Source organism: Nicotiana sylvestris, chromosome 3 (genome assembly GCF_000393655.2).
Source record: "Nicotiana sylvestris chromosome 3, ASM39365v2, whole genome shotgun sequence".
Classification (NCBI taxonomy): Eukaryota; Viridiplantae; Streptophyta; class Magnoliopsida; order Solanales; family Solanaceae; genus Nicotiana; species Nicotiana sylvestris.
This window is the reverse complement of record NC_091059.1, coordinates 209675496-209747361: the sequence shown is the minus strand read 5'-3', so window position 1 is coordinate 209747361 and position 71866 is coordinate 209675496. Positions and strand designations below refer to the sequence as shown.

General features: G+C 40.3%; 4 protein-coding genes across 4 annotated transcripts; 2 read left to right on the top strand and 2 right to left on the bottom strand.

Moving 5' to 3' along the window:
• Nucleotides 1-45954: 45954 nt before the first annotated feature.
• LOC138888622 (uncharacterized) lies at nt 45955-46917 on the bottom strand. The gene is made up of 3 exons (XM_070170517.1): nt 46861-46917; nt 46342-46739; nt 45955-46279 (listed from the first exon to the last, which is right to left on the bottom strand). Exons 1-3 carry the CDS (start codon nt 46915-46917, stop codon nt 45955-45957), a joined length of 780 nt encoding a protein of 259 aa, XP_070026618.1.
• A 3368-nt stretch (nt 46918-50285) lies between these two features.
• Nucleotides 50286-54313, top strand: LOC104219416 (succinate dehydrogenase assembly factor 2, mitochondrial). Its single transcript, XM_070171434.1, has 5 exons — nt 50286-50519; nt 50593-50694; nt 50791-50917; nt 53796-53864; nt 53953-54313. Exons 1-5 carry the CDS (start codon nt 50413-50415, stop codon nt 54097-54099), a joined length of 552 nt encoding a protein of 183 aa, XP_070027535.1. The 5' UTR covers nt 50286-50412; the 3' UTR covers nt 54100-54313.
• Nucleotides 54314-54892: 579 nt separating this feature from the next.
• Nucleotides 54893-56609, top strand: LOC104221490 (uncharacterized protein At4g14100-like). Its single transcript, XM_009772556.2, has 2 exons — nt 54893-55556; nt 56324-56609. The coding sequence occupies exons 1-2, from the start codon at nt 55070-55072 to the stop codon at nt 56500-56502; spliced, it is 666 nt and encodes a 221-aa protein (XP_009770858.1). The 5' UTR covers nt 54893-55069; the 3' UTR covers nt 56503-56609.
• Nucleotides 56610-57202: 593 nt separating this feature from the next.
• On the bottom strand, nt 57203-59966 carry LOC104221489 (uncharacterized). The gene is made up of 4 exons (XM_009772555.2): nt 59579-59966; nt 59181-59239; nt 57818-57935; nt 57203-57525 (listed from the first exon to the last, which is right to left on the bottom strand). Exons 1-4 carry the CDS (start codon nt 59806-59808, stop codon nt 57447-57449), a joined length of 486 nt encoding a protein of 161 aa, XP_009770857.1. The 5' UTR covers nt 59809-59966; the 3' UTR covers nt 57203-57446.
• Nucleotides 59967-71866: the final 11900 nt, after the last annotated feature.

The following is a 71866-nucleotide window of genomic DNA, read 5'->3' as shown; positions in this document are numbered from 1 at the left end:
TTCATACTTTGTTTGTTGTTGTTGTTGAATCCGAAAATAGGATTGTTTGTTGCTAAAATATTGTTCAATCAAATTTTAGTTGTTCTTTGTTGTTCAATTCGTGTTCATGTGATTTGTTGTTGAAATGTTGTTAAAATCGTGTTCATGTGATATTGTTGTTATGATGTTCATCCATGTTCATATTGTTATTTGAACATTGTTAGAAATTGATCATATTGTCTATATTTTGGTTAAGTTTGATTAATTGATGTGTTATAGCTGATGGGTAGTTTGGTAAATTTGTAGTACGTTCAGGGGTAGTTTGGTAATTTCAGTAAGGTCGGAGGGGGTAGTTTAGGAATTGTACATTTTGAAATTGTTTATTTGAAGCATGGGGGACAAAATGAAATGGGGTGGGTTGTGATATGATTATTTAATATAAAGGGGGGACAAGATTTAATTTAAAGGGGAATCTTGCATTATTTTAAATGAAGCATGGGGGACAAAATATAATGGGGTGGTGTGATATGTTTATTTAATGTAATGGGGATGAGTGGAAAGATAATGGATTGGGTAGAGAAAAAGTATTGATTTAATTGATTAAAAGATTTATGGGATGAGATTATATATATGTGAAGTCTTGAACACAAGACATAACAGATATACAGAGAGAAAAAATAGAGAGAGATAGAGAAAAATACACAGATACGAGAGAGAGAAACAAATCTGAAAATAAGAGAGAGAAAAGGGCTGAACATTTAAGAGATAGAAAATTCCGAAAAATATTTAAGCTTTCAAATAAAAAAAAACTAAGAAAAAACATTCTGCTTTCTTTTGTTGTTTGAAATTAGAATTAATTGTTGTTTCATCAAAGCTGGAAGCTTTTGTTTTTTTGGGATTACTACTCCACCGGTCTGTTACTGGGTTGTTACTGTTGCTGGGCTATTGTTGCTGTGTTGTATTGATTTTACTGCTGCTGCTGATTCTCATATTCATTTTCTTTTGCTTCCAATATCAGGTACACAACTGAAAAGCTGGTTATTGTAATCCGAAATATGAAGCGTGAATACATATGAAGAATGAAAATTTGAAGTTTTAATTTCGTTTTTTTTCTTTGTTCCTTTTGTTGATTGTATTTAAGCTATTTCATGAATTACTAAATAATGACTGGAATAAGAAAATAATATCATAAGTTAGTCTGTAATAAATCGGTTCGGCAAAATAGGTTAATTCACTAGTTATGAAGGCTTCAAGATTATAGGTTGATCATGAACAAGTAGCTAAATTTAGCTAAGACACGAATTTAAATTAAACATCGTAAATTAGGCATTAAGGCATGACTTGAGCTTAAGCAAGATTAGAAGAACGTTTAAGTCTAATAAACTTTCTAATAAGCTTTAGTAATTATGGTTAAATTTAGTTTCAAATGATTGTGAATAATTAATCTCAATAATATTTTTTAAAAAAAATAATGCTGAGTTTTAATCTAGCTATATTTGTTTATTTTGAATATTAGTTGTTGAATTTTTATTTAATTTATAATTTTCGAAATTAAGAATAAAATTCCTTTTTCATCAATATTTGTATGAATCAAGCAATTAGCGTGTCATGTTTTCTTAAATAATAATAATAAAAAACGTAATTAATTAGGATTTTCTTTATTCATTTTAGAGACTAATTTTAAATAGCAAAATGTAGTCGCTTTAAGATTTATCCATTTAGGAAAATAAATGAGATGAGCCTCGCTTAATAAAATGTATAGATTGCGGGGCCCTCAATAAATGTACATTTAATTGCTTAGAATTAAGGAGGAGTCGTTTAGCAAATTTCACGGCCCTACCCCAAAGTAATAAATCGCTAATTGCTTTAGGCGCGATATAATAATAATACATTCTTAAACACGGGTATGCATTTATGCGACCCAAATCCAAATCCCAAAACATTGAATAAAAATACGTTCCGGATCGTGGATGCATTTTATGTGACCCAATCCAAAGACATGTTTTTAAACGATGTTCACATTCTTTAAAAAATATAATAATGAAAGCGGTAAAAAGATAAAACTTGCACATGAGTCCATATTTGTATAAAATCAGATAATCAAGCCAAATATAACAGTTGAGCGACCGTGCTAGAACCACGGAACTCGGGAATGCCTAACACCTTCTCCCGGGTTAACAGAATTCCTTATCCGGATTTCTGGTGCGCAGACTGTAATACAGAGTCATTCTTTTCCTCGATTCGGGATTAAAATAGGTGACTTGGGACACCCTAAATCTCCCAAGTGGCGACTCTGAAATAAAGAAATAAATCCCGTTTCGACTGTCCTTTAATTGGAAAAAACTCCCACGCACCCTCGCGGGGCGGAAAAAGGAGGTGCGACAACTGTGCATGGAGTTGAGCTTCTGAATGTATCCAATGGTCCTTCTCTCTCTTGAATTGAGCCATTTCTTCTTCACATCTCAATGCTTGGCGTTCCTTACTAGATTTAGCCTCCTCATTTAACTACATGATTTTCTCCTTAGCTTTGTCTAACGCCTTTTCCGTCTTTGTCAAGATGGAGTCATAATCTTGCATTTTTTCCATCAGATTGGCAATGATTTTCTGATCTTTCCAACTTCTCACTGGCGCTTTAGAGGCTTTCTTCATCTGTTGAAACTGAGCGCGAAGAGTTTTATTCTGGCTAATCAGACTCTTCTTTTCCCCTTCTGCTTCTTGTGCTTGTAAGTCTCTCTCCAAATAGAGGCTCCTCAGGGTTTCTTCTAAGGCACAAATAGTTGCTTTGTACCCCTTCTCTTTTTCACCCCAAGCCAACCGTTCTTGGATTTTGTCATCAAAGGCTTGAACATGCGGTCTTTTTGTGTGCCTTCTAGGATCATGTTCTGGTGCATCATCCACACGGGATCTTTTCTCAAACCACCTAGCATAACCTGGATTTATCTCACCTTTCGCAGGATCTGGAACTTGGGTATCATCTTTCAAGTATCGACAACCATTCCAAATCTGCTGGATTAAAGCCTCAGGGAGAGTGGCTTCGGGGTGTAGTTCGATCACTTGCACACTCAAATCTTCATCATCAGGAACCACTTGGTATCTTCCTAGCTGTCTTAGAACTCTCTGTGGCACATACGACTGGACACTTCTTAAATCCAACAACAACAAATAACTCTTTGAGGTTGACATGTGTATCACCTCTCTTACCGGGAGCCACCCCAAAGTCCACTCAATTTGACTCGCCATTAAAGATCTTAAATGGGATATCCAGGCTTCCACCCCTTCTGGAGATTTATAATCTTTTATTCTTTCTTCATAACTCTCGATGAAACATTACCAAACCAGATCAAAAGGACCAATACCAGAAATCATGTCTATCCCGGATGTCAACACAAGTGTTGAGGTAGAGGAGTTGGACGTCAGTAAAATGAAAGAGGATATGCTCAAACTTAAGCAACAAATGGCTAGAGAAGTATCAGGCCTGGTCTAAAGGACAATCACCCCTAGCTTACCCTGCTAACCCTGCTTCCACGTTTTTCAAGATGCCCAAGTTTGATCTATACAACGGGCAAGGCGATCCAGTAGCCCACTTGAGGGGTTTTTGCAGCAAGATTAGGGGAGCTGGAGGAAAAGACGAATTGTTAATGGCTTACTTCAGTCATAGTTTGAGTGGATCAACATTGGAATGGTATACCCGCCAAGACCATGGGAGATGGTACACATGGGATGATCTGGCGCAAGCATTTGCTTGTCACTTCTAATACAATCTTGAGATCATTCCAGATCGACTATCCTTGACTAAACTTGAGAAGAAGCACAGTGAAAGCTTTAGAGAATATGGTTTCCGGTGGAGGGAACAAGCAACAAGGGTAGATCCCCCAATGAAGGAAAGTGAGATGGTAGATTATTTCCTACAGGCTTTGGAACCTACTTACTATGGCCATTTGGTCTCAGCTGTGGGAAAGTCATTCAACGAAGTAGTAAAGATGGGGGGCATGGTAGAAGAAGTCCTCAAGTCGAATAAAATCATGAGCTATTCGGCTATCAAAGCGACTACTCAGGCTATTCAAGGCGGCATAGGAGGGATTAGGAAGAAGAAAAGAGAGGAAGTGGCAATGGTTGATTCAGGAACTTGGTCCGGATCCAGAGGTTCACCTTACCACTACAATCAACCTCGACCCCACCAACAAACTTATCACCACAATCCACCCCAACACTACTATCCCCCACCAGAACCTCATTTTTCCGTCCACCATGCACAAGCATACAACCAACATCCTACCCACGCTCAATGGCGTGCTCCTGTCCTACCAAATACTTATCCACATCCACAAGCCTACCAAAACACTCCCGGACCAAGTTTCAGGCCTAGTCAAGCACTCAAGGGTGAAAGGTTGCAGAAAAAGAAAACCTTTACTCCGTTGGGAGAATCCTACACTAGTCTATTCCACAGGCTAAAACAGCTAGATATGCTAAGGCCGATACAGTCCAAACTGCCAAATCCTACTCCAAAGAATCTTGACTATACTGTCAGCTGTGAGTATTGTTCTGGTACCCCGGGTCATGATACAGAAAAGTGATGGCACTTGAAAAGTTCGATACAGGAGCTGATTGATACCAACAGAATAGAAGTTCAAGCTCCCGAAGCACCCAATATCAACAGGAATCCGATGCCAGCCCATCAGGAGGCAAATATGATCGAAATAGTGCATGCGGAGGGGGAACCCAAGAAACCATCACAGACCGTCATGATGATTCGATCCAGTGGAGTCAAGACAGATGAACAATCAGCAGATGAGAAGTTGGTGATCAAGCAGAGCAAAAAGAGTGTTGAGCCATCTATGGCAGTAGAGAAGGGGTCTTTAAAAAGTTGCAACGAAACAGGAAGGGGTAAAGGTGATTGTACCGGGAGCGGCCAACAAACCCATCATAATCGTGGAAGGAGCCCGCACAGATCGGGTTATTATCAAGCCAGTAACCCAGTTACCAGTAATCAACAGCAAGGCTATTCCATGGAATTAAGAACGGGTAACGGTGATGTACAAAGGGAAGGAAGTCAAGGAAGAAATCTATGAAGTACAGGGTTTGACTCGCTCGGGAAGGTGTTTTACTCCCGAGGAGTTAAGAAGAGCTAAAAATAATCTAGCACCAATGAAGAAAGCCGTAATTGAAGAAGAAGCAGAAGAATTCTTGAGGAAGATGAAGCTGCATGACTACTCTATCGTGGAACAATTAAGAAATACGCCCGCTCAAATTTTCCTATTATCATTATTGATCCATTCGAACGAGCACCGTCAAGCTTTAATGAAGATCTTGAATGAGGCACACGTTCCCGATAAGATCTCCGTGAATCACTTGGAAAAAATAGCCAACAAAATCTTCGAAGCAAACAGAGTCACGTTTTCTGATGATGAATTGCCTGTAGAAGGTACTGAGCACAATAGAGCTCTTTACCTCACATTAAAATGTGAAAACTCTATGGTGACCCGGGTATTGGATGACAACGGGTCAAGCGCAAACATCTGTCCTCTCTCCACTCTAAGCAAGTTGAAAATAGAAGAGGAGGGGATTCATAAGAACAGTATTTGCGTGCGGGGATTTGACGGAGGAGGTAAAGATTCAGTTGGAGACATCGTGTTGCAGCTGACGATAGGGCCAGTCGAGTTCACAATGGAGTTTCAGGTGCTGGATATAGCTGTTTCCTATAACTTACTGTTGGGTCGACCATGGATCCACGCCGCTAAAGCAGTCTCATCAACACTACACCAGGTAGTCAAATTTGAATGGGATAGACAAGAAATAGTTGTGCATGGGGAAGACAGCTTATGTTATCGCAGCAATGCCATTGTACCAGTCATTGAAGTGGAAGATGACCAGGGATCATGGGTCTACCAGGTTTCGGACACGATGTTGGTAGAGAAAGTTCCGGAGGGGAAATACATTCCAAATCCAAAGATAATCGCCGCATCAGCCATGGTAGCCTATGAGATGTTAAAGAATGGTTTTGTACTAGGTAAAGGTTTGGGCTCATCTTTGCAAGGCATCATACAGCCGGTGTCTCTTCCCAAAAACTTGGGAACATTTGGTTTGGGATTCAAGCCCATTGCCGCAGATATATGAAAGGCCAGAAAGCTAAAACAGAAGGCATGGGTCCTTCCAAAGCCAGTACCACGTCTTTCCAAATCATTTGTCAAGTTCGGTACCAGAAGTCGCCCGGTAACAACAATTCCCAGTTCTATGATTAATCCTGACGAGGAGTTAATTTAAAGATTTGAAAAGTTGTTTGATGGTGTGAACATGGTGGAAAGTGGTGAAGGTCCTAGCAACGCAGAAATTCAATTCGTTGGGCCAGAAACAAAGCTTAAAAGCCACTCCTCTCCCCACTCGAAAGGAGTCTTGGTAGTTTATTTTGATTTTCCTTCAGAATGTCTGGATCATTCCAGGGTTGTAATCTAGATTTTTATCTTTCAGTCTGTGTGAAGTGTGCAAACCTTGTTATCTTTTCATCATTCAATAAAATGCAATTTCCCTTTCTTTATCATTCCTGATAGTTTTTCTTTTGTTTTTCTTTTCTGTACAGTTCTTTTTATGCTGGCTCTAGTGATATGGCATGCATAAGGAATCCTCAGCCCACTCTTAAAAATCAATCTGATTCCGAAATAATAATTCAAGAAGTAGATTGTGATTACAAATCAGAATACGATGAGGATAAGGCCTTCGAAGAGATTAGTAAGGAGTTAATTCACTTCGAAGAAAAACCCAAACCCAACCTGAATGATACAGAAGTCGTCAATTTAGGAGACACAGATAATATCCGAGAGACTAAAATAAGTGTCCACCTCGAGCCAAAGATCCGGGAAGAGTTAATCAAAGCACTCATCGAATTCAAAGATGTTTTTGCATGGTCATATGATGACATGCCGGGTTTGAGCACTGATTTAGTGGTCCACAAATTGCCCACCGATCCAGTGTTTCCTCCCGTCAAGCAAAAGTTGAGGAAATTCAAAACTGATATGAGTGTGAAAATTAAAGAAGAAATCACCAAACAGTTGGATGCAAAGGTCATTCGGGTCACTCGATATCCTATTTGGTTAGCTAATATCGTGCCTGTGCCAAAGAAAGATGGCAAGATCAGAGTATGTGTCGATTACCGCAATCTCAACAAATCAAGTCCGAAGGATAACTTCCCACTACCCAATATCCACAAGTTGATCGATAATTGTGCCAAGCATGAGATAGGATCTTTTGTGGATTGATATGCCGGGTATCATCAGATTCTAATGGATGAAGAAGATGCAGAAAAGACGGCATTCATCACGCCGTGGGGAACTTATTGCTACCGGGTAATGCCATTTGGTTTGAAGAACGCTGGGACAACTTACATGAGAGCAATAACTATAGTGTTTCATGATATGATACATAAGGAGATTGAGGTATACGTGGATGATGTGATCATAAAGTCAAAGCGTCAAGACAACCACGTTGGGGATTTGAGGAAATTCTTCCTAAGACTTCGCAAGTACAACCTCAAGCTTAATCCCGCCAAGTGTGCATTTGGTGTTCCATCCGGAAAACTATTGGGATTCATAGTCAGCCGGCGAGGCGTCGAGTTGGACCCATCAAAGATCAAAGCCATACAAGAATTGCCCCCTCCGAGGAACAAGACTGAAGTGATGAGTCTGTTAGGAAGGTTGAACTACATCAGCAGGTTTATTGCTCAACTCACGACAACTTTTGAGCCTATTTTCAAGTTGTTGAAGAAGGACGCTGCGATCAAGTGGACTGATGAGTGTCAAGAAGCATTCGGCGAGATAAAGGGATACTTGTCTAACCCGCCTGTGCTGGTAACCGCTAGAACCAGGGAGACCTTTGATTCTTTACTTGACTGTCCTGGAAAATTCATTTGGCTGTGTACTGGGGCAGCACGACGTCACCGGCAGGAAAGAACAAGTCATCTACTATCTTAGCAAGAAGTTCACGACTTATGAGGTTAAGTACACTCACCTGGAAAGGATATGTTGCGCTCTAACTTGGGTGGCGTAGAAATTGAAACATTATTTGTCATCCTACACTACTTACCTCATTTCGCGTTTGGATCCGTTGAAGTATATCTTTCAAAAGCCTATGCCGACAGGGAGACTTGCGAAGTGGCAGATATTGCTCATACAGTTTGACATCATCTATGTGACTCGGACTGCGATGAAAGCCCAAGCATTGGCTGATCATTTAGCCGAAACCCCGGTCGATAAAGATTACGAGCCATTGAGAACTTATTTTCCCGATGAACAAGTGATGCATATCGATAAACTGGAGCAAATTGAAAAACCAGGCTGTAAACTTTTCTTTGATGGGGCTGCCAACATGAAAGGAGTCAGAATAGGAGTTGTGCTTACTTCTAAAATAGGGCATCACTATCCTGTTACGGCTCAGCTTCGGTTTTATTGCACCAACAATATGGCTGAATATGAAGCCTGTATTTTGGGTCTAAGGCTAGCTGCAGACATGGATATCCAGGAAATTTTGGTCTTGGGAGACTTGGATCTTCAGGTACATCAAATTCAAGGAGAATGGGAAACGCGAAACTTGAAGCTCATACCGTACCGACAATGTTTACATGATCTTTGTCAACGGTTTCGATAAGTGGAGTTCAGGCATATTCCAAGGGTCCATAATGAGGTCGTTGATGCTTTGGCTACCCTGGCATCAATGTTGCACCATCCGGACAAAGCTTATGTCGATCCTTTGTATATTCAAGTCCGAGATCATCATGCTTACTGTAACATGATTGAAGAAGAACTTGATGGCGAACTATGGTTCCACGATATCAAAGAGTACATCAGAATAGGGATATATCAAGTGCAAGCCACGGGGGATCAAAAGAGAACAATTCGACGGTTGGCAAATAGATTCTTCTTAAGTGGAGGAGTTTTGTATAAGAGAACACCAGACCTTGGATTATTAAGATGCATAGATGCTAGACAAGCTACGGCTGTCATGTCCGAAGTACATTCAGGAGTCTGCAGACCACATATGAGCGGATATGTGCTGGCAAAGAAAATTCACTGAACAGGTTATTATTGGCTTACCATGGAGCGCAATTGTATCAATTTTGTGCGCAAATGTCATCAGTGCCAGATACACGAAGATTTGATTCATTCTCCACCATTAGAATTGCACACAATGTCGGCACCATGGCCCTTCGTTGCTTGGGGCATGGATGTCATTGGACCAATTGAGCCAGTAGCATCCAACGGGCACAGGTTCATTCTGGTAGCCATTGATTATTTCACCAAGTGGGTTGAGGCCAAAACATTCAAATCAGTGACCAAGAAAGCAGTGGTCGATTTTGTCCACTCAAATATCATCTGTTGATTCGGAATCCCAAAGGTGATCATCATAGATAATGGTGCTAATCTTAACAGCAACTTGATGGAAGAGGTATGTCAACAGTTCAAGATTACACATTGCAATTCTACCTCGTATCGTCCCAAGGCGAATGGAGCAGTCGAGGCAGCCAACAAAAACATAAAGAAAATACTTCGGAAAATGGTAGAAGGTTCGAGGCAATGGCACGAAAAATTACCATTTGCGTTGTTGGGATATCGCACTACTATTCGTACTTCGGTAGGTGCAACTCCTTATTTGTTGGTATATGGCACTGAAGCAGTAATACCTGCAGAAGTTGAAATCCATTCCCTTCGGATTGTCGCTGAGGCTAAGATTGATGATGATGAGTGGGTCAAAACCCGTTTGGAGCAGTTGAACTTGATTGATGAAAAAAGATTGGCAGCAGTATGTCATGGTCAGTTATATCAAAAAAGAATGGCAAGAGCATACAACAAAAGAGTGCGTCCCCGAAAGTTTGAAGTGAGTCAGCAAGTGCTGAAACGTATTCTTCCACATCAGGTTGAAGCAAAAGGCAAGTTCGCCCCGAATTGGCAAGGGCCATTCATTATGAACAGAGTATTGTCCAATGGTGCTTTATGTTTAACAGATATTGAAGGAAAATGCATAGACATGGCTATCAATTCCGATGCAGTCAAGAGATATTATGTATGATTTCTTTGTTATAATTGTTGATTGTTTGTATTTGGCATTATTTCGAAGATTAAAATGACGAAGGTAATCTGTTCTGCTATCTAAACACTTTACCCTTTATTCCCCCTTTTGAGCCGCATTTGTTTCTTTCATACCCCTATTTTGGAATCAATAACAAAAAGAAAAGAAAAGGAAAGAAAAAGAGAAAGGAAAAGAAAGAGAAAAGAGAAAAGAAAAGAAGTGAAAAAAAGCATAACAACAAGGAAATTCAGGTGTGAACTACGTTTGACCTGATTCCTGTTAAGGATACGTAGGCAGTCTCACGGCTCGGCCATAGTAATATAAAATATCAAAAGATCCCCAAGCAAGAAACTGGGGTAGAAGTTGTACTTGTAATAAGAAATGTGATTCCAAGAGTTGTAATTTTAAACCCATGTCAAATTGTTTTGAGTCTTTGATACTCTTTCTTTCTAACCCCATCCAAAAGCCCATATTATGGTCCAAAGAAAGTCCTTCCGACCAGTCTTCGAGAGATTCCAAGTTGAGCAAATAGAGGTGATTCATATCAGGATAACACTCTGGTCCAAGCAGGAAAAGTAATCTTATTGGTAAAAACCCTCATGGGCACCATGAGGCGACGAAAGCTAAGAGAAAGTAAAAATGAGAGAGTCTTATCGGTGAAAACCTTCACGGGCACCATGAGGCGATGAAAGCTGAGAGAAAGTAAGAATAAGAGAGTCTTATCGGTGAAAACCTTCGCGGGCACCATAAGGCGACAAGGAATTGAGAAACAAACGAATGAGAGAGGTTTGTCGGTGAAAACCCTTCAAGGCACTGCAAGTCGAACAAGGTCCGTAAGTTCGCGGAAAGTAAAATTGGGTTGTGGAAATCGTGGAGAACAAAGTAAAACAATTGGAAAGGAGATTGGTTAAATAGACTGAGCTGATTAATCCAAAATGCATACCATGATCGTTGGTGCTAGTGACTCCGGTCAGATAAGTTCCCTTTTCCTATCTCCAACAGTCATCCAAATCTGGATTTTCTTCTTTATTCTTAATTCTCAAAATCGTCGCATTTCATTGCTGTTAATTTTTACTCCCCTAAAGCTCTTCCAAGGTTAGCTTTGTTCCGACAAATAAGAAGGAATGTCGAAGTATACTACCAAGATTCAAAATTGCACAAAGCAAAATACGGCTAGGACATGCTGGAGATAATATGATAAAAATGAGACATAGGGTGTAAGCAAAAGTGGAACCGGTGGAATGGTTTAGTAATGCCATAGGATATATACGAGTTCAGATAGAAGGGTCAGAAGTGAAAACAACAGTTGGGGATCCTGCAGTTAAGGATCACTCATGAGATCAAAACAGTCATTTCGACCGGTTCAAGGCAGTCTGTTGAAGCAAAGCATGGCAAAGAGAAAACCCTCCCCGGCAGGAATGCCACAACTAACCACCACGTTTTAAACTGACAAGATCTTCTTTGATTTGAAACAGGGGCAAAGATGGCATTTGTTTCAGGAATCACCCTGTGAGGAAAGCAAGTACCATGCAGGTTTAATCAGGACCCTCCTGGAAAATGGGACCCAGTTTAAAATTTAAAACAGACATGAGTAGCAAGATCTAGTATAAATGTACCCCCAAAAGAATATAAGTTGGCTTTAAAGCTTTTATTGCTAGGATAGGATTTAATTTGAAGTTTTCAGGACCCTCCTGGAAAATGGGACCTAGGTTAAACCCTAAAACAATCATAAGTAGTAAACATAGGACAAATGTGCACCAAAAGGAATATAAGTTGGCTTCAAAGTTAGCGTAAGTTATCAGGACCCTCCTGGATAATGGGACATAGTTTAAAACTGGTTTAGATAACAAGATTTAGCAGAAGTCATGCCTTTAAAAGAAATAGCTTAGATTTAAAATTGTTGTTTAGTTAAGAGTTGTCAGGACCCCCCTGGATAATGGGACATAGCTTTCAAATTCTTAATAATATTTGGTAATATGATTCAGTTTATCACTCACAGATGCACCCAGCTACCAAACTGGGGCAGAAAATTTTCTTTTATTTTGTCTATTTTTGTTGAAATCAGGCGTCCACCTGGAGAACAAGGGAGTACAATTCAAGTTTCCGCAATCAGGCGTCCACCTAGAGAACAAGGAACAACAATTCAAGTTTTAGCAATCAGGCGCCCACCTGGAGAACAAGGAAGTACAATTCAAGTTTCTGCTTTCAAGTTCTTACTGATGTTTGGTAACATGATTTAGTTTACACTCATATATATACCCAGCTACCAAACTGGGGCAGAAATTTTCTTTGCTTTTGTCTATTTTGTTGAAATCAGGAGCCCACCTAGAGAACAAGGGAATACAGTTCAAATTTCAGCAATCAGGAGCCCACCTGGAGAACAAGGGAATACAACTCAAGTTTCAGCAATCAGGAGCCCACCTGGAGAACAAGGGAATACATTTCGAGTCTCAGCAATCAGGAGCCCACCTGGAGAACAAGGGAATACAATTCAAATTTTAAGTAGTCAGGAGCCCGCCTGGAGAACGAAGGGAAGAAGCAATTCAAATTTCAAATAATCAGGAGCCCGCCTGGAGAACAGAGGAAATGAAACAATAGTCAAAGGAAGATATTTAAAGGGTCAGCGATCAGGTGCCCGCCTGGAGAAGAAGGGAAGGCATATCAAAGAACCATTCAAGTCAGCCACAAAGGAACTTATGAGGAAGATACAAGTCAACAAGGCAACATCAGTCACAAGATCAAGTTTGGAAATAAACCTTTGTAAAGCATAGATTATAGCTTAGTCTAGCTTCTTCATTTTTGTCATGGTGTAACAAGGAGGTCAGTAGGCAGTATCAGCAGCAGCAACAGCAGTAATAGTAAAACCGCAGCTTCATGGTAGTCCCAGCTACCAAACTTCCCGAACTATATTGACCTGATTCCTTTATAGCCAAGGATATGTAGAAAACCTTTGAAGCAAAGGTTCGGTCAAATCTTTCAAAAAATGCTTCCCACGAAGTGTTCAAACAAGCAAAAATCGCTCGTATCCGCTCACTTTATCTTTGCACGAAAACTCTTCGTGTTTCCGGACAAAGAAGGGCAGCTGTGAGCACGTGATTTTTGCCTCATACGAATTACTCCAAAATAATTCCCAAAATTAGGTTTTGGCCTTGATTATTTGTTATTTTTTGGAATTATTGCGTGATTTTTCTGATTGTTTGCGTATATTTGTGGGCATGTCTAATTTTATTAATGCATTAAAAATATAAAAATATAGCATTGGCATTTAAGATTTGATTTTACATTTTTTGGAATTAATTTATAATTAGGTGTTTTACCAAAAATGAAAATTCAATATAATAATAATAATAACATATTTTTGTAATTTTAGTCAAATTGTGTGATTTTCTTTTAATTCGGCGTTTAATTATTTGTGATAATTATTAGTTAGAATTAATTAGTATTTTTAAGTTAATTTGGTGTTTTATAATTTAATTAGGATTTTAGTTTTAATTGTTGAAAAGAAAAAGGAAAAGAAAATTGAAAAGGAAAAGAGAATAAGAAGAGGAAAATCTGGTTGGGCCAATTTAGCCAGGCCCAAAACCAAAACTCAGCCAAACCCAGCCAAAAAACCAGCCCAGACCCGTCCCAACCCGGTCCGCACTTACCAAAGCCAAACGACGTCGTTTGGACACGCTTTGATCAGGGCCGTCAATTTTATTTTGATCGAACGGCCCAAAGTTTTGCCCATTACCCGACCCCGACCCATTTCGTCTGAGACCGATCCGGTCTTTAAGTCACTCAAACAACGTCGTTCCAATTAGTCAGATGATCCAAGTTGTTGACCTCGTTTGATCGAACAGCCTGGATCCAATTTCACCCCAGTATATATTTGTCCAAACATACCCCATCCCCCTCAGTCACCCTCGTCTCTCTCAAATTCCCCAAACCCTAGAGGTCCGCCGCCCTAATTTCCACTGGTTGTCGCCGGCAGTGCCGTATCCGTTCGCCACCAAACTCACACCCCAAAACCCCCTTGACCTCCTCTTTCATAATCCATAGTTAGTTTCCTTCGAACACCCTTAAAACGGTTTGAATCTTGATTTTAGGCTATGAACCCTAGCAGCCGCCACCATTTACTCTCGCCTTCCGGTGGCGGCGCCGACTCCAATCCCTTCCAATTTAACACCCCACAACCCCCATGACTCCCTCATACCAAATCCATCAATGGTTTCCTTCGAATCTGACCGGAACTCGTCGAATTTTAAATCTAAGATTCGCACCTAAAAGTTCAAAACCAGTTTCCATTAAGCCTGATGACATGCATCGATCCAAGCCTCTAGTTGTTGTGAGCAGAAGATCGACTCACTACAAAACCGATGTTGTTCATTTGTTCTTGGTAAAGAACAAATGATTAGCATCAGTTTGGGGTGAGTCACAGTATCAAAGTCAAACCCAAGTTCAAGCCTGTCCGGTGAGTTCTCTCTTAGTCTTTGTTTATTTACATTAGTTTTATTCTGGTATTCGTCTTCCTCATCTCTTTTTCTTTTCCTAGTCAATAAAAATTCGATCAGTACTCTGGTATAAGCTATTTTTGTTCACTGTTTATTTATGTAGATTGGTTTTATGGATGTGTTTCGTATAATTAGGATATCAGAAAACTTTGAAATGGTATCTCGTTTAATCATTTAGGCAGAATAACTGGGATTAGTTCAATAATTTGGTTGAATGTGTATAATAATCCACTAATTAGTATAATTTTATGCAAGTGGTTACTAATTGAGAAGCTCCTAATAGTGGTAGGGTAGTATTTGCATTATCAAATTAACTAAAAGCACTAATTGAGTGGACAATTAAGTGGATGATTAAAGAAATGAAAAGTTGAATTGGTAGTGGAAAATGCACTAATTGAATGCCCATTTAAGGGAGCTGAAAATTAGATTCGAGGAGGAGAAGAAAAAAGAAGGGGGCGGAGAGAGCGGTATACACTCGATATACACTCTGGATACACTAGATATACAGGGACAAAATTCATTTTGGAGAGAGTAAAAAAGATAGAACCAAATTTTCTGAAATATTAAGAGCGGAAGAACACCAGAGAGAGTTCAAAGCTAGAAAGAGAAAACAAAGAGAGATTTCCGGACTATTTTTCTTCTCCATTTTTACTGGTTTTCTCCGTGTTGCTGGGATTTCTGGATTGAGGTGTTGAAGCTACTGTGTTGGGCTTTCTGCTGCTGTATTTTGCTGTTTGTTGTTGCTGATTGCTTACCCCATTTTTCTGTTCTACATACCAGGTACATGTCCTGAAACTCGATGTATGTAAATATCCAGTTGAAAATGAATGAAGTGGAGGCCTATTGTTGTTGAAGTGGAGGCCTATTGTTGATTTACTGCTTTCATTATACTGTAATAACCGTACTGATGGACTGTTAATTATAAGTTTGTGCATTTGAACCGTTAAGTGTGTGTTAGATATTTAGAAATGCATATGAGTTTAGTTGAGTATTCGTTGTAATAATTCCATGCTGGACTAACAGAATAGTTTCTATTAGTTTAGTTAATTTCCGGTTTTCCTAGATCTGTATAAATGGTATTTTCAAGCTGTGATTAATTAGGCTGTAGACTGTTAAAGTAGTGTGATACTTCTTCTGATCATGGGAGCTTTATATTTAGTAGTGATGATGTGAGTTAATCTATAATTCTGAGTTTGAGTGGTTGTGTGTGGGTTCGAAATCAGAAAGTTAAAAGTAGATATGAGATATGTAATTCGTAAGGTTAATTTAGGCAATCCATTTTCGTCCAGCATCCTTAATTCTCGAGTTTCAATTCTCATATGTGGTCACGTTAGTGTTTAATCAAAGTTCATGAGTCAGCATTTTAATAAAAATGAGTCATAGTAGGGAATTTGAAATTTGAACTAGTATGCACCATGTTTGAAATTGTGATCATAGGCAGTTTACGTGGGTCATGAAATCTGAAATCAGTTGCTTTCCAACTCATGTTTAATGTTGCATTGAATTTATTTTACTGGCTAGTTAATTTTAGTAGTAGATTCATCAGATTTGTGTTCTTAATTAAATTGAAATTCCATTTAGTGTAAAAGACAGGGCTTAACAGGCTAGTCCCTAAACGTTTGGGCCTCAGGATAATTGATGCACGGCCCAGGCCAATTTTGGCCCCTTTCTCATTTGGGCCTGGGCCAAGGTCTGTTTTGGCCGATTTTATGGTGTATATCTGGTTTTAAATTCCCTCTGCTGGGCTCACATCGGAGCCCAATGGTCGGATGTTGGTGCAAAAATATTACTTAGTTTGCATCAGTCCAGTAACAAATTAATTAGGGCCTTTCTTTTATTTTAGAGACAAATTAAGTAGAAAACTATAGATTGCTCTAGGTTTGCACTTTAAAATAATAAAACGGGATGAGCCTCGCTAAACAAAACACATAAATTGCGGGGCCCTCGATAATTGTATATATTAAAATACTTAGATTTCGGGACGGGCCGTTTAGCGAATTTCACGGCCTTCCCCAAAATAAAAATGCGTTAGTCTCTTTAGGCGCGTATTTTAATAACATTACCTCCCTAAACTCGGGTGCGCATTTATGTGACCCAAATCCAAATCTCAACGATGTTAAAGTATGTCCAAAAACCACGGGTGTATTTATGTGACGTGGTTCAAGACTTGTTTTAATGACGTTGCAATTTTCTTTAAAAATGAATAAAAGCGGTTAAGGTTAAAATTTGCACATAGGTTCATAATTGTTAAAATCAGATAACTTAAGCCAAATATAACAGTTGAGCGACCGTGCTAAAACCACGGAACTCGGGAATGCCTAACACCTTCTCCCGGGTTAACATAATTCCTTACTCAGATTTCTGGTTCGCGGACTGAAATACAAAGTCAAACTTTTCCTCGATTCGGGATTCAACCGGTAACTTGGGACACCATAAATCTCCCAAGTGGCGACTCTAAATCTTTAATAATAAATCCCGTTTCAATTATCCTTTAATTGGAAAAACTCCCTTATGCCCTTGCGGGTGTAGGTAAAAAGGAGGTGTGACAGTAGGAATGGAGGATCATAATTCAACATACTTCAGATTTCCATGCAAACTTAAAAGCCAAACAAATCAAACCTAATAATGGTTTGATTATGAAAGCAATATTAAACTCCAATTTCAACGATTAACAAAAGGCAATGGAATTTAACAATTTCAATTTCACAACTATGCAACTAATCACGTTGCTCCTGCGCAGAAGCTACCATATCTAGTGATATTTGATCATTCAATATCTAATTATGCAAATGGCTACTCAAAATTATATGCAGAACTCCATTACTGGCCTAACTAAGCAAACATGTTGTCCTGACTTTTAAACAGATTTAAACATTATGACCAGGTCCATTTACACAGTTCTGGTTTTAGATTATAGAATATTCAACCAAAATCGTATCCCATATCCATTTTAAACCATACTCAACCTCTATAAGCACTATCACTGACCAACATTCAAACGTAAACATGTTCAAATTAAAACTCGAAATAAAGACAGAATTAACTCTTCTAATGAGAATAAATGGCCAACATGCTTCAAATCTTCTTGATTTCCATATCACATAAGGTTTTACAGCGGGTAGAATAAAAATGTACCTGGAAATAAAAGAAGGAAGCAGAAAAATGAGGTATCAGCAGTAACCAACAGCAGCAGTAGCATTCAATACTAGAAGGTGAACCAGCAGACTAATTTTGAAACCAAGAGATGTGATACAATAGTCCAGACCCTAATTTCAGTCTTAATGAATCAGCAGACCCCAAACCAGACTCGACTTAAACCCTTTTTATTATCAGCTAACCAGAAATTGCTTTCATACTAGAGGAAAACTTCAGAAAATACCAAATGATTCAATGAAACAATGTATTTTCCTAAAATTCTGCAATCGTTTCTGATTTGTTTTTTGATTTCTATCTCTTAACTCTCTTTCTGTATCTATTTCTGTGTATCTCTCTTCCTATATCTCTCTTAGAATGTCCACCCCCGCTATTCTGATTTTCAGCTCTCTTAAATGGGCATTCCATTAGTGCATTTTCCACTACCAATTCAACTTTTCATTTCTTTAATCATCCACTCAATTGTCCACTCAATTATCCATTCAATTATTTAATCCATTAGTGCAATCCTAACCCTACTATCCACTAGAAACTTCTTAAGTTAGGTGAATATCCTTTTTTATTAGACAATTCTCAAACTATATTCTGAAATCCTAATTATTTGATCAGAACTACCGAAAGTTCTGATTGTTTGCAAACTTGCACAAACAATTCTATAAAAACAAAAATCATCAAGCAGCCAAACCAAACAACATCAGAAAAATAGTTTATGCCAGAAAATTGGTCGAGTTTTCAATTGAAATCGACCAGAGAAAAGAAAAAGAGATGAGGAAAGACGAACATCAGAATAATACCAATTAAACTACAAATATAGAAAATAGGACAGAAGAACTTACCGGTCAGTAGTAACTGAAGAGAACCTTCGAATCTTTAAAAAAATTTAAGCTAGATCTTGACTTTAACTGTGTGTTCTTATCGAGAACACACAGATAAAGTCAAGATTAGCTTAAAGTAACTACGAATCTTGACTCTGTAGTTTTAGGTTTAAAACTTGGATTCACTATTCGACATGTTCTGGTTTATTTCGAGGGTAACGAGTCGTGGATTGAGGAAGAGGAGAGGGAAGGGGCTTCAGGGTGTTAATTTGGGAAGGATTGGAGCCGGCGCCGCCATCGGAAGGCTGTGGTGAATGGTGGCGGCTGCTAGGGTTCGTCCCTTTAAATCTAGATTCGAACAATTTTAAGGGTGTTCGAAGGAAACTAACTATGGATTATGAAAGAGGAGATCAAGGGGGTTCTAGGGGGTGAGTTTGGTGGCGGAGCCGGCGCCGCCGGCGACAACCGGTGGAAATTAGGGCGGTGGACCTCTAGGGTTTAGGGAATTTGAGAGAGACGAGGGTGACTGAGGGGGTGGGGTCTGTTTAGACAAATATATACTGGGGTGAAATTGGATCCAGGCCGTTCGATCAAACAAGATCAACGGCTTGGATCATCTGACTAATTGGAACGACGTCGTTTGAGTTATTTAAAGACCGAATCGGTCTCTGATGAAATGGGTCGGGGTCGGGTAATGGGCAAAGCTTTGGGCCATTCGATCAAATGAATTCAACGCCCCAGATTAAAGCATGTCCAAACGACGTTGTTTGGTTTAGTCTGGTGACGGTCCGGGTTGGGACGTGTTTGGGCCGGACTGGGGGGAGGGTTTCAGGTGTATTTGATTTGGGCCTCTTGAATTAAATTGAACCTAGCCCAAATTTGACTTCCTTCTCTTTCATTAATTCTTTTTCTTTTCTTTTCTTCTTTTTTATTTCAAAAATTAAACTTAAAAATCCTAAATTAAATTATAGAAGACCTAAATTTGCTTAAAAATATTAATTAACTTTAAATAACACTTATCACAAATAATTAAACACTTAAATTAAAAGAAAATCACACAATTTGACCAAAATACAAAAATATGTTATTTTTGTGAATTTTCGTTTTTATAAAACACCTAATTATTAATTAATTCTAAAAAATGCAAAAATCAAATCTTAAATGCAAATTCTATATTTTTTTGTATTTTTGATGCATTAATAAAATTAAACATGCACACAAATACATGCAAACAATCAGGAAAATCACACAATAATTCCTAAAATAACACATAATCAAAGCCAAGACCTAATTTTGGGAATTATTTTGGAGTAATTCGTATGAGGCAAAAATCACGTGCTCACAGCTGCCCCTCTTTGTCCGGAAACACGAAGAGTTTTCGTGCAAAGATAAAGTGAGCGGATACGAGCGATTTTTGCCTGTTTGAACACTCCGTGGGAAGCATTTTTTGAAAGATTTGACCGAACCTTTGCTTCAAAGGTTTCCTACATATCCTTGGCTATAAAGGAATCAGGTCAATGTAGTTCGGGAAGTTTCGGTAGCTGGGACTACCATGAAGCTGCGGTTTTACTGTTACTGCTGTTGCTGCTGCTGATACTGCCTACTGACCTCCTTATTGCACCATGACAAAAATGAAGAAGCTAGATTAAGATATAATCTATGCTTTACAAAGATTTATTTCCAAACTTGATCTTGTGACTGATGTTGCCTCGTTGACTTGTATCTTCTTCGTAAGTTCCTTTGTGGTTGACTTGAATGGTATTCTTTGAAATGCTTTCCCTTCTTCTCCAGGCGGGCACCTGATTGCTGACCCTTTAAATGTCTTCCTTTGACTATTGTTTCCTTTCCTCTGTTCTCCAGGCGGGTTCCTGATTATTTAAAATTTGAATTGCTTCTTCCCTTCTTTCTCCAGGCGGGCTCCTGACTACTTGAAATTTGAATTGTATTCCCTTGTTCTCCAGGTGGCCCCCTGATTCCTGAGACTCGAAATATATTCCATTGTTCTCCAGGTGGGCTCCTGATTGCTGAGACTCGAAATGTATTCCTTTGTTCTCCAGGTGGGCTCCTGATTGCTGAAACTTGAACTGTATTCCCTTGTTCTCCAGGTGGGCTCCTGATTTCAACAAAATAGACAAAAGCAAAGAAAATTTTTGCCCCAGTTTGGTAGCTGGGTATATATATGAGTGTAAACTAAATCATGTTACCAAACATCAGTAAGAACTTGAAAGCGGAAACTTGAATTGTACTCCCTTGTTCTCCAGGTGGGCGCCTGATTGCTGAAACTTTAACTGTTGCTCCTTGTTCTCCAGGTGGACGCCTGATTGCTGATACTTTAACTATTGTTCCTTGTTCTCCAGGTGGACGCCTGATTGTTGATACTTTAACTGTTGTTCCTTGTTCTCCAGGTGGACGCCTGACTTCAACAAAATAGACAAAATAAAAGAAAATTTTCTGCCCCAGTTTGGTAGCTGGGCGCATCTGTGAGTGTTAAACTGAATCATATTACCAAATATTATTAAGAATTTGAAAGTTATGTCCCATTATCTAGGGGGTCCTGACAACTCTTAACTAAACGACAATTTTAAACCTAAGCTATATCTTTTAAAGGCATGACTTCTGCTAAATCTTGTTATCTAAACCAGTTTTAAACTATGTCCTATTATCCAGGAGGGTCCTAATAACTTACGCGAACTTTGAAGCCAACTTATATTCCTTTTGGTGCACATTTATCCTATATTTACTACTTATGATTGTTTTAAAGTTTAACCTAGGTCCCATTTTCCATGAGGGTCCTGAAAACTTCAAATTAAATTCTATCCTAGCATTAAAACTTTAAAGCCAACTTATATTCTTTTGGGGTACATTTAGACTAGATCTTGCTACTCATGATTGTTTTGAATGTTAAACTATGACCCATTTTCCAGGAGGGTCCTGAAAATTTATACGATCAAACCTGCATGGTACTTGCCTCCCTCACAGGGTGCTTCCTGAAACAAATGCCATCTTTGCCCCTATTTCAAATCAAAGAAAATCTTGTCAGTTTAAAATGTGGTGGTTAGTTGCGGCATTCTTGCTGGGGAGGGTTTTGCCATGCTTTGCTTCAACAAACTGCCTTGAACTGGTCGAAAGGACTGTTTTGACCTCGTGATTGATCCTTAACTGCAGGATCCCCAACTGTTGTTTTCGCTTCTGACCCTTCTGTCTGAACTCGTATATATCCCGTGACATTATTGAACCATTCCACCGATTCCACATTTGCTTATACACTATGTCTCATTTTTTATCATATTATCTCCAGCATATCCTAGCCGTATTTTGCTTTGTGCAAATTTTGAATCTTGGTAGTATCCTTTGACATTTCTTCTTATTTGTTGGAACAAGGGTAACCTTGGAAGAGCTTTAGGGGAGTAAGAATTAACAGCAATGAAATGCGACAATTTTTGAGAATTAAGAATAAAGAAGAAAATCCAAATTTGGATGACTGAAAAAAAAAGAACTTATCTGAGTGGAGTCACTGGTACCAATGATCATGGTATGCATTTTGGATTAATCAGCCCATTCTATTTAACCAATCTCCTTTCCAATTGTTTTACTTTGTTCTCCAAGATTTCCACAACCCAATTTTACTTTCCGCCAACTTACGGACCTTGTTTGACTTGCAGTGCCCTCAAGGGTTTTTACCGACAAACCTCTCTCATTCGTTTGTTCCTTAATTCCTTGTCGCCTTATGGTGCCCGCGAAGGTTTTCACCGATAAGACTCTCTTATTTTTACTTTCTCTCAGCTTTCGTCGCCTCATGGTGCCCGTGAAGGTTTTCACTGATAAGACTCTCTCATTTTTATTTTCTCTCAGCTTTCGCCTCATGGTGGCCATGAGGGTTTTCACCAATAAGATTTTCTCATTTTCATTACTTTTTCTGCTTGGACCAGAGTGTTATCCTGATATGAATCACCTCTATTTGCTCAACTTGGCATCTCTCGAAGACTGATCGGAAGGTCTTTCTTTGGATCGTAATGTGGGCTTTTGGATGGGTTAGAAAGAAAGGGTATCAAAGGCTCAAAACAATTTGACATGGATTTAAAGTTACAACTCTTGGAATCACATTTCTTATTACAAGTACAACTTTTGCCCCAGTTTCTTGCTTGGGTATCTTTTGATATTTTATTTTACTATGACTGAGCCGTGAGGCTGCTTACGTATCCTTAACAGGAATCAGGTCAAACGTAGTTCTTGCTTACGTATCCTTGTTGTTATACTCTCTCTTTTCACTTCTTTTCTTTTCTCTTTTCTATTTTTCTTTCTTTTCCTTTTCTTTTTGTTATTGATTCCAAAAGAGGGGTATGAAAGAAACAAATATGGCTCAAAATAGGGAACAAAGGGTAAAGTGTTTAGATAGCAGAACAAATTGCCTTCGTCATTCCAATTTTTGAAATAATGCCAAGTACAAACAATCAACAATTATAACAAAATCATACATAATATCTCTTGACCGCGTCGGAATTGATGGCCATGTCTATGCATTTTCCTTCAATATCTGTTAAACATAAAGAACCATTGGACAATACTCTGGTCACAATGAATGGCCCTTGCCAATTCAGGGCGAACTTGCCTTTTGCTTCAACCTGATGTGGAAGAATACGTTTCAGCACTTGCTGACCCACTTCAAACTTTCGGGGACGCACCCTTTTGTTGTATGCTCTTGCCATTCTTTTTTTATATAACTGGCCATGACATACTGCTGCCAATCTTTTTTCATCAATCAAGTTCAACTGCTCCAAACAGGTTTTGACCCACTCATCATCATCAATCTTAGCCTCAGCGACAATCCGAAGGGAAGGGATTTCAACTTCTGCAGGTATTACTGCTTCAGTGTCATATACCAACAAATAAGGAGTTGCGCCTACCGAAGTACGAACAGTAGTGCGATATCCCAACAATGCAAATGGTAATTTTTCGTGTCATTGCCTCGAACCTTCTACCAATTTCTGAAGTATCTTCTTTATGTTTTTGTTGGCTGCCTCGACTGCTCTATTCGCCTTGGGACGCTATGGGGTAGAATTGCGATGTGTAATCTTAAACTGTTGACATACCTCTTATATCAAGTTACTGTTAAGATTAGCACCATTATCTGTGATGATCACCTTTGGGATTCCGAATCGACAGATGATATTTGAGTGAACAAAATCGACCACTACTTTCTTGGTTACTGATTTGAATGTTTTGGCCTCAACCCACTTGGTGAAATAATCAATGGCTACCAGAATGAACCTGTGCCCGTTGGATGCAGCTGACTCAATTGGTCCAATGACATCCATGCCCCAAGCAACTAAGGGCCATGGTGCCGACATTGTGTACAATTCCGATGGTGGAGAATGAATCAAATCTCCGTGTATCTGGCACTGATGACATTTGCGCACAAAATTGATACAATCTCGCTCCATGGTAAGCCAATAATAGCATGCTCGGAGAATTTTCTTTACCAACACATATCCGCTCATATGTGGTCCGCAGACTCCCGAATGTACTTCGGACATGACAGTCGTAGCTTGTCTAGCATCTATGCATCTTAATAATCCAAGGTCTGGTGTTCTCTTATACAAAACCCCTCCACTTAAGAAGAATCCATTTGCCAACCGTCGAATTGTTCTCTTTTGATCCCCTGTGGCTTGCACTGGATATATCCTCATTCTAATGTACTCCTTGATATCGTGGAACCATGGTTCGCCATCAAGTTCTTCTTCAATCATGTTACAGTAAGCATGTTGTTCTCGGACTTAAATATGCAGAGGATTGACATAAGCTTTGTCTGGATGGTGCAACATTGATGCCAGGGTAGCCAAAGCATCGACGACCTCATTATGGACCCTTGGAATATGCCTGAATTCCACTGATCAAAACCGTTGACAAAAATCATGCAAACATTGTCGGTACGGTATGAGTTTCAAATCTTGCATTTCCGATTCTCCTTGAATCTGATGTACCAGAAGATCCAAGTCTCCCAAGACCAAGACTTCCTGGATATCCATGTCTGCAGCTAGTCTTAGACCCAAAATACAGGCTTCATACTCAGCCATATTGTTGGTGCAATAAAACCGAAGCTGAGCCGTAACAGGATAGTGATGCCCTGTTTCAGAAATAAGCACAGCTCCTATCCCGACTCCCTTCATGTTGGCAGCCCCATCAAAGAAGAGTTTCCAGCCTATTTTTTCAATTTGCTCTAGTTCATCGATATGCATCACTTCTTCATCGGGAAAATAAGTTCTTAATGGCTCGTAATCTTCATCGACCAGGTTTTTAGCTAAATGGCTCTGTGAGCAATATCTACCACTTCGCAAGTCTCCCTGTCGGCATAGGTTTTTGAAAGATATACTTCAACGGATCCAAGCGTGAAATGAGGTAAGTAGTGTAGGATGACAAATAATGTTTCAATTTCTGAGCCACCCAAGTTAGGGCACAACATGTCCTTTCCAACTGAGTGTACTTAACCTCATAAGCCGTGAACTTCTTGCTAAGATAATAGATGGCATGTTCTTTTCTGCCGGTGATGTCATGCTGCCCCAGTACACAACCAAATGAATTTTCCAAGACTGTCAAGTAAAGAATCAAGGGTCTTCCTGGTTCTGGCGGAACCAGCACGGGTGGGTTTGACAAGTTTCTTTTTATCTTATTAAATGCTTCTTGACACTCATCAGTCCACCTGACCGCAGCATCCTTCTTCAGCAATTTGAAAATAGGTTCACAAGTTGTCGTGAGCTGAGCAATAAACCTACTGATGTAGTTCAACCTCCCTAACAGACTCATCACTTCAGTTTTGTTCCTCGGAGGTGGCAATTCTTGGAGGGCTGTGATCTTTGATGGGTCCAACTTGATGCCTCGCCGGCTGACTATGAATCCTAACAGCTTTCCGGATGGAACACCAAATGCGCACTTGGCAGGGTTGAGCTTGAGGTTGTACCTGTGAAGTCTTGAGAAATATTTCCTCAAATCCCCAATGTGGTTGGCCTGATGCTTTGATTTTATGATCACATCATCCACGTATACCTCAATATCCTTATGTATCATGTCATGAAACACTGTAGTCATTGATCTCATGTAAGTTGCCCCAGCGTTCTTCAAACCAAATGGCATTACCCGGTAGCAATAAGTTCCCCACGGCGTGATGAATGACATCTTTTCTACATCTTCTTCATCCATCAGAATCTGATGATACCCGGCATAGCAATCCACAAAAGATCCTATCTCATGCTTGGCGCAATTATCGATCAAAATGTGGATATTGGGTAGTGGGAAGTTATCCTTCGGACTTGCTTTGTTGAGATTGCGATAATCGACGCATACTCTGATCTTGTCATCCTTCTTTGGCACAGGTATGACATTAGCCAACCAAACAGGATATCGAGTGACCCGAATGACCTTTGCATCCAACTGCTTGGTGATTTCTTCTTTAATCTTCACACTCATATCAGTTTTGAATTTCCTCAACTTTTGCTTGACGGGAGGAAACATTGGATCGGTGGACAATTTGTGGACCTCTAAATTAGTGCTCAAGCCCGGCATGTCATCATATGACCATGCAAAAACATCTTTGATTTCGATGAGTGCTTTGATTAACTCTTCCCGGATCTTTGGCTCGAGGTGGACACTTATTTTAGTCTCTCGGATATTATCTGTGTCTCCTAAATTGACGGTTTCTGTATCATTCAGGTTGGGTTTGGGTTTTTCTTCGAAGTGAATTAAATCCTTACTAATCTCTTCAAAGGCCCCATCTTCATCGTATTCTGATTCGTAATCACAATCTACTTCTTGAATTATTATTTCGAAATCATATTGATTTTTAAGACTGGGCTAAGGATTCCTTATGCATGCCATATTACTAGAGCCGGCGTAAAGAGAACTGTACAGAAAAGAAAAACAAAAGAAAAACTATCAGGAATGATAACGAAAGGGAAACTGCATTTTATTGAACGAAACAAGGTTTGCACCCTTCAAACAGACTGAAAGATAAAAATCTGGATTACAACCCTGGAATGATCCAGACAAAATGAAGGAAAATCAAATTAAACTACCAAGACTCCTTTCGAATGGGGAGAGGAATGGCTTTCCAATTATTAAGTTTTGTTTCTGACCCAACGAATTGAATTTCTGCGTTGCTAGGACCTTCACCACTTTCCACCATGTTCACACCATCAAACAACTTTTCAAATCTTTCAATTAACTCCTCGTCAGGATTAATCATAGAACTGGGAATTGTTGTTACCGGTCAACTTTTGGTACCGGACTTGACGAATGACTTGGAAAGACGTAGGACTGGCTTTGGAAGGACCCAAGCCTTCTGTTTTAGCATTCTGGCTTTTCTTATGTCTGCGACAGTGGGCTTGAATCCCAAACCAAATATTCCCAAGTTTTCGGGAAGAGACACCGGCTGTATGATGTCTTGCAAAGATGAGCCCAAACCTTTACCGAGTACAAAACCATTCTTCAACATCTCATAGGCTACCATGACTGATGCGGCGGTTATCTTTGGATTTGGAATGTATTTCCCCTCCGGAACTTTCTCTACCAACATCGTGTCCGAAACCTGGTAGACCCATGGTCCCTGTTCATCTTCCATTTCAATGACTGGTACAATGGCATTCCTGCGAACACATAAACTGTCTTCCCCATGCACAACTATTTCTTGTCTATCCCATTCAAATTTGACTACCTGGTGTAGTGTTGATGGGACTATTTTAGCGGCGTGGATCTATGGTCGACCTAACTGCAAGTTATAGGAAACAGCTATATCCAGCACCTGAAACTCCATTGTGAACTCGACTGGCCCTATCGTCAGCTCCAGCACTATGTCCTCAACCGAATCTTTACCTCCGCCGTCAAATCCCCGCACGCAAATACTATTCTTATGGATCCTCTCATCTTCTATTTTCAACTTGCTTAGAGTGGAGAAAGGACAGATGTTTGCGCTTGACCCGTTGTCAACCAATACCCAGGTCACCACAGAGTTTTCACATTTCAATGTGAGGTAAAAAGCTCTGTTGTGCTCAGTACCTTCTACAGGCAATTCATCATCAGAAAACGTGACTCTATTTGCTTCTAAGATTTTGTCGGCTATTTTTTCCAAGTGATTCACGAAGATCTTATCGGGAACGTGTGCCTCATTCAAAATCTTCATTAAAGCTTGACGGTGCTCGTCCGAATGGATCAATAATGACAATAGGAAATTTGAGCGGGCGTCTTTCTTAATTGTTCCACGATAGAGTAGTCATGCAGCTTCATCTTCCTCAAGAATTCTTCTGCTTCTTCTTCAGTTACGACTTTCTTTATTGGTGCTAGATTATTTTTAATCTCTTCTTAATTCCTCGGGAGTAAAACACATTCCCGAGCGAGTCAAACCCTGTACTTCACAGATTTCTTCCTTGACTTCCTTCCCTTAGTACATCATCGCTACCCGTTCGTAATTCCATGGAATAGCCTTGATGTTGACTACTGGTAACTTGGTTACTGGCTTGATAATAACCCGATCTACGCGGGCTCCTTCCATGATTATGATGGGTTTGCTGGCCGCTCCTGGTACAATCACCTTTACCCCTTCCTGTTTCGTTGCAACTTTGCTTAAAGACCCCTTCTCAACTGCCACAGATGGCTCAACACTCTTTTTGCTCTTCTTGAGCACCAACGTCTCATCTGCTGATTGTACATCTGTCTTGACTCCACTAGACCGAATCATCATGACGGTCTATGATGGCTTCTTGGGTTCTCCTCCCGCATGCACTATTTCGATCATATTTGCCTCATGATGGGTTGGCATAGGATTCCTGTTGATATTGGGTGCTTCGGGAGTTTGAACTTCAATTCTATTGGTATCAATCAGCTCCTGTATTGCACTTTTCAAGTTCCAGCACTTTTTGTATCATGACCCGGGGTACCAGAACAATACTCACAGCTGACAGTATAGTCAAGATTCTTTGGAGGAGGATTTGGCAGTTTGGACTGTATCGGCCTTAGCATATCTAGCTGTTTTAGCCTGTGGAACAGACTAGTGTAGGATTCTCCCAATGGAGTAAAGGTTTTCTTTTTCTGCAACCTTTCACCCTTGAGTGCTTGACTCGGCCTGAAACTTGGTCCAGGAGTGTTTTGGTAGGCTCGTGGATGTGGATAAGTATTTGGTATGACAGGAGCACACCATTGAGTGTGGGTAGGAGGTTGGTTGTATACTTGTGCATGGTGGACGGAAAAATGAGGTTCTGGAGGGGGATAGTAGTGTTGGGGTGGATTGTGGTGATAAGTTTGTTGGTGGGGTCGAGGTTGATTATAGTGGTAAGGTGAACTTCTGGATCCGGACCAAGTTCTTGAATCAACCATTGCTGTTTCCTCTCTTTTCTTCTTCCCAATCCCTCTTATACCGCCCTGAATAGCCTGAGTAGTCGCTTTGATAGCTGAATAGCTCATGATTTTATTCGACTTGAGGCCTTATTCTACCATGCCCCCCATCTTTACTACTTCGTTGAATGACTTTCCCACAGCTGAGACCAAATGGCCATAGTAAGTAGGTTCCAAAGCCTGTAGGAAGTAATCTACCATCTTACTTTCCTTCATTAGGGGATCTACTCTTGCTGCTTGCTCCCTCCATCTGAAACCATATTCTCTGAAGCTTTCACTGTGCTTCTTCTCAAGTTTAGTCAAGGACAGTCGATCTGGAATGATCTCAAGATTGTATTGGAAATAACAAGCAAATGCTTGCGCCAGATCATCCCATGTGTACCATCTCCCATGGTCTTGGCGGGTATACCATTTCAATGCTGATCCACTCAAACTCTGACTGAAGTAAGCCATTAACAATTCATCTTTTCCTCCAGCTCCCATCATCTTGCTGCAAAAACCCCTCAAGTGGGCTACTGGATCGCCGTGCCCGTTGTATAGATCAAACTTGGGCATCTAGAAACCTGTCGGTAATTGCACATTTGGGAACAGACATAGGTCCTTGTAGGCCACGCTGACTTGCCCTCCCAACCCCCGCATGTCTCTGAATGATTGTTCTAAGCTTTTAACTTTCCTGAACATCTCCTCCTGTTCGGTATTTTTGACTGGTTTATCAGCTTCTATCGGGAGGTCAAAGCGACGAGTATATGAATGGGTTTCTGGAGCTTTGAAAATGGGCTTCGAGGGGTAGTATTGGTTGTCCTGGGCTTGGAACATAGGCTCGCTAGGAGATTTGTGGAGTGTAGCTGGTGGAGGTGCTACGAACACAGGAGTTACTAGTGGAGGAGGGTATGAAATTGGTTTAGGGGGTGGAGATTGCAGTGTATGAGAAGTGGTGCCCCGGTAATGTTGGTAAATGGGAAGGCTCGGGGATAGATCGATGGCAAGATGATCTTGAGTCTGAGCCGGTGGTGGGGTGGAAGCAGGGTTAGCAGGGTAATCTAGGGGTGATTGTCCTTTAGACCAGGCCTGATACATCTCGGCCATCTGATGCTTAAGTTTGAGCATCTCCTCTTTCAGTTTACTGACGTCCAACTCCTCTACCTCAACACTTGTGTCGACATCCGGGATAGACATGATTTCTGGTATTGGTCCTTTTGATTTGGTTTGGTAATGATAATGTGCCTGTATACTCTAGATAAACTAGCTGCTTGAATTCTCTGGAAAAAACAACAAACTTGTTAGTTTTTAGAGTTTAACACATATGCAATTACACGTTGGGATGCAATGCACCTAGGCAATTAATCATTTTCTATCATGTATTTGCTCGGTTGCTTGTGTCATCCCAGCTTTTCCTAATCTTTCCTTTTATTGTCACTCACGCCTATCTTTACTTCCCTCCCCTTTTTTCATTTTATTATTTTCTTTTGGTTGTGGTCGAATCTTATGAAGATTGCTTACGTATCATGACCCTGCATGAATCAGACCGAGCGTAGTTCTGGCGGAAACAATTATTAATACTTTTATTTATTTTAACAAATAAAACAATACAAAGACAGAAATTATATTACATTTGGATAACAGTTTAAGACAATGGTTTAAAAGACTCGACACTGACTCAAACTAAAACATGACTATTATACAAAAAGTTCCAACAACTATGACTACGCTTCACTCTACAATCTTTTGCTTTTAATTACTGGAACATCTGCGAATGGTGGGGCTTGACCCGGCTGACCTCCTAGTGTACGGTACATTCTTTCTAACTCCATTGCAAGATGACGGGCAAAAGTAGGTGCATGCTCTAGAAACCTTTCATAATCCATCCCTTGGCAGTTCACGTAACTTTGAGAAGTATAAATGGCCAAATCATGGATTTGTGCTCTAAAATCTTGGAGATTTTGGTCTTGGTTTTGCAATTGTTGTTGGCGAGTGGTGGCTATATCTCTTATGTGGTCTTCGCGATCTAAAACTGACTCCAATTGAGCTCGAAGTCTGGCCTGATCGAGTCTTGCCTGTGCTCTCTCCCTATCAATATTTGCGTGCTGATGTTCTCTATTGTACCTTCTCATTTCTTCCAACTGTGCATGGAGTTGAGCTTCTGAATGTATCCAATGGTCCTTCTCTCTCTTGAATTGAGCCATTTCTTCTTCGAATCTCATTAATTGGCGTTCCTTACTAGATTTGGCCTCCTCATTTAACTGTAAGATTTTTTCCTTAGCTTTGTCTAAGGCTTTTTCAGTCTTTGTCAAGATGGAGTCGTAATCTTGCATTTTTTCCATCAGATTGACAATGATTTTCTGTTCTTTCCAACTTGTTATTGGCGCTTCAGAGGCTTTCTTCATCTGTTGAAACTGAGCGTGGAGAGTTTTATTCTCGCTAATCAGACTCTTCTTTTCACCTTCTGCTTCCTGTGCTTGTAAGTCTTTCTCCAAATTGAGATTCCTTAGGATTTCTTCTAAAGCATGAATAGTTGCTTTGTACCTCTTTTCCTTTTCACCCCAAGCCAACCGTTCTTGGATTTTGTCATCAAAGGCTTGAACATGCGGTCTTTTTATGGGCCTTCTAGGATTAGGTTCTGGTGCATCATCCACACAGGATCTTTTCTCAAACCACCTAGCATAACCCAGATTTATCTCGCCTTTCGCAGGATTTGGAACTTGGGTATCATCTTTCAAGTATCGACAACCATTCCAAATCTGCTGGATTAAAGCCTTAGGGAGAGTGGCTTCGGGGTGTAGTTCAATCACTTGCTCACTCAAATCTTCATCATCAGGCACCACTTGGTATCTCCCTAGCTGTCTTAGAACTCTTTGTGGTGCATACGGCTGGACGCTTCTTAAACCCAACAGAAGCAAATAACTCTTCAAGGTTGACATGTGTATCACCTCTCTTACCGGGAGCCATCCCAAAGTCCACTCAATTTGACTCGCCATTAAAGATCTTAAATGGGATATCCAGGCTTCCACCCCTTCTGGAGATTTATAATCTTTTATTATTTCTTCATAACTCTTGATGAAATTGTCCTTGCTTGGACCATACTGCATGAACTTGGGGTGATGTCGGAGATGTTCAGTCAACCACATTTGCAACAAAATATTGCAACCTTCGAAGAATTTTGCCCCGGATTTACACAAAGTCAATGCCCGATAAATGTCTGAGAGAATGATCGGGGCAAGAGTGTGATGTTCTTTGGTAGTGAGGACTTGTACGACTCTGGCTATGCGAATATCAATCATCCGCTCTTTGTTTGGGAAGACCATGATTCCCAGAAAAGCCATCATGACAGCAAAGCGTCGGTGAATCTGCCAGGTGTCCTTGTTTTGTTTGTTAGTAAGGCCACAACAACAACAACAACAACCCAGTATAATCCCACTTAGTGGGGTCTGGGGAGGGTAGTGTGTACGCAGATCTTACCCCTACCCTAGGGTAGAGAGACTGTTTCCAAATAAACCCCCGACATCCTTCCCTCCAAGAACTTCCCACCTTGCTCTTGGGGAGACTCGAACTCACAACCTCTCAGTTGGAAGTAGGGGTTGCTTACCATCAGAGCAACCCCTCTTGTTAGTAAGGCCCTTTTCATGAATTTCAAATCCATTCGGCTTTCCGAACCTTGAATATAGGAAATTTAAAGAACAACACCCTTTGACAACGTTGCTTTTCCTGATTTGATTACTGATATTCAAAAGACCAAAGAATCGGTGTACTGAGGAGCCTTTGGGAATATAAGATTCCGGTTTCTCAAATCTCCATCAAAACCGGAATATCCAGCTATTTCTTCTAATGTGGGAGTAAGCTCGAAATCAGAGAAGCGAAAGACATTGTGAACAGGGTCCCAAGAAGTTACTAGTGTCGTAATCAAATCATTGCGAGGTTTAACTTTCATAATATCTGTAAGAGCTCCCAAATACTTAATGACCCATTTCTGACCATCTCCTCATAACTCATGCCACCACATCTGAAGCCGAAATAGAAACTCATCTACATCTGTGAACGGCGGGTTTTGGATGATGTTTATTTTATACCTGTGAGTGATTCTAATTTGTTTTAAAAAAACATAATCAAGACTCATTTTGAAAAAAATCATTAATATTTCTAAAAAACATTCATTAAAAAAAACACTTCGATGAAGAAGATTTAAAAGCTGTGTTTGATAACCGGCAATTTTTTTTTTTGAAAAAAAAACGACCAAAGACGACTGTTCTTGCAAAAACAGCCTTCCGGCGCCCTTTTGGGGACATTCGGCATATTTTGGACAAGAATGGCATTGCCTTACTTATGACAACACAATGACATTTATGTACCCACATTTTTAATTATTTATTTATTTTTTATTTTTTTTTATTTTAAATAGTTGGGCCTGATGTGGGTTGCCTACATATCTCACACCCGGCGAGAATCAAACTTACGTAGTTCGTAATAATAAAACCATTTTTAAAAGAAACACAACATTTCCTTTCCTTTTCAGAATTTCAAACTATTTTGGAATTTTTTTTTTCGAAAACAGCCAATTTTATTTCTCGGTTCTCACATTGATTTTTCTTTTCTAACTTTTCCTATAAGCTGGTCAACATGCAAATCCGAAACAAATGAATGCACAAGTAGCAAGTAAGATGCATCAGGATGGTCTTTTCATTTCGGGTGAACCTGTCCTAGAGAGACCCAACCCCTGTGTTGAGTCTCCGAAGTCAAATGCACATGATGCAAACAAACGTTCCTACTAGGGATCCGGCATGAAGCTGAGTTATTCTAAGTGTAAAACCTGGGGTATACTGTTCTAGACCTGGCTTACCCAAGTGGACAGCTTGAGCCGAAGTGGGGGCAATATACCGGGAGCACGAAAGTCTACCCGACCTAGTTACTTGGCCCAACTTCGTTCTATTTGGTATGACTTCTAACAGAAAGGTGGGTCACGCGCACGTGTGCACCATAAATTCAGAAGACTCAGAAAGAAGAAGGGTTTTGTAACAGTTTAATATACAGTTCAGATAATATCAAAGCGATAAAAAGCAACATTTAGCACATTAGGCCCAAACATGTGAATAAACCAGATAATAAATAAAGCCAAATATAACAATTATTCTAAGCTCAAATTCTTGAACCCTGAACCAGAGATTCTGGGTTCGATCCCCAGTAGAGTCGCCAGAGCTGTCACACCTCCCTTTTTACCTACATCCCCGGGAAGGAGTGTAAATGAGTTTTTTCCAATTAAAGGACAATAAAAATAGGATTAATTATTTAAAGATTCAGAGTCGCCACTTGGGAGATTTATGGTGTCCCAAGTCACCGGTTTAATCCTGAATCGAGGAAAAGTTTGACTCTGTATTACAGTCAGCGAGCCAGAAATCCAGGTAAGAAATTCTATTAACCCGGGAGAAGGTGTTAGGAATTCCCAAGTTTCGTGGTTCTAGCACTGTTGCTTAACAATTTATACTTGGCCTAATTATCTGACTTATTACACGTTTTAAACTTATCGTGTATTTTTAGCTTTTATAATCGCTTTTAGCTTAATTATAGAATTGTCTTGAAACGAATCATGCGTACGTATATTCGTTTTATTTTTGTATGTAAGGAATCATGTCACGCGTACGTGTATATAATTAAATTAATAACATTTTTATTATAAAAATGAATTTGGCCGAAGTTGCGCGTGCTTAAAACAAACTACGAACATTTGTCATTTTTGTATGATTAAATGGTAGGCGGCGCGCCTCGGACTATATGAGCTAATTTAATTTAATAACCTCCGAACACCCATTTTATTGAGAAGATTTGTTCGAAGTTGCGCGAACACATACTCCGAATTGTCTTTAGAATTGTAATCATGTCACGCAAATGTGTCCACAACCACGACAATATATTAAACGTTCCTAAAGCAACTAACGCGTTATTAACTTTGCGAGGGCCCTGAAAATTAGCTAAATGGCACGCCTCAAATTTTAAGTATTTTTAAAAGAAATAATTATATGAGGGCCACGCATTTGTCATTTTTATTTGGCACGGCGCATCCCGATTATAAAAGAGTTAGTATTAATTATCTGAGGGCCATGGATTATTTAACAAAAATGGCAAATCTCAATTTCTAAAGAGTTAAAATTAATTAAGTAAGGGCCATGAGTTTTGGGATTTTATTCAACATGGCATACCTCGAGTTATTTTACTCAGCCAAAACGAACTAAGGATGTTCATAAGTGATTATTTTGCTAAATGGGAAAAATATGCTAGCTTTATGACTTAATTGCTTTACCAATTCCTATACGAAATGGCTCGAACCAACAGATCATATTTGTTTTAATCCCAATCCAATTTTGTATCATCCTAAGATTAACAAACGGCCTAACCAAAGCAAACGCTAACCAAGCAGCCTATCGATTAATAAGGCAATGGGAATTCAATTTAACGAAATTCACATTTTTCTCAAACAGCTTATTTTCCAACTGAAGATAGAAACTACATAATATTGTAGCAAAATTATGAATACTAGCAAATGACCAAATAAATACAGAGGAGGCAAATTATATTTATTCAATTCTTACGCACCAAGAGAACAATACAAATCCGCCGATTATTACTGGCTTTAAATGATTACTAGTTTATATCTAAAGCCCTTAAAAGAGAATAGCCATCGAAATAACTTAAACAAACATATACCAACCAGATTTCGAAATTACGACAAATCCATTGTAGTAGGAATGGAGGATCGTAATTCAACATACTTCAGATTTCCATTCAAACTTAAAAGCCAAACGAATCAAACCTAATAATGGTTTGATTATGAAAGCAATATTAAACTCCAATTTCAACGATTAACAAAAGGCAATGGAATTTAACAATTTCAATTTCACAACTACTCACCTAATCACGCTGCTCCTGCGCAGAAGTTACCATATCTAGTGATATTTGATCATTCAATATCTAATTAAGCAAATGGCTACTCAAAATTATATGCAGAACTCCATTACTGACCTAACTAAGCAAACATGTTGTCCTGACTTTTAAACAGATTTAAACATTATGACTAGGTCCATTTACACAGTGCTGGTTTTAGATTACAGAATATTCGACCAAAATCGAATCCCATATCCATTTAAACCAAACTCAACCTCTAGAAGCACTATCACTGGCCAACATTCAAACGTAAACATGTTCAAACTAAAACTCGAAATAAAGACAGAATTAAACTCTTCTAATGAGAATAAATGGCCAACATGCTTCAAATCTTCCTGATTTCCATATCACAGAAGGTTTTACATCGGGTAGAATAAAAATGTACCTGGAAATAAAAGAAGGAAGCAGAAAAATGAGGTATCAGCAGTAACCAACAACAGCAGTAGCATTCAACACCAGAAAGTGAACCAGCAGACTAATTTTGAAACCAAGAGATGTGATACAATAGTCCAGACCCTAATTTCAGTCTTAATGAATCAGAAGACCCCAAACCAGACTCGATTTAAACCCTTTTTATTATCAGCTAACCAGAAATTGCTTCCATACTAGAGGAAAACTTCAGAAAATACCAAATGATTCAATGAAACAGTGTATTTTCCTAAAATTTTGCAATCGTTTCTGATTTGTTTTTTGATTTCTATCTCTTAACTCTCTTTCTGTATCTATTTCTGTGTATCTCTCTTCCTATATCTCTCTTAGAATGTCCTCCCCCGCTGTTCTGATTTTTAGCTCTCTTAAATGGGCATTCCAATAGTGCATTTTCCACTACCAATTCAACTTTTCATTTCTTTAATCATCCACTCAATAGTCCACTCAATTATCCATTCAATTATTTAATCCATTAGTGCAATCCTAACCCTACTATCCACTAGAAACTTCTTAAGTTAGGTGGATATCCTTTTTTATTAGACAATTCTCAAACTATATTCTGAAATTCTAATTATTTGATCAGAACTACCGAAAGTTCTGATTGTTTGCAAACTTGCACAAACAATTCTATAAAAACAAAAATCATCAAGCAGCCAAACCAAACAACATCAGAAAAATAGTTTATGCCAGAAAATTGGTCGAGTTTTCAATTGAAATCGACCAGAGAAAAGAAAAAGAGATGAGGAAAGACGAACATCAGAATAATACCAATTAAACTATAAATATAGAAAATAGGACAGAAGAACTCACCGGTCAGTAGTAACTGAAGAGAACCTTCGAATCTTTTAAAAAATTTAAGCCAGATCTTGACTTTAACTGTGTGTTCTTATCAAGAACACACAGATAAAGTCAAGATTAGCTTAAAGTAACTACGAATCTTGACTCTGTAGTTTTAGGTTTAAAACTTAGATTCACTATTCGACATGTTCTGGTTTAATTCGAGTGTAACGAGTCGTGGATTGAGGAAGAGGAGAGGGAGGGGGCTTCAGGGTGTTAATTTGGGAAGGATTGGAGCCGGCGCCTCCATCGGAAGGCTGTGGTGAATGGTGGAGACTGCTAGGGTTCGTCCCTTTAAATCTAGATTCGAACAATTTTAAGGGTGTTCGAAGGAAACTAACTATGGATTATGAAAGAGGAGATCAAGGGGGTTTTAGGGGGTGAGTTTGGTGGCGAACGGAGTCGGCGCCGCCGGCGACAACCGGTGGAAATTAGGGCGATGGACCTCTAGGGCTTAGGGAATTTAAGAGAGACGAGGGTGACTGAGGGGGGTGGGGTCTGTTTAGACAAATATATACTGGGGTGAAATTGGATCCAGGCCGTTCGATCAAACGAGATCAACGGCTTGGATCATCTGACTAATTGGAACGATGTCGTTTGAGTTATTTAAAGACCGGATCGGTCTCAGATGAAATGGGTCGGGGTCGGGTAATGGGCAAAGCTTTGGGCCGTTCGATCAAATGAATTCAACGGCCCAGATTAAAGCATGTCCAAACGACGTCGTTTGGTTTAGTTTGGTGACGGACCGGGTTGGGACGGGTTTGGGCCGGACTGGGGGAGGGGGGGTTTCAGGTGTATTTGATTTGGGCCTCTTGAATTAAATTGAACCTGGCCCAAATTTGACTTCCTTCTCTTTCATTAATTCTTTTTCTTTTCTTTTTTTCTTTTTTATTTCAAAAATTAAACTTAAAAATCCTAAATTAAATTATAGAAGACCTAAATTAGCTTAAAAATACTAATTAACTTTAAATAACACCTATCACAAATAATTAAACACTTAAATTAAAAGAAAATCACACAATTTGACCAATATACAAAAATATGTTATTTTTGTGAATTTTCATTTTTGTAAAACACCTAATTATTAATTAATTCTAAAAAAATGTAAAAATCAAATCTTAAATGCAAATGCTATATTTTTTTTGTTTTCTTGATGCATTAATAAAATTAAACATGCACACATATACATGCAAACAATCAGGAAAATCACACAATAATTCCTAAAATAACACATAATCAAAGCCAAGACCTAATTTTGGGAATTATTTTGGAGTAATTCGTATGAGACAAAAATCGCGTGTTCACAGCTATCCCTCTTTGTCCGGAAACACGAAGAGTTTTCGTGCAAAGATAAAGTGAGCGGATACGAGCGATTTTTGCCTGTTTGAACACTCCGTGGGAAGCATTTTTTGAAAGATTTGACCGAACCTTTGCTTCAAAGGTTTCCTACATATCCTTGGCTATAAAGGAATCAGGTCAATGTAGTTCGGGAAGTTTCGGTAGCTGGAACTACCATGAACCTGCGGTTTTACTATTACTGCTGTTGCTACTGCTGATACTGCCTACTGACCTCCTTATTGCACCATGACAAAAATGAAGAAGCTAGACTAAGATATAATCTATGCTTTACAAAGATTTATTTCCAAACTCTATCTTGTGACTGATGTTGCCTCGTTGACTTGTATCTTCCTCATAAGTTCCTTTGTGGCTCACTTGAATGGTATTCTTTGAAATGCTTTCCCTTCTTCTCCAGGCGGGCACCTGATTGCTGACCTTTTAAATGTCTTCCTTTGACTATTGTTTCCTTTCCTCTGTTCTCCAGGCGGGCTCCTGATTATTTGAAATTTGAATTGCTTCTTCCCTTCGTTCTCCAGGCGGGCTCCTGACTACTTGAAATTTGAATTGTATTCCCTTGTTCTCCAGGTAGCCCCTGATTGCTGAGACTCGAAATGTATTCCCTTGTTCTCCAGGTGGGCTCCTGATTGCTGAAACTTGAGTTGTATTCCCTTGTTCTCCAGGTGGGCTCCTGATTGCTGAAACTTGAACTGTATTCCCTTGTTCTCCGGGTGGGCTCCTGATTGCTGAAACTTGAACTGTATTCCCTTATTCTCTAGGTGGGCTCCTGATTGCTGAAACTTGAACTATATTCCCTTGTTCTCCAGGTGGGCTCCTGATTTCAACAAAATAGACAAAAGCAAAGAAAATTTCTGCTCCAGTTGCAGCTCCACCACCTATAGCTCCAGTTCCACCAACTATAGTTCCAGTGCCACCACCTAGTCCAGTTTAAGCTTCTACAGCTCCACCACCCCTGACTTATCATCGTCATTCGCGCACATCATCAGGTCTAGCTGATTCACATCCTGTACTGACCTTGCTAATACTGCGGACTTGTCTCCTCTTAGTCAACCGATTGCACTACGAAAAGGTATACAGTCCATACTTAATCCTAATCCCCATTATGTCGGTTTAAGTTACCATCGTTTGTCATCATCCTATTGTGCATTTGTATCATCTTTGTCCTCTGTTTCCATCCCTAAGTCTACATGTGAAGCACTGTCTCATCCAGGATGGCGACAGGCTATGATTCACGAGATGTCTGCTTTACATACGTGTGGTACTTGGGAGCTTGTTCCTCTTCCTTAGGGTAAATTGACTGTTGGTTATCGTTGGGTGTATGCAGTCAAAATTGGTCCAGATGGCCAGGTTGATCGACTTAAGGCTCGTCTTGTTGACAAAGGGTATACTCAGATATGTGGACTCGATTATAATGATACTTTCTCTCCCGTGGCTAAAATAGCATCAGTCCGCCCTTTTTTATCCATGGCTGATGTTCACCATTGGCCTCTCTATTAGTTGGACATTAAGAATGCTTTTCTTCATGGTAACCTTGAGGATGAGGTTTATATGGAGCAACCACTTGATTTTGTTGCTCAGGGTGAGCCTAGTGGCCTTGTATGTCAGTTGTGTTGGTCCCTCTATGGTCTAAATCAGTATCCTCAAGCCTGGTTTAGTAAGTTCAGCACAGTTATTCAGGAGTTTGGCATGACTCGTAGTGAAGCTGATCACTCTGTATTTTATCGGCATCCTACTTCAAATCTCTATATTTATCTGGTCGTTTATGTTGACGGTATTGTTATTACCGGCAATGATCAGGATGGTATTAGTAAGTTGAAGTAATATCTCTTTTAGCACTTTCAAATTAAGGATCTGGGCAGATTAAAGTATTTCTGGGTATTGAGGTCGCTCAGTCTAGCTCAGATATTGTGATCTCACAACGGAAGTATGTCTTAGATATTCTTGAGGAGACAGGAATGATAGGTTGTAGACCTATTGACACTCTGATGGAACCGAATTTTAAACTTTTGTCAGGACAGGGGGAGCCTCATAGCGATCCTTCAAGATATAGGCAGTTGGTTCCTCATAGCGATCCTTCAAGATATAGGCAGTTGGTTGGTAAATTAAATTACCTCACGGTGACTAGACCTGACATTTTCTTTCCTATGAGTATTGTGAGTCAGTTTATGGATTCTCCCTGTGATAGTCATTGGGATGCAGTTGTCCGCATACTTCGGTATATAAAATTAACTACAGGCAAAGGTTTATTATTTGAGGATCGAGGCCATGAGCAGATCGTTGGATACTCAGATGTTGATTAGGCAGGATCACCTTCTGATAGACATTCTACGTCTGGATATTGTGTCTTAGTAAGAGGAAATTTGTTTTCTTGGAAGACCAAGAAACAGAATGTGGTTGCTCGTCCTAGTGTAGAACAGAATATCAAGCAATGGCTATGACGAAATGTGAGCTAGTTTGGATCAAATAGTTGCTCAAGGAGTTGAAATTGGTGAGATTACTCAAATGGAACTTGTGAGTGATAATCAAGTTGCTCTTCATATTGCATCAAATCCAGTGTTCCATAAGAGAACTAAACACATTGAGATTGACTGTCACTTTGTTAGAGAAAACATACTTTTGGGAGATATTAATACAAAGTTTGTGAAGTCGAATGATCAGCTTGCAAATATTTTCACCAAGTCCCTCACTGGTCCTTGTATTAACTACATATGTAACAAGCTCGGTACATATGAATTATATGCACCAGCTTGAGGGGGAGTGTTAGAATAGTTATGTGAATATATGTAATTAGTCCTAGTCCCTTATATAATAGGAGTAGGTTATGTGTTATGTATACATATAAATAGGGCTCATTGTAACATAGAATATCAATTAATAATATTTTCTCCCGTGCTTTCTCATAACGGGGAGCAACCCGCCGCAAAGGAGATGTTTGCCGTAGATGAAGTAATTCCGATATTAACACTCTCATCGACAAAGGAGCCAGGTTCAAAAGCAAAAATAGGAAACCAAATAGTAATCACTAATGTCGGCCTCGACCCATCCGGACAAGCAGGGGACTGACGAAGATGATGATTATGGGGTTCCTCGATCCTTTATAGTCCCTGATGATTGCGATGCTACCAAATCAATGGTCGAAGAGCTGAAACAGGTCATTCTGATCGAACGCCAGCCCGATCGGAAGGTATACTTGCGCACGGGGTTAACTCCCGAGCTCAAGAAAAAAATCATTCAATTTCTTATAACTAACATGGATTATTTTGCTTGGTCCCATATCGACATGACAGGGATCCCATCAGAGATCACTACTCACAAGTAGAGCCTGGACCCGAAATTTCATCCGGTGAAGCAGAAAAGGAGACCCAGTCCGAGATCAAGCATGATTTCATCAAGGATGAGGTAACTAAACTCCTTAAAATAGGGTCCATCGGGGAGGTCAAATACCCAAAATGGTTAGCAAACGTAGTAGTAGTCTCTAAAAATGGTACAAACTAAGAATATGTATGGATTATAAAGATTTAAATAAGGCATGCCCCCAAAGACTCTTTCCCTTTGCCGAACATCGACCGCATGATCGATGCCATGGCCGACCACGAGATCCTCAGTTTTCTCGATGCCTACTCCGAGTACAACCAAATACGAATGAACCTGGATGATCAGGAGAAGACCTCCTTCATCACTAAGTATGGCACATACTACTATAACGTAATGCCATTTGGATTAAAAAATGTCGGTGCCATATACCAACGCCTAGTAAAACAAATGTTCGAAGAACAAATAGGAAAATTCATGGAAGTTTAAATTGAAGATATGTTAGTTAAGTCACTACGAGCAGGGGACCATTTAAATCATTTGCAGGAAACCTTCAATATATTGAAGAAGTACAACATGAAACTGAATCTAAAAAATGCGCGTTCAGAGTCGGATCAGGTAAATTTTTTGGGTTCATGGTATCTAACCGGGGAATCGAGATCAACCCCGACAAGATAAAAGCTATCGAGGATATCGCGGTAGTGGACAATGCTAAGGCTGCACAAAGGCTAAACGGGCGCATTGCCAACCTAGAGGGGTTCATCTAGAGGTCCTCCGATAAGAGCCATCAATTTTTCTAGTTACTGAAGAAGAAAAACAACTTCACATGGACCCCGGAATGCCAATGGGCCTTGGAAGAAGTTAAGTGAAATTCATCGAGCCCGCCACTACTTCACATGCCAATGGAAGATGAACAATTATACTTGTATCTGGCAGTATCAGAAAAAATGGTAAGTGGAGTCTTAGTTTGGGAAAAACAAGGTACGCAATTTTCAATTTATTATGTTAGCTAGACCTTAGGTGAGGCCGAAACTAGGTATCCGCACCTAGAAAAATTAGTGCTCGCTTTATTGAGTGCCTCTAGGAAACTAAAACCATATTTTCAGTGCCATCCTATATGTGTGGTGACAACTTACCCATTTCGAAATATAATGCATAAACCCAAACTCTCGGGATGATTGGCCAAATGGGCCGTAGAAATCAGCGGGTACGATATCGAATATCGACCCCGTACAACTGTTAAGTCCCAAATTTTGGCAGATTTTATGGCTGACTTTACGCCGGACTTAATACCCGAAGTCAAAAGAGAGTTGTTGTTAAACTTGGGGATATCTTCAGGAATATGGACCCTCTTTACGGACGGTGCCTCGAATACAAAGGGGTCTAGACTTGGCATCGTACTGAATCCACCCACAGGAAATATAGTTAGACAATCCATTAGAACTGTGAAATTGACTAACAACGAGGCCGAATATGAGGCCATGATTGCAGATCTCGAACTGGCCAAAAGCTTGGGAGGTGGAGGTGATCAAAGCTAAGTGTGACTCCCTCCTTGCGGTGAACCAAGTTAATGGAACATTTGAAGTTAGAGAAGAACGAATGCAAAGATACCTAGATAAGTTACAAGTAACATTACATCTATTCAAAGAGTGGACTTTGCAGCACGTACCTCGAGATCAAAATAGCGAGGGCGATGCACTTGCAAACTTAGGCTCGTCGATCAAGGACGACGAGCTCAACTCGGGGGCAGTCATACAACTTAGAGATCGGTAGTGGAAGAAGGTCACGCTGAAATAAACTCCACAAGCTTAACTTGGGATTGGAGAAATAAATACGTAGAGTATTTGAAGACCGGGAAACTACCCTCAGATCCAAAAGAATCGAGGACCCTGCGCACAAAGTCAGCCCGATTCAGCTTGTTCGAGGATGGAACCTTGTTTAGAAGAAGGTTCGATGGTCCGCTAGGAATATGTTTGGGACCACGAGATATCGAGTATATTCTAAGGGAAGTCAATAAGGGCACCTGCAGAAACCATTCAGGTGCCGGATCATTAGTTTGAAAGGTAATCAAAGTCGGGTATTACTGGATCGACATGGAAAAAGATGTGAAGGAGTTCGTACAAAAATGTGACAAATGCCAAAGACATGCTCTGATGATTCACCAACCTGGGGAACTGCTGCATTCAGTCTTGTCACCGTTGCCATTCATGAATTGGGGAATGGATATCGTCGGCCCTCTTCCATGGGCACCAGGTAAGGCTTAATTTATCTTATTTATAACTGACTATTTTTCTAAGTGGGTTGAAGCCCAGGCGTACGAGAAGGTCAGGGGAAGAAAGTCATCAACTTCATTTGGGATCACGTTATATGTCGGTTTGGGATGCCATCCGAAATTGTATGTGACAACGGGAAATAATTTATCGGCAGCAAAGTGATCGAGTTTCTCGAAGATCATAAGATCAAAAGAATCTTATCGACACCTTATCAGCCTAGTGGGAACGGGCAAGCTGAATCGACTAACAAAGCCATAATCCAAAGCCTTAAGAAAAGGTTAACCGATACCAAAGGAAAATGGAAGGAGATCCTGCCCGAAGTCCTTTGGGAATATCGCACGACCTCGAAGTCCGGGGCTACTCCTTTCTCATTGGATTATGGCACCAAAACTTTAATACCAGTCGAAGTAGGGGAGCTAAGTATCAGATTTTGATATGCAACAAAGGAATCAAATGAGAGTCCATGAATACGATCCTGGAGCTATTGGATGAAAGGTGTGAAACCGCCCTTATTCGATTGGCTGCTCAAAAGCAACAGATCACGAGGTATTATAATCGAAGGGCCAACCTTCGATACTTCAATATTGGGAACTTAGTACTAAGGAATGTCACACTAAACACTCCGAACCCGAATGAAGGGAAGTTGGGTCTGAACTGGGAAGGACCGTACCAGATTCTCGAGGTCACCGAGAAAGGATCCTATAAGCTCGTAACGGTGAACGGGGAACAACTACCGAGAAATTGGAATGTAACTCACCTAAAACGATATTACTGCTAAAGTATGACCTCATTCATTTTCTTTTATTTCGGACTAACACTTGTAGGTGATCGGCAAGAAGCAACACGAAGTTTTTAGGTCTGAAAGCACGCGTTGCACTCTTTTTCCCTTGAACCGGTTTTGTCCCAAATGATTTTTTTGGCAAGGTTTTTAACGAGACAACAATGGATTGTGCTAACTTAGAATCAAGGACCGATAACAAATTGGTGCAAAAGCTAGCATTAACAGTATCCGAGGTTCCTCTACAATCAACCTCGAATATTAGGGGCATTACCCTCGGATATCGACTTTAGCAAATAAATTACTTCGTGATGGAAGGTTCTTGATATGTAGGATTTACTATAAGGGCCAATCGGTCAAACGAACTATGCCCGTGCTCGAGCCCTAGCGTAAAGCATGTACGCACGTATAACTGTTTTACACAAGAATAAAGAGAAGTATTTTCCTTACAATCATTTTTCTTACTTACATTTCGTAGGAATTTCTCCTACTTCTGATCCCCTAAAAGGTAACGAACCCAAGGGTCACCTTAACCTGAGATCGAACAATCACTTTCTCACTCGGGGACTATCGACTGAAAACAAACTCGAACGGTTCAAGCTATTAGACATCGGGGGCATAAGACCTATTAGGCAACCCCCAAATTTTAAAGGCCACGACCATCTCCACTCATGGACTATTATCTTAAGCAAGTCCGGATAACTCGGGAAATCAAGTCCACTGGGTGACTTCGAAACTAAAAGGCGACAACCATATTAACACGAATCGGAGACGTTCGAGATAAGTAATAAGAACTAGACCTTTAGAAAAATTTTCATAACTGGTTCTAAAGGTTACCCTCGACAAACTACAATCTTAGCTACTTATTTTGGGAGGAAGTTTTAGGTAATATCGAACCCCCAAAATGCCTTGAAACAGATTAATGTAAAGGCAAAGTTTGTTTGAACCTTCGAACATAAACTGATTATTTCGTGATTCTTTCATGCTAAGGCATTTTTTATCTTTGTGAATACAAATGAGAAAAACTCGAAAGCCAAAAAAAGGGAAAGAAAGCCTTATATATTCATGATGAAATTCTTTTTATAAGGGCCAAACAGCCCGAAAATATTTTTACAAGGGCTGAACGGCCTCAACAAAATAGCAAAAAACAAGAAATAAAAACAATTAAAGATCTAAGGGGCCTGGTCCTCATCAAGGGAAGCATCTTCACCCTCGGGTTCTTCACCACCATCGAGCTCATCCGAGTCTTCAAAACCATCGGAATCCTCCTCCTCGGGATAAGCCAGATTCCTGACCTCTACCTCGGATATCTTGGCATTCTCGATCTCAGCCATCAGGTCGAAGCCCTGAGCTTGAACTTCTTCGAGGGCCTCCCTTCGGGCTTGCCACTTCATGTGCTCCACCAAATATTTCGCTTGATCCTTTGCTGCCTCGGCATCGACCTTATGCTGGGCCACCTTCTTATCAGCTTCGGCCTTGACCTCAGCAATCTCTAACCTAGCGTTTCAAGTTCCTTGGCCAGGTTTTCTTGGCTCGAGACCGTCGAGCTCAGCTGAGACTGGATCTCTTCGATTGTTGTGTCCTGGGTTGAGGTCTTTCCCTCTGCAGCTCGGAGCTGGGCCTCGGCCGACGCCAGTTGTGCTTGGACATCCTCCTTTTTCGAGGCTAAAAGGTACATATTTTTCTTCCACTCCTCGACCTCAGCTTTTATCGTGTCCACCTGCGCCTGGAGCTTCCCAATATGTTCGAGCCTCTTTTGGACCTGCATGTTGGGGTCGTTAGCCACTGTGTCCAAATTGTCGTCACTATCTACAAGTACTCGATTTACCTGCTCGACCCACTCAGCATGCTCCTTCCGAGCTGCTTCCACCTCGGCCTTGAGTTTCTTACTAAGAAGCTTGTAGGTATCCCTCTTCTCAGTAAGCTCCCGAACCTTGACCTTGTGTTGGGTTAACTCCTCCCGATATCAAAGGAAAGTTTCATTATGAAGTACTGAGGCCTATACGCATAAAGGAGAGTGTTACGATCGTTCGCAACTTAAAATCTAAAGTACATAGTAAAGAGGCACTCGAAGTTACTCGATTCAATGTCTGTTGAGCTTCATTGAATAGGCATGGCGCTTCCACCACGTCCATCTTGGCCTGGTCCTCTACGGTCACCAAGCACCAAACATAGCTAGCAAACCCAGGGGGCGGAGAGAACCCGAGCATCCTCCAGGATAGAGATAATTATTAACCTCTTTTAGTCAGGATCAACACTTGGAGCTAGGAACCGATCCACTAATTTCGGACTCGAAGAAGACCCGCTAGCATCAGAAGATGGTGCTTTCTTTGGCACCGATAAGTCACAAAACCCGGTGACATCCTCCAAAGTGGTAGATTCTAAACCTTCGAAGTAATGATTGATATATGCCGCCCTCTGAGGCCCCTCGTGTGAATGTTCTTTTAGCGTATTGGCCTCGCTGATCATGGAATCGGAGAACATAGGAGACCCGGTAAGGTCAATTGCCCCAAACACATCTTTCGGGGCACGTTCCTCTGCTCGAGAAGCATCAGGACCGGTCTCCCTCTCGATCCGTCTAGCTTGGGGCAAAGCAGCCTCACCCCTTTTCGGTTTAGAGACCCCAGCCAATGCCTTCTCGGCAGCCTCCCCAGCTTGAGGCAATGCAGTATGGATTCGCACCCGAGCCACTAGCTCGGAATGTTCTTCTTCTTCTTCGGACGCATCCTTCAGTCGACAAATTTAGTCCACTGCAAGAATGCTGGTACTTTCCTTAGGTTTGCATGCCTACCTCTTTTTATGTTTCTGCTTCTCCGAATTTGGGAAACTCGGAGCACATTTTCTCTTTTTCTCTTTATCCTACATCAGAGCAGGAGATTGAGGGAGGACGAATTCATCTGCGGATGGGGACCTCATCGCAACATCCTTCCCGAGGCCTACAAATAAAAAGAGATGAGTAAGCTTGGAAAGAAACGCAAGTGATGTCAGTTCTAGGAAAGAATTTTACCGTGAGAACGGGCCTCCTACCGGCCATTTGAAAGTTCGCGCCATGCGCACTCGGAGCAGAGCTTCTATGATACGATACCCTCGACCCACTTCTTGAGTCGAGGAACTACATCCGGAATCCGAGCGACAACTGCACCACAACATATTGATTAGGTGAGAGGAAAGGAAAGGTAATGAGAAAAATCTTAAAAGTAAAGTCATACTTACGTTTCATGTTCCATTTCTCGGGGAATGGCATTTCCTTGGCCGGGATTAGATCCGAGGTCTTCATTCGAACGCCCAACCCAACCATCTCCGGTCTAGGTCTTCATCTATGCTAAAAAATGGGGCCTTAGTAGCCTGATGGGGAATCTTTATCAATCCCCTTCGGTAGAGTCGGGAACTGTACAGACACATAAGATGGTTGATGGTGAAGGGGCACTTGTCAAGCTTGCTCACAAAGAAATGAAGCAGAATTACAATCCTCCAAAATAAAGGATGGATCTGCCCGAGCGTCACTTCATACCTTTTACAAAAGGCTATGATAACTGGGTCTAGAGGGCCCGACGTGAAGGTATAAGTGTAAACACTTAGAAAATCCTCCACATGGGCAGTAATTGATTCCTCGGGCGTAGGCACCACCACGTGCTTACTGGCCCAATTGTAGTCTTCCTTGACCTTGGAGAGGAGATTATCAGTGATCAAACATATATACCTCAAGACCGGCTCGCACCGACCCGGTACGGAAGAGGTTTTCTCAACTTTGAAGTTAGCACCAATTGGGAAACTCAAAGGAACAAATGTAGTTAAAGCAGGCTCCGGTATTGTCTCTTCGACAACAGTAGACGGAACCTTTTCTTCTTCAAACAGCCTCGAGGAAGAGGGAGTTTCCTTTTGAGGAACCGATTTATAAGTCTTTGCTATTGCTTTTGAGTAAGGGTGAAAAGATGGTGCTGATGAAAAAGAGGGTGTAATTGGCAGATAGTTTATGAAAATTTTCAGAAAACTGCAAAGGAAGAAGTTTCAAAACTTGAACCAGAAAACCAGAGGAAGAAGGTGATAAAATTTTTCTTAAAAACACAAGAACAAATGTTTGAATGTAAAGGTTCTAAAGAATGGAAAGATGAAGTATTTATAGTTTGCAAACGGCGGTTCAAAACCCGTAGTGGCCGACCAACAACTGACATACATTTAATGCCTTGGAGACTGGACCGATAGGACGTTTCAGTTACCTTTTGTCGCTTACGTCTTGATTTATCGAAGCAAGGCTTGGAAGTTCATATTGTTTCTCGTCATCTTCTCTCCGAAAAACGAGGGGACTATCTATATACGGTCAAAATCGGGGTCATCCATTGTATGACTAGCCGAGGCTGAAATGTGATAGGTCAGAACTCGAAGCCGGGTTATATCGAACCAAGGCACGAAGTTAAATCGTTAAGCTCGTGATTCCAGGACCAAACAAGATCGAGGGAACTTTGTCGAGCCAAATAACGGAAGGCCAAAATATCCGGGATCGGTTGAAAATCACGGTGGAAATCTCGGCACGTATTAAGGAGAGGCCGATTAATTAGCAAATCATGAGATTGGTTATCCTTTATAGAATTGTATTAAGAGTAGGACTCCCCTACTATATAAAGGGAGGTTTGATCATTTGTAAAACACATGGTAATATGCACCAAAGAGCAATACACTCTTATTTCTAGTTCTTATCGTCTTGTTATTCTGTTCTAACTTCAGTTGAGGCATTTCTTGGCTCGAGGGTGATCGAACTCAAAGGCTAAGGCTGTTCAATTGCGTGGTTTGCATTTATTTTCTTATCATTAATTTCAATATTAATCTGTTTTCTTAATTTGTATCAAGTTACATCACGTATCCTTAAAACCGCGTATAAATTCAATTGTTATCTGATTTGAGAGTAAACATGTTGATACACTTTTGGAAAAATTGAATTCACAATAATATAACTATTTTTTTAAAAAAATAACTCATAATATAAGTTTATAGTTGAATTCAAATACTATTGGATGAATTATTAGTTTAAATTAGAAACTAAATTGGAACGCAATTAAATTAAGTTTAAAACATAAAATTGAGAATTTTAAAGACAAAACAAATTGTCCTAAATTGAACTTCATTCATAATTTGAATTCTTAATTTAAAACTATAACATGTCACTGTAAATCAGATTAAGTTAAAATTTGATTAAATTATCTCTCACGAAGAAGGACGCAATAATAAATTTTATCATAGTAATTGTCATTACGACAAAAGTAGTTTATTTAATGAAATTATCTTATTTAGTTAGATACTAAATCTTCTACTTATTTAATAGAGTTTAAGGGAAGTCGAGCCAAACCTGAATTGAGCCTAGCACTGATCAAACCGGACTTTGAGCGAAATTGAGCCTAGTCAACTCTTTCTAAAACGAACCGAGCCGGGCCTTTATAGCGATTACCGAACAAAGCGTCCGGCCCAAGTTGAGTGTTCATATGCGGTTTTAAGTGGAAGCCGAAAGGCCACGCACCATATTAGTTAGACAAGACCGCCTTTCAGCTTAAATTCCAAACCAAATAACATCTTCTCCTCAACCAAAGTCTGATTTGAGTTTTGATTCTCAAAACAACTGTAGTTGTAGGAGTAAAAGAATGGCGAATTTAAGAAGGGCACTTCTCTTCACCATTCCTCGGATCCTCAATTCATCTAATGGGACATCTGTTGCACCCTCCACGCTCCCATTTCATAATCTTTACAGGTTTGAAAATTCTAACATTCTTACCCTCTTTACCTGTTATCTATAAAAAAATTAATTATATTTGTTTGTTTAGGCCTTTGGCTGGAACATTTTCGCGTTTCCTTTCTTCCAACGAGGCTTCATCGCCAAATATCGATCTCTCCAACGAAGAGAGCAGAAGACGTTTATTTAACAGGTGACTTTAAGTTCTTACTATTTGGTTTGGTGGGTTATAATTTCCTTCGGCAGGTTCATAATATGTTGTTGGTGGTTTTATCTTGTGTGGATGTAGGCTTATTTACCGTAGTAAACAAAGAGGGTATTTGGAGCTGGACCTTGTTCTGGGCAAATGGGTGGAGGAACATATACAATCCATGGACGAAAATGGAATTAGTTCCCTTGTTCATGTCCTTGACCTGGTAATTTTCTTTGTTTTTCATTATAATCCTTTTTTTTATTTCCTTTGGACTTCTCCTTTTTGTATGCCAATAAGTAGGGATCATGCTTTTGCTGCTGTAGCTCTTAATAGGATCTTGTTATGTTGTTTTTCTTTTTCTTTTGGGGTTTTAGTATGTTTCAAGTATCCAAGGTGAATGATCTAGGGAAAATAAAAAAAAACAGATACACGAAATTGCTTAAGTCTGTGTCCTAAAAATCTATTCCAGTAGTGTGAAAGTTTCCAAGATTTAATAATCCTACCTCTTATTGTTAGAGGGAGCATGAACAACAAAATTAATTAATAAACCTACAAGTTTGGAACAATAAAGAGAGAAAAATAGGAATCTTGTAGAGGACAAGTGTCTTCACATCTAAATGTGGACTTTGAATAAGTGGCAAAAACCTCTAAATAAGTGGTAAACAAGGTTAGTCACGTTGCTAACAAGCACAAGAATGGAGGCTATCATGGTTGTAAATAGCCATTATTACTTCATCAATAGACATCAAGAAAATTAGCCTTCACTGTCCTAAGAATCTTTTTCAGCCGTGTGAAAGTTTCGCAAGATTGAACAAGCCTTTCTCTTGTTAGTGGGAATAGGAATAGCAAAATTTAAATAATAAACTAGCAAGTTAGGAACAACAAAGGAAACAATTAGGAATCTATAGAAAAGGGAACAATGATAGAAATTGGACGACAGAATTATAGTAGCTAAGAGGCTTGTAATGACAGCTTATGATCAAGGCTAATTTTCTTGGTATCCAGTGCTGAGGTAATGATGGCTATTTATAGCCATGATTGTGTGCGTGCATTCTTGTTCTTGTTAGCAACATGGTTAGCCTTGTTCGCCACTTCTTCAAAGGATCTTGCCACTTATTTAAATATATAAATGAATGAGCACATTAGATGCAAAGAGACTTACCCATGCTAAGACATTTGTAAAATTTTCTTTGTACATGAATGACAATTCTACTAAATCTTTTGAAATACAATATTATTTTGCCAACGATTCCTAGCCCATTACATTTACATGACATCTTCCAATGAACATTAACCCCCAAGTTCCACTAAGATGATAGGATTGTCAGCTTAATACCAACAAAAAGAGAAAAAAGGCATGAAAAGTCATCCGCCTAGATCCTCAATAGCATCAATCTGACGCTGCTCAATTTGAACTCAAAGAATAAACCACATGTTAACCAATTATAGCCTAGTGGTACTACTGGAAGTTTACCCTCAATAAGTGTGGGTTCAATTGTTATTGTACCCCTTTCCCTTTTCCAGCCCCCGTATGTTATTTATTAGAAGAAAAATCCCATGTTGACCCCCAGCAACTTGTTAACACAAATCTCAACTTCTGCCTCGAACTTTTTTTTTCCGTCTCCACTTCTTTTACGGTTTTATCTTATATGGGGAAAATAGGATGATTGATAAGCACAGTGAGGTCTATGATTATCTGAGCATTTGTTACAGAAAGGTCTTCGCGGAAACTTACAATATGCAAGATAATTTCATGAAAGCACTGAGAGACAGCTGACTAGTGATTTAATTCATAAGCAAAGCACTGAGGAATCTGAAACAATCTAGTAGAGGATACTGGTAATATCCAATACCAACTGCAGCTGCTCTATGCTGGCATTGGTGGTTACAATTGTCCAGGTCGCAGGGTCATGATTTTTACTGTGCTTGAGGGATATACATTGACTAGCATTTGTGTAGTTCCCATCTTTTCTTTGACTAGCTGTTATAGCATATGTTCAGTAGTTTCATGAAGTGTAGTGTAGGCGATTTTTCAGGTTGTGCATCTACTTTTGTTCCTATGGGTACCTACTCCTCCCGTTTCATTTTTCTTTTTGAGTTGGGAGGGGGAGGGGGGGGGGGTAGTGGTAAACTTGGCTTCGGGGATTAAGAGGAGCATGGTTATGCGAGGGCCTTTAAATCCTTGACTATTGAGCTAATGCCTTGGGCTAACATTGGGTGTCTTGCTTCTTGGTGCTTTAATTTGACAGCCAGCTCTGCCCTGTATAAATTATTATGCCATGTACTTCATATATATGAATATTTTCAGTACTGGGAGTTGATGTTTTATGCCAGACCTAGAGACCAATGTTTAATTTGATCTGAACTGATTCATGATAACTCATCTAAATGACATTCAATGCTATGAGCCCAATATTCGGGTACTTTTAGTGCTATGTCAGTATTGGGCTTAATATTTTTAATTATTATTACTTACGAAGGAAAATAAGGCACCATATGAGTATTCCCCTCTTTTGTGTTCATACTCAGACCGCCCTCCCAAAATTCAGATTGCCTCGCCCGGAGAACTCGCAAATATGCTAGGAAAAGGGAAAACAAAAAGTTATGGAGTGTAAAATTAGGGCGTACGAAGGGGAGGAAGGGAAAAAAGCATATAGGAAGAAGTTGGAAGGTTGGATGGGGACCACATTGAGTTAGTAGTGGGTCTACAACTCAAAGATCAAATAGTGTGAGCAGTGCTGTGAAGTTCTGCTGGTTTCCTGTATGTTATTCAGGGAGCATAGAATATATGCACCACATTGACTCGAGTTAGCGATCATCAGAAAGTATAGATGCTCAAATTAACTGTTTGCAATGTTCACATTGTTTTCTCTCTGTGATTCTGTCAAATATGGTCGTCTGATCCTTTGCCATGAACTAACATCTCCCAAACCTCCTCCGCTTCCCCCCCCCCCTCCCACCCCCCACCCCCACCCCACCCCACAAAAAAAAAACACAGCTAACATGTTTAGATACAGTAGAATGATTGTAGCAAGCAAATTTCTCCTTTGTGCTGATGAACTTGAGCTGTCTTATTCAGTTTATTCTATTTATGCCTGTAGGAGAATCCAGATTTGTGGAAGTGGTTGACTGGTCAGGAGCAACCCCCAGATGCAATAAGCACTAATCCAGTGAGTCCTGAACCAATATAGAATTGCTGCATTATCTGATTGGTTTTGTTTGGAAGTTTATTTAATCTGATTGGTACTTGGGCTGTAGGTGTTTTCTGCTGTGCGTGAAAAGGTTATGAACAACCTTGACAAACATGCTTCTCCTGAGACTCGGGCTGTTCCAGGAAAACCTTGGGTTAGAGGATGGGATGATATCAAGAGAGGTCGAGATGCGCCTATTGCTGGAAATCAGTAGATCCCTTTTTCTGCTGGGAGGTGTCAAAGAACATCTAATCTATAGTTTTGTAAAGGAACTTGATTAATTTCTATGCATGTGTATGAATAAATATAGCATCTTATATCTGTTGCAATAAGGCCTCAGTAATGTGCTGATAGATGCTGTGTGTGTTATCCTTGATTACTTTTTTGTTTATGTTCCAATAAAAGAAATTGGATAGCATTCTTCTTCTTCTTCGGGGCCGATGTTCGTTTGTGTTCTTTTGACATGGTTTTCGATGTGATTTGGACGTTGGCTTTTGAAAAGATTGCACGAGCTGAATTATCTTTAAAAATTTGGAGGATACGCCTTAGGATTATTCCATTTTTGCCTGCCTATTATTTTAGTGCTCATTATCTTAATTTTTTTTAGAATAACTAATAAACACATGTGGACAAAGATGGGATTATAAAAAAGTCTTAAACGTTACTCTCTCCGGTCCACGATAAGTGACCAATTTACTTTTTAATTTTAGTTCAAAATAAGTGTCCATTTATATTCAATTTTGTTTTTACAAAATAACCTTTATGTACGTATCCATAAAAAGTTTTCTTACTCCTCACATTAAATATATAATTAAGGGTAGTTTAGTCATACTAGGTATTTTTGTATAAAATTTAGTATTTTTTTTAATGGACGTGCCAAAAGCAAATTAGTCACTTATCGTGACCGGATGGAGTATTGTTTTGAACTTGAACTATGGTAGAAATAGACACAGAGAAATGGAGTAAACGGCTACCTAATTATAATTGTGATTTCCTTTTTTTACCTTAGTTATTATTGCTACCTTATCTATGTATTGCTCTCCCTTACCCAACAGAAATCTCTCCACTTGTTTTGTTTTTTCTGTCCTTTTCTCTTTCTTGATATGGGGCTCAACAAAGTTTAAGGCAACCAAAAGGGAAAATTTCTTTTATCACTGCCTTTCCAGTAAGAGAGAGCAAAAAAAATGTTGATTTCAGTCAAACCCATTGCAATTTCCGCTCTCCTCCTCCTTCTAACGGCATCTTCTCTTTGCTTCACTTTAATTAATGCTTCAAAATCCAGCGACCCAATTCCTACCCCATGGCCAAAACAGTTCCACTCGATTCTCTTCATGAATAACACCAAAGGGAACCTTCAGGTTGTTGATTTGTGGTACGATTATCCCAATGGTAGGAACTTCAACATTATCCAAAACCAATTGGGAAAGCGTCTTTACGATTTGGAATGGGATAATGGCACTTCTTATTACTACACATTGGACGCTAACAAGGAGTGTAGGGTAATGCATTTTCCAGTGGGAATTCTTAGGCCTAATTGGCTACAAGGCGGAAATTATTTGGGACAGAGATATATGGATGGGTTTCTCTGCAATGTGTGGGAAAAAGTTGATTTCATTTGGTATTATGAGGATGTTGTTACTAAGAGACCTGTTTACTGGGCTTTCTTCACAGGTAAATGCTTAAATTAAGGTTGCATTTTCTGGTTTGATTCTTTTATTCAATTATTAATTATTGCTATATTATTTTGAAATTAGGTTATAGAGCACAATTTGAACTGACTGTGTTCGAATGGTCTGGTTAATTTCACGTTTTGGTCACTGAATTGTATACTATCACTAAAGTTAATAGCTTTTACCATGTCAAAATAATCGGAAAAAAGTCCAGATATGCCAGTAAACTATACGAAATTGTATACATTCATCCGTCGTTAAAAAGTGGACTCGGTCCTGCCCTTGCCGTGTATAAGTTGGGTCACTTATGACATATATTTAACAGACTACCCCAACCCACATATTAACTTCACTAATAAAATTTTAGTACCAAATTTTGACACGTGTCACAAAACTGTACTTGCTATATCAGTAAGCTCATCTTAATGGGAAGATTTTATCATTATATTAGGTGAAATTTAGTAACTTTCCTGTTATATACGTAAATTCAATTATTTTAGCGTGACAAAAAAATAGTCTTAAAACTTCACTTAGGTACTTATATTAATGTAAAAAAGTAATTGTGTTAGTTACTACCGTCAAACTTCTCTAAAATAGTTATATTACAATGGTCAAATTTTCTTCGGAACTGATTTTTCATATTATACTACTATCTTATATGTTCTGTATAATAGCATTTTTCTATAGTAGCCAAAAGTTTTACGGCAAACGATGTCATTATATAGAGGGTTGACTGTATTATAATAAATTAAATTTGGGTTGGTGCAGGTATGATTGCGCATGTAATGACTTTCGAAGTAGGAAAAGTGCTGGAGGATCCGAATTGGCAAGCCCCTGTTTACTGTTTCAAAGAGGCCAAGGAACAAGAGATCGATAGTTTTGTTAGTCATGATGTTTCAATGGGTAGACTCATGGGAGCAGCTATGGATGTTTCTTTGCTGCGCTAATTCTTGTTGCATTTTCATGTATCAAATAATTCATTCTTGATGTTGTTCTTAGACCTCATAAATTGGTCAACTTTTCATGCAATACTTATTTTTTGCTTTTACTTCAATCTTACTTTTAGTTGACCTACCATTGTTGACATAGGGGGAGGTGTTTGAATTGGGTTAAAAGCTGGTCAAATCAGCTAAAAAGCACTTAACATATGTCCCAATAAATCTTACTTCCTAAAGAAAATGTTGGTCATCTTAAAATCTACCCAATTGCTAGGCAAATATCATTTTCCTTCACAAATAACACAGCTTCATATTCCATCTCATATAGTTCAATCGACATTTAGATGTCCTCATACCATGTTTTACATCTTATGTAAGTATTATAAGTCTTTCAATCTATTACCCTTCAAAATGCTAGAAAAAGATAAGGAAAGTATTTTCCTCCGTAACAAAACGTATAAGATTTATAAATGCACTAGATAATGAATGAGTGACTTTGCTTCTCAACAAGCGGAGGAGTCCGTTAGTCATTCAAGACTGACTCTTAATGTTTTTGTTTTATACTCCCGCCATATATACATCTTATCTTATTAATATTATGTCTACAATAATTTACTCTCTAAATTTTCAGCGATTGCACATAAAGAAATTCATTTCTGGCCTTGAGAATGCGTTAGAAATTGATCGAAGTGTTTGTTGGAAGCTGAGATTGAAAATGTTGTGAAAATAATAGAGGAATTGGCCTTTCACATTTACGATTAATAGTGGAATTCTGCATGTAGGTCGACGAATTAGAAATTACATATTCCCATCTCTATAAAAGTGGAATTTAGAGAATGAATGGATAGAATAAACAATTGTATGTATAACTTCAATACAAAATTAACAGTCTCCTAGATCTCTGATAATCTGAAGATGATATTTTTCAGATGACATTTTTGCTCCAATTCAATCTAGGAATTGTTGTTGACGTAGAAGTATAAAGCAGCAAGTGCAACAACTCCAACTCCAATGGCAATAGGCAGTGCATTCCTACAACGCGAAAAATCATCATAGATTATGTTGATTTGTGTTTAAATGAGGAACAGAAAGTGGAAACTGATAAAAAAGAAGGGCAGCCTGGTGCACAACGCATCCTGCTACGCAGGGTCCAGGAAAGGGTTGCACCCCGAGGATTATGATATAGACAATTTAACCTAATGCAAGCATTATTTGCCGCTTCCACGGCTTAAACCCGTGACTTATAGGTCATAGAGAGACAACTTCACCGTAGCTCCACGGCAGATAAAAGAGAAGAGGTGAAAATTTGAAGAAAAGAACTCACCCAATAGCCTCATCTCTTTTTAACTGTTCTTTCCTGGCCTTACGAACCTCTGTGGAATTAGCATCTTTGGTTACTTTAGGTTCATATGGCCTGAATCTTCTTTTAGGAGCTCCACATACTGCAATCACAAAACAAACCCAGGCAAATTAGGTACGGTTATTATTGTATAATTGTAACTTGTAATACATACAGAAGATGTCACACTCTACAAAATAAGAAGGAAAAAAGATACAAGGGAAAGTCCCTGTAAGAGGAACTAGAAGATTGAAAAAAGTAAATTGGCAAGGTTTAATGGATTAATGGTCACAAAGTGTTGAGCTAACAGGTATTCCTTCCTACTTGGCTTTTTTCTTTTCTTTTTCCATTTCTAGTCCGCTTTCAGTATTTCATTTAGTCTTTTTCAACTTTTCATTTTATGTGTTTCCAATTTAAAACTATTAAAACGTTGTTTCCCAAATTTTTTTAAAAGAAGGATTATTTCCCCAACTTTATTTTTCATATCTACTTCTACTCTAGATAATTTTTTTTTGGAATACTCAATTCATTATAGTAATTAATAAGACATAAACTTCGGAGTGTTATAGTCCGGTGGTCTCCTTATATATTCTCACCTCATAAGCTAGTTTTTGAAGTTGAGTTCTCTTCTCTTGTGTTGAACAAAGGCGGATGCAATGTATCGGCACCAAGTTCAATTGAACCCAGTACTTTTGACGCGGAGCATAAATGTATATGTAAAAATTCATTAATATTGCAATATATAGCAATTTGAACCCATAACTTTAAAAAGACAATGAGTTCAATGCTAAAAACCTTCAAGGTTGAACCCATTAAACTTAAATCTTAGATCCGCCTTTGGGGTTGAAGTGAAGTCTACCATGGTAGCTGCGAGAATTTTTCTTGTAGCTCGCCTTCTTCCTCTTTTAAGAGTTACACCGTTCATAATGTATTTGATCTGAGTTATAGGAATAATAACTAGGCCCAAGGTCCTCTTCTTTGTATGGTATCGGAGCTAAACTTATCTAATTCTTAGTTTATCCGATGTTGAACCTCCAGATATGTTGATTATGTTGTCTATACTCCAGATAAATATTACTCCTATCTTATTGAAGTGTTTTGTTGGCCACAAAGCCACATTAGTGTAGAAACGTATTTTCTATAGTATCGCTAATTATTCAAGAGGATAAGATTTCACTTTGATTTCAATTGAAAAGAAACCACAAGATATTGCTAGCTAATTGTTACCATGGAGACTGCTTCCTAAGTATTTTTGCACAATCACAAAGAACGATAATGGCAGGAGATGCAGGATTTATACAGTGAAGTTACTATAAGGTTAGATGCAATGATATAAGAGAGTATTTACCAGGACAGAAGTATTTGTCAGGTTGTTTCTCGAAAGGAGTCCGGTCATTGTAAATGTACCTGCACCATATTCATCCCAAAACATAGATTAGTACTAATATTATGCCATGAAAAGCATAAAGCAGGATTCTTCTGAGTAGTTTTTTGAGTTCAACTGAACCCAATATTTTTACTTTAACATCAAATTCACTTGGGGGCGGAGCAACAATGCCAGCTATTGGTTCGGACAAATCCACTAATTAAACTCGCTATGAGTTCGATGGTGAGTTCAAAACCTATAAATTTCAAATTCTGACTAAGCCTTTGAATTCAAACTCTAAATCCTAATTTCATCTCTATTGGCAACAACAACTCAAGAAGAAGTAGAAACAAGACAGAGGGGGTTAATTAGTAGATTACCCGCAATCCCGGCAAATATAAGCCTGCTTGGAGGCAACACGCATAGAAAACTTAGGGGCAGTAGCAGGAGCAGCACGAGACGACGGTGGAGGTGGGAGCAATAGATGAACAGATGGAGAAAAGAATGAAGATTTCAGAGCTAAACGATTTGGTGGCAGCCGAAGGCCACTGTTGCCACCATTTGGAGCTAAAGGAGTAGCGGGAATTCTAGTGGGTGTTTGCAGGGCCATTTCTTATAAATTTGGCCTTTAAATTTTGTTACTTTCTTTGCTTGCGAGCTGTTTGATGAAATGATTAAACAAAGAAAGAAGAAGTAGAAGAGGAGGTGGAGGAGATTGAAAATAAGTGGGTGATGTTTCAGTGGTAAAATTTGTGTTTGCGTTGAGGTAGTAGGTTCGATGCCTATAGTGTCTACAAGTTGTCCGTGGAACGCGTGGCTGTCATGCTCCCCATACAAACCCACTTTTTGGACACTTTTTCTTATCTTCTCTATACTTCGATCTCTCCCTAGTAATTTCTCCTTAGATATTAAATTGGTTTATACAATTACAAATAATTTATAATTAGTGAAATTAGCTAGCTACTACTTGTTACAATCAGATGAGACTCAATAAAACTGGAGTCTGTTTGACTCAAAAGATATTAAAACCTTTTTTGAACAAATTAATCAAAGATAAGGGGTAAATTCAGAGGCGGATGCAGTGTGAGAATTACGGGTTCAATTGAACCCATAACTTTCGACGGGGAGTAGCAGTTTATGTGTAAAAATTCATTAAAATTGCAAAAATAATAGATTTGAACCCATAACTTTAAATATATAATGGATTCAATATTAAAAATCTTAAAAATTGAACCCATAAAATTTAAACTCTGGATTCGCCTCTTGGTAAATCTTAGCTGAATATATTGATCTCTAGAAAGAATAATAGATAAAGAGAAGATGGTCGTTAAGTTTCTTTTCATTCAATATCTCCCCCCCTGTTACAAGGTTATTGTTCCCCTTTTATACTAAGAGAGAAACTCTTCTAAATTGTAAAAGACAAAATACAAGGAATATTTGACGGAATATTCCTAATGTCCGCTAATGGGTTTATACTATTATTGTACTGGTCGTGGTCGGTCAAATTTGGACCCATACAGTTAGTCCCTTTGCTTGTCGGGGTTGCAACCGAGTGCGTCCTCGATGAGCGGACTTCACGCGTTCTTATGGAGAAATTTGATCCGTTAAAACGTTACGGCGTGGCCAATGAGGGATGGTCAGCGTATTCGGCAAGACATCGAGTGATACACTTTACCGGGAAATGATGTGAGCTTCACGTGCGTCATCATTATGCATGTTTTTGAGGCAGGAATTGACGGCTTGATGCTTCGATTATTGCGCTGCTTTGTGACCTGCCCCCTCGATTCTGGCGCCACCCAACCCTATAAATAGGTGAAGGGTTTGATTTTCGAAAAACTTTCCATTTCACTCTTGATAACTTCTTTCACTCTTCCTAATTTGCTCTTATATCCTTTTGTTTCTTCTTACGTTCTTCGTGTAAAGCTTCTTCTTCCTTCTTCCTTTTGTGTTGTTCCTTTGAACGATATTATGCCGAGGTCTCATCGTTCTCTTGAAGAGGTTCCTGAAGCCACCCCGTCGTCCATGGTGTCCCCTTCTGGTGGCGAAGATACGGTGGTAGAAGAGGGTGACAGCCTTCCTACGGTGGAGGAGTTACTACCGAGGCATCCCTTATCCCGGAGTGACTTCCTCAAAGATCCCCCTCCTACTCCGGACCTCGTATTCTCTGAGACGGAGCAAGTTCATATTGATACTCTTCGTGTAAAGTATGGCATTCCCGCTAATGTAGAAATAGTTCCGGTGAGGAGAGATTACGTGGATGTCCACAGACCTGGGTAATGCGCTTTCTATGAGTACCCTTTTATGATCGGTTATACTCTTCCTCTCTTCTTCTTAGCGGAAGAATTTTGTAGGTTCTACCAAGTTTGTCCAGCACAACTTTCGCCATATACGCTCAAAGTACTTCTACTACTGACCAAGTATGCAGAGTTGGCGGAGTGTAACGTTTCTGTCCACCACCTTTTGCACCTATTCACACCCAGCTTTCATAGGGGTACCATGGTACATTTGAGGCTTCGTGGCACGAAAGGGCTGATGGTCGGAATAGATGACCGGGCAAGTCGCAAGTTTTGGCACAAGTACTTCTATGTCAAAATCGAAATGTCATTTCTGATTCCGCCAGGTTCCCGGAGCGTTGGAATGAAACTCGTAAGTGTCACCGCTCGCTCTATTCTTCCTTCGTTTGTATTCACTTTAAAGTTGTTTGTTTCTTGTTCATAGCTCTGGGACGTCCACCTCGCCCTATTGCGGATATCAGGTTTGGGTAGCCCGTCTGTTGCCTCATGCGGCAGAGACTTGTGATTGGTCTGCCTTCGTGAAGCGTTACAGCCCTAGAGTTTCTTTTGGTAAATACTTTCCTTACCACTTCATTGGCCGTACGACCTTGTTTATTAATACAACCCTTCATGATGACAGGTCGCGAAGCTTCCAGGCAGAGGGCGTCAGCCCCTGCATTTCGACATATCGTTGTTGTCACAGACGCACAATTTGTTTTGAGTGAGTCTGTTCGAGAGGGCTATCCTCAACCTATTCAATTAGAAGGTCCCTCTCGAGTCGTGGTCGTGAGGGAGGAGTCTTCTTCAATACCGGCTTCACATCCTTTGGACGAGTCCTCTAACGGGGACAAGCCGCTATCGAGAAAAAGGAGAAGGATAGAGCTTGGGAAGGGTGTGGCCATGGATGCTGACAGAAGCAGGACATCGTAGACGGCACTCGTGCCCACTTTTATGGCTGATGTCATCTTGTCGGGGAGGTCTCCTCGAGTAGAAGGAGCTCACCCAGGAGACGGCTCGGTGCACTCAGCTGAAGGTGGTGCCTCGTCCAATGTTGGAGGTCGCCGTGTTGAAGGTGACGACTCAGGCTTAGATGTCAACCTAGAGGAAGTTAATGAGTTCGTGGGTCGCCATACTCATGTGGAGATCAGAACGGAAGGGTCTGATCATAACATAATCATTTCGGGGGACTACAACTTGTTGCTAAACTGCGAGCAAGTGGTGTCTGTTCTAGCTCCTCTATGTGTTGCCCCTGAGGACGAGGTACTTAGGGCGATGAGCGACGTGGAGTTGTCTCAACAGGTCATCGGTATGGCTTTGCATGTAGGTGCCTTTCCTCCCCTTTTCGTCATTGGGTTTGTGTGGTGATCGTCGTTCTACATTTTGTTTCTAACTTCTCCCCTTTTTGTCAAACACTCGTCGTGAAGATTGAGCGAGAGTGTGGGGAGAGAAAAAGGATGGGCCTTTATAAGAAGATGTCGTCCAAATTATTGTTGTATCGTGCTAATCATCGTGCGATGGCCGACATTTATCATCAGGGCCTTAAGTTTTAGTTGTTTTGTGAGGGTCTCAAATAGTGGGAGGACCAACTGGAGCGTAAGATCGAAGAGTTAAAGGAGCGGGATGAGGAGCTCATGAAGGCTGTTGCTCGCAATAGTGAGCTCGAGCCTTCCCTTAAGGTGAAGGACGACAAACCTGATTTGAGTAGGGGGTGATGGCAGAAAATGCCGACTTGCAGGCAAAGGTGGCCGGTTTGATTGTTGAGTTGAATGCGAAGGCAGCAGATGTATATGGGCTTAAGGGTGAGCTAAGCGTTGGCACTGATAAGTTGGCGGTAGCTATTTCTGGAACCGCATCTTTAGAGAACGCACTCCGTGTTTGTAGGTCGGAGCTAGCTATAGAGAGGGAGGTCTTTGGTCGTAAGGTTGCAGGGCTAGAGGGGCATGTCAAAAAACTGGAGGCGGAACTGGCTGCGTTAAATGGACAAATGGCCTTGCTGAGGGTGGAGGATGCAAGTCGATGTTCTCAGCCTTCTGCGTCTCGTGCCTCAGCCGATCCGGCTGTGCCCCATCATTTATATGGGTTGTGGGTCCTTGCGGAGGCTTGGCTTGATGTGTATAAGGCTTTTCATACCAAGGGAAGGGCTACTGAGGCAGAGCTTTAGGCTATGAACACCGAAGCTCGTATAGCTCGTGAGGCATGCGGGTATGACCCCCTCACACCTGACGGGAATGACATCAACTCTGATGATGCGAACTGCCTTGCTTCGGATTCGTGGTACGAAGATGCTTAACCCACCGGGGATGATGTGTAATCTTAGTTTGTACTTGCTTTTGTTTTGGGGGTTTTGCGGGGGGCATACTTGAGCTCGTTTGTTGGGCAAGTGTAAATAATATTTTGATGTAATGTAAAATTTATTTTGTCGATTTGTTCTTTCTTGCATTTATCGAACCCATGTTATAGTTGATGGCCTTGGCCATTGGGATGTTGCTTCGAACTGTCGTCGAAGTAGGATCCCATCGTAGTTCGAGCAAGGTCGAACTCATATTATCGTCGATGGACTTGGCCATTGGGATGTTGCTTCGAACTGTTGTTGAAGTAGGATCTCGTCATAGTTCGAATGAGGTCGAACTCATATTCTCGTCGATGGATTTGGCCATTGATATGTTGCTTCGAACAGTCATCGAAGCAGGATCCCGTTGTAGTTTGAACGAGGTCGAACTCATATTCTCATCGATGGCCTTGGCCATTGGGATGTTACTTTGAACTATCATCGAAGTAGGATCCCGTCGTAGTTCGAACAAGGTCATACTCATATTATCGTCGATGGCCTTGGCCATTGGGATGTTGCTTCAAACTGTCGTCGAAGTAGGATCACGTCGTTGTTCGAATGTGGTCGAACTCATATTCTCGTCGATGGACTTGGAGATTAGTATGTTGCTTCGAACTGTCGTCGAAGTAGGATCTCATCGTAGTTCGAACGAGGTCGAACTCATACTATTGTCGATGGCCTTGACCATTGGGATGTTGCTTCGAACTGTCATCGAAGTAGGATCATGTAGTAGTTCGAACGAGGTCGAACTCATATTCTCGTCGATGGCCTTGTCCATTGGGATGTTGCTTCGAACTGTTGTCAAAGTAAGATCCCGTCGTAGTTCGAACGAGGTCGAACTCATATTATCATCGATGGCCTTGGCCATTGGGATGTTGCTTCGAATTGTCATCGAAGTAGGATCCCGTCGTAGTTCGAACGAGGTCGAACTCATATTCTTGTCGATGGCCTTGGCCATTGGGATGTTGCTTCGATCTGTCGTTGGAGCAGGATCCCGTCGTAGTTCGAACGAGATCGAACTCATATTATCGTCGATAGCCTTGGCCATTTCTTGTTGGAGATTTGATCGTATTCCCGCCGGAAGACATGTCGAATTTGTTCATGTAATGGAGGTTTGATTAAATTCTCATGAGAATCACATGTCGACTCTGCACATACAATGGAAATTCGATTAAATTCCTGTGAGAATCACATATCGACTCTACACATACAATGGAGATTCGATTAAATTCCCGTGAGAATCACATGTCGACTCTGCACATACAATGGAGATTCGATTAAATTCCCTTGAGAATCACATGTCGACTTTGTACATACAATGGAGATTCGATTATCTATATCCAGTCCCTTCATTACTTCACTCTGGAGATCATGTCGTTGGGTCGAGGTAATGAAGAGCACTTCGATCCTTGAGGCGTCTCCCTTGCCGCCTCGTTAAAAACCTTCCTAGGAAAACCCGATTGGGACAAAACTCGGGTAAGGGAAAAAGAGTACGACTTAGGTGACGCCTTCTTTTAGAAGTGGAAGTAACTTGAGATGAGCAACATTCCAGTTGTTTTGGAGTAGTTTCCCCTATTGTTTCTAACTGGAATGCTCATTTATTTGCTGTAGCTATGATTTTGTATGGTCCGTCCCAGTTTGTTCCCAATTTTCCCTCATTAGGGTCTTTCGATACTTGTGTTTTATCTTTGAGGACGTAGTCTCCGACTTTAAGTGGTCGTACCTTGGCTCTCTTGTTGTAGTATCTTTCTACTTGCTGCTTCTGGGCTACCATTCTTATATGGGCCATATCTCTCCGTTCTTCGACTTCATCCAGATCTTGTAGCCTACTTTCGTCGTTGCTCGGCCCGCTCTCGTTGGAGTATCTCAAACTGGGTTCTTCGACCTCGACGGGTATAACTGCATCAGTCCCACAGACTAGTGAATATGGCATTTATTTTGTGCTGGTTTTTGGCGTAGTGCGGTATGCCCATAATACTTCCGGTAGTAGTTCAGGCCATAGCCCTTTAGCATCCTCAAGCTTCTTTTTCAATATATTCAGTATTACTTTATTGGAGGATTCAGCTTGACCATTGGTGGGAGGGTGATATGGTGTAGAGAGTATTCGTTTGATGTTCCACTTTTTGAAAAACTCAGTCGTTCTCTTTCCGACGAACTGAGGTCCGTTGTCGAAGCTAATTTCTTTAGGGATGCCAAAATGGCATATTATGTTTTTCCATATGAATGCGATGACCTCCTATTCACGTATCTAAGTGTATGCACCCGTTTCCACCCATTTAGAAAAGTAATCAGTTAAAACCAAAAGGAAGCACACCTTAGAAAAGTAATCAGTTAAAACCAAAAGGAAGCGCACCTTACCTCGTCTTGCTAGGAGGGGGCTGACTATGTCCATTCCCCACTTTATGAATGGCCATGGCGAAGTGAGGGAATGAAGGAGTTCCCCTATTTGATGTATAATTGGGGCATACTTTTGGCATTGTTCACATCTCCTAACATAGTACACGACTTCTTTTTTCATGGTAGGGCGGTAGTACCCGGCGCGGATGAGGCATCCGACGAGGGCACGGTTTCTAGTGTAGGCACCACAGTGCCCTTCGTGTACTTTTTCCAATACTCGCCTTGTTTGATTTGGCCCAAAACATTTGGCTAGAGGGCCGCCGAACGTTCTTTTGTAGAGACTACCATTTACGAGGTTGTATCGGGCTGCCTGTACCCGAAGTTTTTTGGCTTCTTTTTTATCTTGCGGGAGCGTTCCGTCCTGCAAATATGCTATGAGGCGGTTACGCCAGTCCCAAGTTAAGCTTATAGAATGTATCTCGATGTGGTCTATTGTGGAATGGAGGAGGGTGACCACGTTTTCCTTGTTGATATTTTTGGTGGCCGCAGCTAGTTTGGCGAGGCCATCTGCTTCGATATTCTGCGCCCTGGGTATTTGGTCGAGGTGGCATTCATTGAATTCTGGCAGTAGTTTATGGATTTCTGACTGGTATTTTAGTAGTCTCTGCTCTTTGATTTGGAAAGTCCATGTGACTTAGTTCACCACGAGTTGAGAATCACAATAGAGTACGAGTCGTCGAGTGCCATATTTGAGGGCTAACTTCAAACCTACAATCACAGCTTCGTACTCGGCCTCGTTGTTAGTCATATTGGGGCATCGTATGGACTAGAGAATTACTTCTCCTATAGGGACTTCAAGGACGAGTCCCAATCCCGATCCCAATGCATTAGAGGCACCGTCGATGTAGATGACCCAGAGGTCAGTATGTGTGGAAGTGCGGAGTGCTTCCTATTCTACCTTGGGCAATATTTCCATGCTGAAATCAGCGACGAAGTCGACGAGCACATGCGACTTAATGGCAGTTCGCAGTTGGTATGTTATGTCGTGCTCGCTTAGTTCTATGGCCTACTTGGCTAGTCTACCTGATAGTTCGTGTTTGTGTAGGATACTTCTTAGGGGGAAGGTTGTCACCACCTTTATAGGGTGACATTGAAAGTACGGTCTAAGCTTCCATGAAGCTACGACCAATGCCAGAGCTAGTTTTTCAAGGTGAGGGTACCTTGTTTAGGCATCGATTAAGGTTTTGCTGATATAGTAAATCGAAGATTGCATACCCTTATTTTCACATACAAAGACCGCGCTTACCGCAACTTCGGAAACTTCTAGATACACAAGTAGACATTCAGCCAGGTCCGCTTTGAAGAGTAGTGGTAGCAAGGATAGATACGTTTTCAGTTTTCTTAGGGCGTCGACACATTCTTCGTTCCATTACAGTCCGTGGTCTTTCCTTAGCACATTGAAGAATTTGTGGCATCTATCCGAGGATCGTGAAATAAACCTTGATAGGGCGGTTATTCACCCCGTTAATTTCTGTACCTACTTTTTGTTGGTCAGTATTTTTGGATTGCATCGATGGTCCTAATTTAGTCCGGGTTGACCTCGATTCCCCTTTGTGACACTAGTAAAGGAATTTTCCTGAAGTTACGCCGAAGGTGCACTTTTCGGGATTCAGTTTCATCATGTACTACCTTAATATCTCGAAGGCTTCTTTCAGATGACCGATGTGATCCTCTTTATTTGTCGACTTCACTAGCATGTCATCGATGTAAACCTCCATGGTCTTACCGAGTTGTTCTTTAAACATTTTGGTGACTAAACTTTGATACGTGGCCTCTGCGTGCTTGAGCCTGAACGACATCACTTTATAGCAGTACGTTCCTTGATGAGTGATGAAAGTGATCTTTTCTTGATCTTCTTCAGCCATAATAATTTATTATAACCGGAGTAGGCGTCCAAGAAGCTCAGTAGTTCGTGCCCCGTTATTGCATCGATAAGTTGGTCGATATGAGGTAGCAAAAAAGAGTCTTTCGATCATGCTTTGTTAGATCGGCGAAGTCAACGCACATTCACCATTTCCCGTTCTTCTTTTTTACCATGACCACATTGGCTATCCATTGGGGGTATTTCGATTCTCTGATGGAACAGTTGGCGAGCAATTTATCAACCTCCTCGCCGAGCGCCTCATTAATTGCGGCATTGAACTTTCTTCTTATTTGTCGTACCGGCGGATGAAGTGGATCGACATTTAGCCTGTATGTGGCGACATCCCTTGGAACCCAAACTACACACCTTCAACTCTCCCTAAGTCAACCTCACCTTTAAGATAGTGACACTCAGAACGAGGTTAATGGAAACACACTCATCTCTCTCAAGGAAAAGTCACAAGTCCGGCTCTAAGCATCATATGCTTGTCCCTTATGTGAGTCATTACTAATGTAAGCTTTATTCAACTCAAGATCATATAGGGCTTTTGTGGATACATAGTGAAGGCTTTTAGTTCAGGGTAGGAAATGTTTGGTCTAAGTAGGTTCCATCTTCCCTTAAGCACTTCTTTTGTTTTATTTTGGCACACATTCACTTGATTTTTTAAGTCATTTCACTTCTTTCTAAGAGGTTAGAGAGACACACTGTCACTCTTTCTTGTTCATTTCAAATCTTTTCTCCTTTCTCAATTTTCCACACATTTCATTCTTTTCTTTTCTTGAATCCCTTTTATGCATTTCTACATTGAATATTCTTTTTTGTATTTTTGCTTTTCTTTCTTTTTCATTGCCCTTCCTTTTCTTCATTTTGTACCCTTTTACCACTTTGTTGCCATCCTCGTCTCTCCCCCTAAACTTATACTTTTTCCATGTGCTAAGAAAAGATCGGGTGCGAAGAGATGGTATCTTTTAGAACGGGTAAAGGCTTATATTATGGTTCTTGAAGGAAAAAGGTCTAAGGCTCAAAAGGGGTGACTAGGGATTTTTATCATTGGTGGGCTATGGAAGTGTTCAAGCTATCATTTGGATCAAGGAGAGCCTATAATCATTTCTCAAGTCAAAATTCACTTAGGATTTCGCCTCAACAAACATTCAGGGCAAGTTCTAGACCAATGGATCGGGACTTGGACTTTCAATGCAAATTTCTTACCACACATGCTATGGGATTGCTAAAGACACAGAGTTTGGGGCCCACAACAACTTTAGATAAGATTTGAGCACACAATAGTCCCGAAAAATCGCTTGATGATTATCGGTCAACACAAGAGTCTCAAGGTCATGACTTTTACCATCCTAAACACAACAATTTGTTTTTGACCATGAGATCAATGGCAAATGTGTTAGGCTAAAGTGAAGCTTTGCTTGAAGCACCCTTACCACTAAATACTAAAAAGCAAAAGAAAAACGGACTCCAACCCTTAAGAATGTAGTCATGACATCCATCATCGGGAAGAGCCACCCGGTTCACATAAATTCCACCTTTGGAAAGAACTATTGCATTAAGTAAACCAAAGGTTTATTGCAAAAATCCAAAACAAGAAGCTATGAACACAAATAAGAAGCTAAGAAAGAAAAAATTGTGGAAAGTAAAATGAATATTTACAAGAGGGGATTTAATCGAATATACAATAAGGGAGATGAATATATACAATGGAATATACTTTTATATACAGATCCATGATAAAAAAATACGAAAAATGTAATAAAGTGCTAAAATTATATACATACCAAAGATGAAAAATAAAGAAAGCATAAAATCTGCCAAATATATACAGTCATCCAAATCAAACCAAAGTAGGGTCTGCCCCCTCAAATGAAAGTTGGCATTGTCCTCAATGTCAACTAAGCAAAATAAGCACCAAAAATAAAAGGAACAGGATACAGAGACTCCCTATGGCCTGTCTGTCTGCATGGGATCTTGAGTGGTCCCTGGGTCCTCTGTAAGCTCGGGAACCTGAGACTAGCACCCTACGACCTGTTGCTCTGCTGCTGGGACCTGAACCTGGACCGAGGCCTGGGCTAACTCCTGGGGATGGCTGGAGGAATCTCCCTACGGGTCAGGCAACTGTATGACTGCATCATCTGCACAGGGAATCACCTTCTTCTTCTTGGGAGGCCTCTCTGACTGCACTGGCTGGGGATGGGCTGCTGGCACCTGGTCATGTAGCAATAAATCCAAAGGTAGGTGATCTGCCTTCAACCTGTCAACCTCAACCCTCAACTCCTTCATAGACTCCGTAGAATCCCGCGTCTTCCTCATCTTCTTGGCCTCCCTAGCAAGCTCCTTGAGAGTTTTCCCATGAGAATCCATAGTGTCTGTAAGAACTTTTTGAGTGTCAAGGATTTTCTTTTGGTTGTCTAGAATATCCTTGAGGGCGTCCTCAATAGACTGTGCTACCTGTGGAGGTGGAGGTGCCGACTGAGTTGCCACTGCAGAAGTAAGGACAAACAACTTAGAGGAAGTTGTCTGCATCCAGTTGTTAATGCTTAGAAGGGTCTGGCTCAGACGGTAGGCAGTCACTGGGTGGGCCGGGATGGAGGGGATGTCTGGAACTGCTGAAGTGGATGGACTAGGGGGTATGTCCGTTAAGGTGGAAGAAGGCTGAGTAGGAGCCACTACCACTACTGGATCTTCAGACTGGCCAGTTAAAACAGTGGTTGTTACCTTGTAGTTCTTGCTTTTAGGGTTGTCATTACCCTGCATGCTGTACCATGAGAACGAGGCCTTTGATTTCACTTTGATATCAAATGGCCGCTTCTCTACCTTTAGGTCCCTGAAGTACATAATTAAGAAGCTGGGGAAGGGGTAGTTTTTGTCACCTTCATTGACTACCTATATAATCACCTGAGATATCACCTTCCCGACGTTAATCAGGTACCCCACCATAATTGATGCTGCCAGTACTGCCCGGTGAAGAGGGAGTGAGTTGTCATAGGTAATGGGTTCGGTCTGCTGCACACGATTGTTTCCCACCCCTTAGCCTCGAAATTCAAACTTTTCTTTAAGATATTCATTCCCGCATTCAACCAATCGGGGGTGGTACCTAGGATTGCCAGATACTGTGCCAACCAAGGATGGACCTCCTCACCTAATTCCATCTTTGCCAGATACAGTATTTCATCCTTTTCATCGAAGTCCAAGTAATCATTTATTGCTTTCCCATCAAATAGTACTTTCAAATTCCGCACCTTGGTCACTTTGGTACCCTTTTTTTATGTGGGCAACATTGGTGTAGAATTCCTTGACCAGGTACTCGTTTGCATACTCACATGTGTTTAAGAAGTACTCCCATCCCACTCTCTCTCTAAATTGCCTTCTCACATTGGGGTTACGAGACAAGAGGTCTCTATATACAAAAATCTGCTCCGGAATTAATTTCCTCACAGGCCACCATTCGCTGAACTTATGGTAGGCTACCTCACTCACAAAACAATCTTTCCATGCCTATGGGTTTCTTGTTCATTCTACCCCGCCAACCTGAGGCTCACCCCCGACAACTTCTTCCCCTTCTTCTGGTACCCCGCATCCTCTCTGGATAATGAAGTTGTGGGAGAGGTGGAGTACTCATTTCCACTACCGGCAGCTGAGCCCTCAAACGACTCAGAATAAACTCGCATTGAAGCTTGGGCAGTGGGAGAAGCTGGAGGTGAATGTGTATCTCTCAATCTGTTTCTCTCCGGCCAGTCTTCAATGTATTCTAGTATGGAGTCTGAAGATATATCCCGGTAGGGCTCATACTCACTCC

Coding starts and splice junctions, on each gene's coding strand:
- LOC104219416 (XM_070171434.1), top strand. CDS start 50,413: ATGGCGAATTTAAGAAGGGCACTTCTCTTCACCATTCCTCGGATCCTC. Junction 50,520..50,592: donor CCATTTCATAATCTTTACAG/GTTTGAAAATTC, acceptor TTGTTTGTTTAG/GCCTTTGGCTGGAACATTTT. Junction 50,695..50,790: donor AGAAGACGTTTATTTAACAG/GTGACTTTAAGT, acceptor GTGTGGATGTAG/GCTTATTTACCGTAGTAAAC.
- LOC104221490 (XM_009772556.2), top strand. CDS start 55,070: ATGTTGATTTCAGTCAAACCCATTGCAATTTCCGCTCTCCTCCTCCTT. Junction 55,557..56,323: donor TTACTGGGCTTTCTTCACAG/GTAAATGCTTAA, acceptor GGGTTGGTGCAG/GTATGATTGCGCATGTAATG.
- LOC104221489 (XM_009772555.2), bottom strand. CDS start 59,808: ATGGCCCTGCAAACACCCACTAGAATTCCCGCTACTCCTTTAGCTCCA. Junction 59,240..59,578: donor TATATTTGCCGGGATTGCGG/GTAATCTACTAA, acceptor AATATGGTGCAG/GTACATTTACAATGACCGGA. Junction 57,936..59,180: donor TGACAAATACTTCTGTCCTG/GTAAATACTCTC, acceptor TTGTGATTGCAG/TATGTGGAGCTCCTAAAAGA.
- LOC138888622 (XM_070170517.1), bottom strand. CDS start 46,917: ATGGACGTGGTGGAAGCGCCATGCCTATTCAATGAAGCTCAACAGACA. Junction 46,740..46,860: donor CTCAACAGACATTGAATCGA/GTAACTTCGAGT, acceptor TGATATCGGGAG/GAGTTAACCCAACACAAGGT. Junction 46,280..46,341: donor ACAACAATCGAAGAGATCCA/GTCTCAGCTGAG, acceptor TTGAAACGCTAG/GTTAGAGATTGCTGAGGTCA.